Raw genomic sequence first — 63,873 nt, 5'->3', positions numbered from 1 at the left:
CCCCCCAAGAGAGAGATGTCCAACTGTCATAAGCTATTTGACCTTTCACGAGTGTACTAAACATTAGGAACACCTTCCTAATATTGAGTTGCCCCCATTTTGCCCTCATAACAGCCTCAATTCATCAGGCATGGACTACAAAGTGTCAAAAGCGTTCCACAGGGATGCTGGCCCTGTTGACTCCAATACTTCCCACAGTTGTCAAGTTGGCTGGATGTCCTTTGGTTGGTGGACCCTTCTTGATACACACGAGAAACTGTTGAGTGTGAAAAACCCAGCAGCGTTGCACTTCTTGAACACTCCAAACTGGTGTGCCTGGCACTACTACCATACCCCCCACCCGTACAAAGGCACTTAAGTCTTTTGTCTGGCGCATTCACCGTCTGAATGGCACACATACACAATCCATGTCTCAAGGCTTAAAAATCCTTATTTAACCTGTCTCCTCCCCTTCATCTACACTGATTGAAGTGGATTTAACAAGTGATGGAAAGAGCAGGTATTCCTAATGTTTCGTACACTGCGCATATGTTACAGTTAGTCAACATGTTGTGTTTAGACGCACCATGGCAGGTAGGCTAGCGGTTAAGAGCGTTGGGCCAGAAACCGAAAGTCTCTGGTTTGAATCCCCAAGCTGACTAGGTGAAAAATCTGTCTGTGCCCTTGAGCAAGGCACTTAACCCTAATTGCTCCTGTAAGTCTCTCTGGATAAGAGCGTCTTGCTAAATGACTCAAATATTTAATGTAGACAGCGCCGTACTTCCATCCATACTAGCTAGACCAGTTATTGACAGATTACCCTGTTTCATCGCTAGCTGACTCCCTGACATCATGGCTGTTGTAGAACCGGCCGACCGACAGCGTTTTTCAGATTCAGCTGTAGTGCTGCTGACATCAAGGCTGATGATCTGTTTCTAAAAGGGGTAAAAAGCTTCGACAGATCAATAGTTGGCTCTTTGGTTAGGAGCCACATCGATGGCGTCCCTCTATCATCCATCAAGTATTCATTACAACTTTCCTCCCTTCCTCCCTCCCTAATATTCCTACAAATTACAGTCGACCTGTTTCAGCTATACATCTTCTCAGCGTTCTATATAGCCTGCTGTCAATGCGCTGGCCTAGGAGCACTGTATCAGACGAGAACACTGGAGCCAAATCTAGCCATCAAGGGTGTTTCCTGAGGTCTTTTTGAAGTCATCATTTACGCTATAAGCCCTATTCAATCTAACACGGTTTCCGGAATAATTAGAACAGAATACAGAAATGGAACATTACTAGAGACAATCATGTTTTATTATTCTGTCTAAAGTAGAGAAGGTGAGTATCAACACCTCGTCCTCATAAGACGACTCCGTCAGCAGAGAGACACTGCAGACAGTTTGGGCTCCAGGCTTCTTGGCGAATGTCTTCAATCTGTGAAACAAGGGCCACGCTGACTACCATTTWAAAAAAGTGAAATTAATTCTGAACCAACTGGTGTGAAAGGGATGAACCTTGAATTGGAATGGTCCTCCAGCTGGCAAAGGGCTCTGTAATAATACGGCTGATGTGTTCCTATTCATGATTCTGGGCTGAAGAGCGGAGCTGCTGTTCCTTTGGTGTTGCTGTAGTCTTGGGGGGTTGTGGCGTACATGTGTGTAGTGACTGAATGGTAACCTGGCAGCAGGAGAGGCCCGTTTTCCGATTGTGAGTGTCTCGTGTCTGTGGGGAGCCATACAGGACAGATGGTACACACGGGGATAATTAACTACCAACCTGGCAACCCCTTCACAGATTAAATGGGTTACTTTGACAGATATTCACAGTATTCCCTGTATTTTGTGCCTGTGTGTGCCTGTGTGTGCCTGCGTGTGCATTCTCCTGTCGTAACTTCTCCAGTGTGTCCCTAGGTGGTGCTCTGTAAGTCTCTGAGGGACACCAGTAGCCGATTGGCTGAGCTGGGCTGGCTCCACAACAAGATCAGGAAGTACACTGACTCGCGCAGTCTGGACCGAGCCTTTGGCCTGGTGGGACAGAGCTTCTGTGCCTCCCTGCATCAGGAACTGAAGGAATACTACAGACTTCTGGCAGTGCTGCACTCACAGGTAAGACACACACCTTTCTCTACCTCTCAACACTGTACCGCCTTATTCATTATTCAAGTGAATGAACTTTGTTCTTAGCCCTTCAAGAGGAAAAACCCATGTAGGCTACAGGACATGTAAAGGCGTGTTTGACAGTTGCAGGTGGAGGATGACCAGGGAGTGAACCTGGGAGTGGAGTGCAGTCTGACCCTCAGACGTCTCCTAGTCTGGACCTACGACCCTAAAGTCCGCCTCAAAACCCTGGCTGCCCTCGTTGACTTCTGCCAGAGGTAGGAGGTGTGTGTGGTGTGTGTGTTGGTGTGTGTGTGGTTGTGTGTTGTGGTGTGTGTGTGGTGTGTGTGTGTGTGTGTGTGGTGGTGTTGTGTGGTGTGTGTGTGTGTGTGTGGTGTGTGTGTGTGTGTGTGTGTGTGTGTTGTGTGTGTGTGTGGCGCCTGCTGGATTGGTACCATCAAAGAATCCATTTAAATAGTGTGTGTGGTTGAAATGTTGTGTGTGTAGGGAGGAAGGGAGGTGAACTGGCGTCAGCGGTCATGCCTATGGGAAGACAGGGGACCCTCAGATGAGAGCTCTGGTGCAGCACATCCTCAGCCTGGTGTCACATCCATCCTCAACTTCCTCTATCGCTGGATCTACGATGGAGAGCTGGAGGACACTTACCATGAGGTGACGCGCAACACACACATATATTTTATAATACATCACCATATATATAACACACCATATAATATATATATATATTATACATACATACATTGAAGTCGAAAGTTTACATGCGCTTAGGTTGGAGTCATTAATACTCGTTTTTCAACCACTCCACAAATTTCTTGTTAACAAACTATATGTTTGGCACGTCGGTTAGGACATCTACTTTGTTCATGACACAAGTAATACTTCCAAAATTGTTTCAGACAGATTATTTAACTTATAATTCACTGCATCACAATTCCAGTGGGTCAGAAGTTTACATACACTAAGTTGACTGTGCCTTTAAACAGCTTGGAAACATCAGAAAATGTCATGGCTTTAAATGCTTCTGATAGGCTAATTGACATCATTTGAGTCAATTGGAGGTGTACTGTGGATGTATTTCAAGGCCTACCTTCAAACTCAGTGCCTCTTTGCTTGACATCACGGAAAATCAAAAGAAATCAGCCAAGACCTCCGAAAAAAATTGTAGACCTCCACAAGTCTGGTTCATCCTTGGGAGCAATTTCCAAACACCTGAAGGTACCACGTTTCTGTACAAACAATAGTACGCAACTATAAACACCATGGGACCACACAGCCGTCATACCGCTCAGGAAGGAGACGTGTTCTGTCTCCTAGAGATGAACGCACTTTGGTGCGAAAAGTGCAAATCGATCCCAGAACAACAGCAAACGACCTTGTGAAGATGCTGGAGAAACAGGTACAAAAGTATCTATTCCACAGTAAAACGAGTCCTTATAACATAACCTGAAAGCTGCTCAGACAGAAAGAAGCACTGCTCAAAACGCATAAAAAGCTCAGATTGGTTGCAACTGCACATGGGACAAAGATTGTACTTTTTGGAGAAATGTTCTCTGGTCTGGTAAACAAAAATAGAACTGTTATGCCAAATGACCATTGTTATGTTTGGAGGAAAAAGGGGAGCTTGCAACACCATCTCAACCGTGAAGCACGGGGGTGCAGCATCATGTTGTGGGGTTGCTTTGCTGCAGCAGGGACTGGTGCACTTCACAAAATAAATGGCATCATGAGGGAGGAAATGATGTGGATATATTGAAGCAACATCGCAAGGCATCAGTCAGCAAGTTAAAGCTTGGTCGCAAATGGGTCTTCCAAATGGACAATGACCCCAAGCAACTTCCAAAGTTGTGGCAAATGGCTAAGGAAGTCAAGGTATTGGAGGCATCACAAAGCCTGACCTCAATCCTATAGAAAATTTGTGGGCAGAACTGAAAAGGCGCGTGCCAGCAAGGAGGCCTACAAACCTGACTCAGTTACACCAGCTCTGTCGAGGAGTAATGTGCCAGAATTCACCAACTTATTGTGGGAAGCTTGTGGAAGGCTACCTGAAACGTTTGACCCAAGTTAAACAATTTAAAGGCAATGCTACCAAATACTGATATTGAGTATGCGATATGGTGTATGTAACTTTTGACTCATGGGAATGTGATGAAAGAAATAAAAGCTGAAATAAATAATTCTCTCTACTATTATTCTGACATTTCACATTCTTAAATAAAGTGCTGATCCTAACTGACCTAAGACAGGGAATTTTTACTAGGATTAAATGTCAGGAATTGTGAAAAACTCAGTTTAAATGTATTTCGCTAAGGTGTGTGTAAACTTCCGACTTCAACTGTTGTGTGTGTATGTGTATATATATATATATATATATATATATATATATAATATATATATAACACACACATGCACATTTTTGTCCATGATAATACATGAAATTTATCATAAATACAGTGTAGACATTGTTAATTATTGTAAATTGATTATGTGTAGCTGAAACCGGCTGATTTTTAATGGAATATCTACATAGGCGTACAGAGGCCCATTATCAGCAACCATCACTCCTGTGTTCCAATGGCACGTTGTGTTAGAAAATCCAAGTTTATCATTTTAAAGGCTAATTGATCATTAGAAAACCCTTTTGCAATTATGTTAGCACAGCTGAAAACTGTTGTTCTGATTTAAAGAAGCAATAAAACCTTCTTTAGACTAGTTGAGTATCTGGAGCATCAGCATTTGTGGGTTCGATTACAGGCTACAAAACACCAGTCTCAACGTCAACAGTGAAGAGGTGACTCCGGGATGCTGGCCTTCTAGGCAGAGTTGCAAAGAAAAAGCCACATCTCAGACTGGCCAATACATTTTTTTTATTAAGATTGGCAAAAGAACACAGACACTGGACAGAGGAACTCTGCCTAGAAGGCCAGCATCCCGGAGTCGCCTCTTCATTGTTGACGTTGAGACTGGTGTTTTTCGGGTACTATTTAATGAAGCTGCCAGTTGAGGACTTGTAAGGCATCTGTTTCTTAAACTAGGGTGGCCTTGATGACAGCTTTTACATTTCTTTTTACTGCTCTAATTACGTTGGTAACCAGTTTAAAATAGCAATAAGGCACAGCTAGGGCTGGGGCTGTGTCCAGGCATGCCGCAATGCGTTGTGCGTAAGAACAGCCCGTAGCCACGRTATTTTGGTCATATACCACACCCCATTTTGCCTTATTGCTTAAATATAATACACACACACTTCCATTAGTTTGTCAAGGTCAGAGTCCGGATGGTAGTAGCTGAGCTYAGGCTGAAGTGGACTCAGACAGACGTCAGACAGGTTAATCTCTGAGCTGAGATGGAGGGAAAGGGGAGGGGTACGGCGGCCTTCCAAATGAGGATGGATGAGAGGACGGTAATGGGGAACTGAGTGATGGCCCTCTCTTCTCTCTTTCTCCTCCCATCTCTGTCCTTGCTCTCCATCCATCTCCCTGTCTCCACAACTACAGGACAGTAGAAGGCCGTGAATCTAGTCCTAATGCACCTGCTGCTGAATCGCCCTCTCAGACTCCGTCTACCTGAGACTAAGTGCTGATTGGGCGAGCACAGAGCACAGGAGAGTTGTAGCGGCTTTCAAGACCAACTGCCGAGCTATTCTCAGAAGGGAACGCTTCAAAGGGCACACTGTATTTAAGCCCCCTGTATTGACCCTCTCTGTAGCAAGCATAAGTGATAGTTATGGAGCTGTTCCTTCCCAGCAGAGGGGAATGAGGGGATGGCTCTGAAGCTTACAGGCACCTCTGTCAGCCCAGGGGGCGGCTGGGAGGTGGCGTTAGASTGTAAACACTCATTATGACAAGAAGAGACGAAATTTAAATAAAACTTTATATATACTTTTTGTTTACTAAAAGGCTTTTCAATCCCCCTTGTTGTACCCCCTAGGAGAGAAGTCTTCACCTTGTAACRCTGATGTCTATTTATCGGCATCCATTTTGGTTTTCAAGTTGAACCACTGGCTCAGTGACGATCAAGATCATGATTGAGAGATGGAACCACCATTCACTTTCTTTCCATTACTGTAATAAGTAACCATTGTTGTAGTAATCTCCTGTGTTGTTCGGATATAGTTGAGTCCTGTCTTTTAAGGTTTTGATTGTGATGGGGATTCCTCTCCCTGCAGTTCTTTGTGGCGTCTGACCCCACGGTGAAGACAGACAGACTGTGGCACGACAAGTACTCACTGAGGAAGTCCATGATACCCACCTTCATCACCATGGACCAGGCCCGCAAGGTAGACACACACACGAACACCAATTATCCTCAACGTAAAAAAATACAAACTTTGCATTCACATGTCACTTTTGCTCGCTCTCTCTTTCTCTTCTGTCTCTGTAGGTTCTGCTCATTGGAAAGTCCATTAACTTCCTGCATCAGGTGTGCCATGACAGAACCTCACCAGGGAAAATAACCCCGGCCTCCAAGTCTACAGACTCCCCCAAAGATGGTACGCTCTCTGACCTCTCTCCCCCACCCCAACACACTGTGAAAGGGGCTAGTTTAATACCACACTGGCATTTGGTGTTTGGTACACATTTCTACATAATATACCTCCAGAGAGTGTGTATTGAGCAGGCAGAGTCTTTCGACAGAGTAGAGAAGCCTTGGTCTTGCCATAGTAGTGTTTGTAGCTAGTGAGAGCAGAGCTGCATTGATCTGTTTGGCATCAGAACTGGTTGTACTGTTATGGTACTTACGGTCGTATCGACTGGATTTAGTCTCACTCCTCTCTCCGTCGCTGATCAATGGTTTTATAGTTCCTTCCTTAGCCTCGTCCTTGAGGGGAATGACTGCACACTGACTGGCGTTGGAAGGGGAGGGGTTGTATTTTTACCCTGTCTGTCCCAAATGCCACCCTATTCCCTTTAAAGTGCACTACTTTTGACCATAACCTTAAGGGTTAAAGGTAGTGCATTATGAAGCCCCCGGTCAAAGGTAGTGCATTATGAAGCGAATAGGGTGCTATTTTGGATGCAGACTCTATCTTGAATTATAGATACAGAGTTCAGCAAACGGTCTGAGAGATGAGTTTAATATGCATCATGTAGTGCCAACTCCAGTACCCACATAATGACCACAGATAATAACTCTCTCTCTGTAGCTGCAGAGCTGTTATCAGACCTGGAGGGTGCGTTCCAGGGGAAGATAGATGCAGCCTACTTTGAAACCAGCAAGTACCTGCTGAATGTCCTCAACCAGAACTATCTGCTGCTGGAGCACCTGCAGGCCATGAGACGATACCTGCTGCTGGGCCAGGGAGACTTCATACGCCACCTCATGGACCTGCTAAAGTTAGTACACACACACACACACACACACACACACACACAGGTGTACAGACAGAGGGGTACGCACAAATACACACACCCACCCACCCCATCCTGTACGTCATATATATTGACCTTAGTGTTTGTCCCTTCAGACCAGAGCTGGCCCGCCCAGCCACCACTCTGTACCAGCACAACCTGACAGGCATCCTGGAGACAGCCGTGAGGGCCACTAACGCCCAGTATGACAACGCTGAGATCCTCAAGAGACTGGACGTACGCCTGCTGGAGGTAGGCTACAGCTCATACCATTACTACTATCACAGGTTACAGCTCATACAATTTATACATTCATTACTACTATCACAGGTTACAGCGCATACCATTACTACTATCATGGGCTACAGCTCATACCATTACTACTATCACGGGCTACAGCTCATACCATTACTACTATCATAGCTCGCTCATACCATTACTACTATCACAGGTACAGCTCATACCATTACTACTATCACAGGTTACAGCTCATACCATTACTACTATCACAGGTTACAGCGCATACCATACTACTATCACATTACAGCGCATACCATTACTACTACAGGCTACAGCTCATACCATTACTACATCACAGCTACAGCTCATACCATTACTACTATCACGGGCTACAGCTCATACCATTACTACTATCACGGGTTACAGCGCATACCATTACTACTATCACAGGCTACAGCGCATACCATACTACTATCATAGGCTACAGCTCATACCATTACTCTATCACAGGCTACAGCTCATACCATTACTACTATCACAGGCTACAGCTCATACCATTACTACTATCACAGGCTACAGCTCATACCATTACTACTATCACAGATACAGCTCATACCATTACTACATCACAGGCTACAGCTCATACCATTACTACTATCACAGGCTACAGCGCATACCATTACTACTATCACAGGCTACAGCTCATACCATTACTACTGTCATAGGCTACAGCTCATACCATTACTACTATCACAGGCTACAGCTCATACCATTACTACTATCCAAGCTACAGCTCATACCATTACTACTATCACAGGCTACAGCTCATACCATTACTACTATCACAGGCTACAGCTCATACCATTACTACTATCACAGGTACAGCTCATACCATTACTACTATCACAGGCTACAGCTCATACCATTACTACTGTCATAGGCTACAGCTCATACCATTACTACTATCACAGGCTACAGCTCATACCATTACTACTATCACAGGCTACAGCTCATACCATTACTACTGTCATAGGCTACAGCTCATACCATTACTACTATCACAGGCTACAGCTCATACCATACTACTATCACAGGCTACAGCTCATACCATTACTACTATCACAGGTTACAGCTCATACCATTACTACTATCACAGCTACAGCTCATACCATTACTACTATCACAGGCTACAGCTCATACCATTACTACTATCACAGGCTACAGCTCATACCATTACTACATCACAGGTTACAGCTCATACCATACTACTATCAACGATTACAGCTCATACCATTACTACTATCACAGGTACAGCTCATACCATTACTACTATCACAGGCTACAGCTCATACCATTACTACTATCAAGGCTACAGTCATACCATTACTACAGCTCACCACCATTACTACTGTCATAGGCTACAGCTCATACCATTACTACAGCTCATACCATTACTACACTACACCATACTACTATCATAGCTACATCATACCATTACTCCTGTCATAGACTACAGCTCATACCATTACTACAGTCATACCATTACTACTATCATAGACTACAGCTCATACCATTACTACTGTCATAGACTACAGCTCATACCATTACTACTGTCATAGGCTTTATCTCAGTGGCTAACACGGTATTGAGTCACGGTTTTGAAACACACCTGGTAACACTGGCTCAAGACTGTTAGCCCTCTGAGCTGAAGCCTAGATGGTTGATGTCTGGATGCTGGATGTACACGTGTCAGTGTTACCTATTGGATTTCAAACTGTCAACTTGGCACCATGTTATCCCTCTGACCTACAGCCTGGTCATCAACCCATCTGTGCTCCTTCTGTAGGTGTCTCCCGGGGATACGGGCTGGGATGTCTTCAGTTTAGACTACCACGGTAGAGGGTCCTATCGCCACGGTAACCACAGCACTTTACATACACATACCATCCTATCTGGTGTTGCCTTGTCTCGCTCCACACACACACACACCACACACACAACACACACACACACACACACACACACACACACACACACACACACACCCTCGCAAACAATCCAATAAGCTTCTCCTCTTCTCTTCATTCATCCATAAAAGCCACCTGGAGCATCAGAACGTTGTTTCTTTCTGCTCTGTTATACATGTTCATTCACAGGCACCAGTCAACCATGTTAGATGAAGTCAAGTGCTGGCTGGTTTGTGTGTTGTTACATTTACATTAAGTCATTTAGCAGACGCTCTTATCCAGAGCGACTTACAAATTGGTGCATTCACCTTATGATATCCAGTGGAACAACCACTTTACAATAGTGCATCTAACTCTTTTAAGGGGGGGGGGGGTTAGAAGGATTACTTTATCCTATCCTAGGTATTCCTTAAAGAGGTGGGTTTCAGGTGTCTCCGGAAGGTGGTGATTGACTCCGCTGACCTGGCGTCGTGAGGGAGTTTGTTCCACCATTGGGGTGCCAGAGCAGCGAACAGTTTTGACTGGGCTGAGCGGGAACTGTACTTCCTCAGAGGTAGGGAGGCGAGCAGCCAGAGGTGGATGAACGCAGTGCCCTTGTTTGGGTGTAGGGCCTGATCAGAGCCTGAAGGTACGGAGGTGCCGTTCCCCTCACAGCTCCGTAGGCAAGCACCATGGTCTTGTAGCGGATGCGAGCTTCAACTGGAAGCCAGTGGAGAGAGCGGAGGAGCGGGTGACGTGAGAGAACTTGGGAAAGTTCTAATATATATATATATATATATATATATATATATATATATATATATATGATAGTAGTAATATGTTCTGTGAGGTGGCGAGAGAACATGTGTTAAATGCTGTGCTACCCTTGACAGGTGTTCACGGAGTCTCTCTCTCTCTTCACTCGGTCTCCTTTGTCTTTCTCTGTCTAATTGTGTGTGTGTGTCTCTTCTCTCTCTCTCTCATTTCTCTCTCTCTGTCTCCTTTGTCTCTCTCTTCTTGCTTTCTGTTTCTCTCGCTGGTTCTGGCTGTGGCAGGTGTTCACACGGGAGTGCATGAGCCACTAACTGCGGGTGTTCAACTTCCTGTGGCGAGCCAAGCGTATGGAGTACACCTCACTGACATCTGGAAGGGACAGATGTGCAACGCCAAGCTGCTTAAGAGCATGCCAGGTGAGAACGGACACACAACACACACACAACCATGTAGATCCCTCTCACCTCCAGCAGAGGGAGTCGTGTACCCGAAGAGCTGTAGATAAGGCAGCCAGGGTAACATGTTAGATGTTGTGTTACAGAGCTGTCTGGCGTGCTGCACCAGTCCACATCCTGGCCAATGAGATGGTCCACTTCATCCACCAGATGCAGTACTACATCACCTTCGAGGTCAGGACCGTACTTTTCTTCATTTATCTAGAGACCACTGGGCTCACCTAGCCTCTCACTCCTCTCACACTCGCCCTCCCCCTTGTCTGTCTGGTCTCTGGCTGTCTGGGTCTCTGGCTGTCTGGGTCTTCGGCTGTGTGTGTGTGGTGTGTGTTGGTGTGTGTGTGTGTGTGTGGTTGTGTGTGGTGTTGTGTGTGTGTGTGTGTGTGTGTGTGTGTGTGTGTGTGGTGTGTGTGTGTTGTGTGTGTGTGTGTGTGTGTACACAGTGGCTAGAGTTGTTGGGATGAGCTGTGGAACAAGGTAAGAAGGCCCAGGATCTAGACCACATCATGCTGCCCACGAAGGATTCTTAGACTCTGTCATCTCCCGCTGCCTACTGGACACCAACAGCAGGGTGAGACATGAGCATACGTGTGCTCATTTATCTATTTTCCCCAGAGTCAGATGAACTTGTGGATAAACTTTCATGTCTTTGTGTCCAATATGAAGGAAGTTGAAGGTAGTTTCGTGACCCAATGCTAACTAGTCTTACCGCAATGACTGGAAGTCTATGGGTATCTACTAGCATGCTARCAGATACCCATTGACTTAGTCATTGTGCTAACGCTAGTTAGCAATTGCGCTAGCGGTAGTTAGCAACTTCCTTCAAAGTGCACGCAGAGACTTAACAAATGGTATCAGCGAGTTCATCTGACTCTGGGGAAGTAGATAAAGTGCCTCATTGCCAAAATCTCTAAGTATCCCTTTAAGAATTTTCCTGTACCCAGCTATTTCATCTGCGACCCTGTACATGTGACTAATAAACTCTAATCTAATCTAAAATGTTTTTCTCTCCTTCTCCCCCCTCTCTCCCGCGATCCTCTCTCCAGTCCTTGTTGAACCAGCTAAGGGCTATCTTTGACCAGATCATAGAGTTCCAGAGTGCCCAGGACTCTCTGTACCGCTCTGCCCTGGAGGAACTCACCCTGCGGCTGCAGTACGAGGAGCGGAAGAAGCAGAGGGATTCTGAGGTAGAAGGATCAGGGCTTGAAGTGGACTGAAATGGGTGCCAGCGCTTAAGGCTGTTACGGTGACCGTATTACCGCCACACTGGCGGTCACGAGTCATGAAGGCAGTCAAATTCCACATGACTGTTTAGTCAGGGTAATTAGGCTTCTCCAAGCTCTGATGCTGCTGCTGTTCATTAGTAGCCTACCAGACTTGCTAACTGCCTGGTACTTAGCACTCTATTGTCCCTCTAATCACTCTGAAATTAATGCAAATGTATTCGAAAATCTAATCAAACACTTCATGAGAGCTCATGTTGCGTAACATTTCTATAGGCTATGCAATTGCGTGAGAAACAGAGTGATGGCTTCTATTAAAAAGAGGAGGATCCCATCAGCTTTCTATTGGCTAGGCCTACTATATATATWTTTTTTTAAACTTTCCTAATATTAAGCACATAGCTTATATTTACAACAGGAGTATAGCCTACCTGGCTGGCATGAAAATAAACGCGTCCTCCATTTTTGCTATTTAATTGCATCATTCGGTTGCATCAGCCTCATTGCGTAAAAAAGTATTTTTTGATGCGAGTGGTTGTATTCATTTGGGATCTATCGCATCCCACAACTGTCCCAGACTGTTTGGAATATTTATTTCTCACACAAAATATAGAATATGTCAACTTTTGTACTATGGGGGATAGTAGATTGACATAGGCTAGTGCTTTTGCTGTTCCTTAGGCCTACTCATCTTGTTGGCTGATGAAAAGTAAATGTGGACAGWTCTTCCAATATCTTCAATATGCACCTCGTAATTAGATAMGGATGGGCGCAGTTGCGTCCCCRATGTGTCGGTCTTCACTTGTAGCCTGTGAGAAAGACTAGATCACGTGACAGAGAGCCATGTGAGTTAGAGGAGCTTTTTTTAGGGGCATTACGGCCACACAAAGGGGATGCCGCCGGGAAATTCGAGTCATTATCAAGTGCTTGTCAAATTGTGAATGAGAGACTGATGAAGTGTGTACAGCCTGCACAAAAAAACAAAGCAGAGCTCATGCCTTTCAAGCAACTTTTCTCAAATCATCATTAGTCAGATCATGCAGCCTTAGAATATATAAAAAAATCAAAACATACAGCCCAACATTTGTATCACAACTAAAGGTACATAAATAACTCTAAATTAAGGAGTACCTGTTTCTTTGTTCACTGCTCAACACAGAATAGCCGCATGTGGGCACTCCCTCAAATCGTTTGGAGAAAGTATCATTAACATTTTATTCAGCTTTGTTCAATTGTATTCTTCATACTATAAAATAATGCCACGGAATTCTAAGCAARTCTTGTCTGCTAAACTAGTGTAGCCCACAGCCATTTGGCATAGCCAGATCAGAACCTATCATAAGGACAACTCAGAGTATGCTATTCTGTTCTTCTGAAATAGACTACATTTTCTTCATATCATGTTTCTTTAGACCTGTCTAAAATAAATAATGGATTTATTGTGAAAGTGTGGGCTATATTACATTACATTAGACTTTTTGAAATGTAGACGTTCAAAGGTCTGCATCAGTGTGGAAGCCAGGAGATACTAAATGTGTTAATGTTCATTAACGGTCAATTACTGTGATACTGGCAGTTATTTGCTTGACAATCACCGGCTTATGAAGTTTCGTGACCGCCACAGCCCTAGCTGCACTGTTTATATTTAGGTTCCGGTACTCTGCAATATTTTAAAGCCAATATTCTATAAGAGGTGCCGGTACTCAAGCAGTAGAACATTTGAGGTGTTGGTATTCAGTACCGGTGTGTACTGGCCTAATTCAACTACTTATAATAATTTTAGTTATAGAGCGCAATTGGAGGGCCATGTAGAGTCTTCACAGAGTCCCATGTCCTGTTTGTTCTAAGTCGTCTGGAACCCAGCCAGGGGCCAACTCAAGTTCCCTCCTTAATGGCCATTGGCCATGCTGGTGTTGTTGTCATTTTATTGATTTAACAGGCCCTGAGCATCAGACTATTAAACTCTAAGTGTTAGAAAAACAAACACAGCCTCTGCGTTTGCCAAGTTTCTCTTTTAATAGCTTGTAAATAAGRCTGAGGTCCAAGGTAAGAGGGTTTGGGGTGACAGAAGCTGTTGGTCAGTGATGGGGGATATTGGATTTTATATTAACTTTAAATATTGGCCGTTGACGTGTGTTTACATGAATGAGAAGTTATTGTGAGTAGAGAAGACATTGAAGTCATGTCTCTATGGGAAAATCCTCTGGGGTCATGAGCGGAGAATCTGTAACAGTTAAGTAATGGGTGTTAGTTTACTCATTTACTGAAGTGAAGAGATGGCACTCTGGTACTCTTTCAGATCAAATTTTATTAGTCACATGCGCGACTAGAAAAGGTGTAGACTACAGTGAAATGCTTACTTACCGAGCCCTTTAACCAACAAGGCTGCAGTTAAAAAAAATACAGATAAGAAATAAGAAATAAAAGTAACAAGTAATTAAAGAGCAGCCGAAAAAATAACAGAGACATATATAACACGAGGGGTTCTGGTACAAAGCAGTCAATGTGCGGGGTGCACACCGGTTAGTTGAGGTAATATGTACATGTAGGCTAGGTTATTAAGTGCAATGTCATAGATGATAGCAAAGGGAAGTGCGCGGTTAAAAGAGAGGGGGCAAGCTGCAAAATCAGTCGGGAAGCCATTTGATTAATGTTCATGGAGTCTTATGCTTGGAGGTAAGAGCGCTGTTTAGAAGCCTCTTGGACCTAGACTTTGCGCTCCGCGTACCGCTTTGCTCGTCTGGTAGCAGAGAGAACAGGATACTGGGTGGCTGGAAGAATTTTTAGGCCGTTCCTCTGACACTGCCTGGTATAAGAGGTCCTGGATGGCAGGAAGCTTGGCCAGTGATGTACTGGGCGTACGCCCTTCTACCGACCTGTAGGTCCTTGCGGTCCGAGGCCAAGCAGTTGCCAACAGGCGAGTGATGCAACCGAGTCAGGATGCTCTCGATGGTGCAAGCTGTAAACCTTTTGAGGATCTGATAGGACCCATCGCAACTCTTGTTCACGTCTCTGAGGGGAATAGGTTATTGTGCCCTCTTCACGACTGTCTTGGTGTGCTTGGACCATGTAGTTTGTTGTGATGTGGACACCAAGGAACTTGAGCTCTCAACCTGCTCCACTACAGCCCCGTCGAGAATGGGGCGGCTCGGCTCCTTTTTTCCTGTGGTCCACAATCATCTCCCTTTGTCTTGATCACGTAGAGTAGAGGTTTTTGTCTGGCACCACACGGCCAGGTCTCTGACCTCTTCCCTATAGGCTGTCTGTCCGTTTGCAGGTGATCAGCCTACCACTGTTGTGCATCGCAAACTTAATGATGGTGTTGGAGTCGTGCCTGTGTCTCTGCAGTCATGAGTGAACAGGGAGTACAGAAGGGACTGAGCACGCACCCTGAGGGCCCCTGTATGAGGATCAGCGTGGCGATGTGTTGTTACCTACCTTAACCACCTGGGCACCCGTTCAGAAAGTCCAGGATCCGTTGCAGAAGGTGGTTGTTAGCTCACGGTCCTTAGCTATTGATGAGCTTGATGGCACTATGGTGTGATAACGCTGAGCTTGTAGTCAATGAATAAGCAATTCTCACGTAGGTTCTCTTTGTCAGGTGGAAAGGCAGTGTGGAGTGCAATAGAGATTCATCGTTGGGATCTGTTTGGGCGGTATGCAAATTGGAAGGGTCTAGTTCGGTACCCCACACTTTGATACCACACTGATGCTGCACAAGCAACAAAGTTCCTCTGAAACTTGACACCTAATTTGCCTGTCTGTGTGTGTTTTTTCAGGGTGAGTGGGGCGCTGAGAGCTGAACAGGAGGCAGAGGAGAACAGGAGGATCCAAGATGTTCCAGAGAGACCATACCAAAATGCGCTCTCAGCTGCGATACTAACACACTTCTACCAGTAGGGGTCTTACCTCTTCTCAACTGCTACAGTGGCTTAAAACTAGGACAGTCTGATTGTCTGTGGTAGTGTACAGACGGATAGGACGTCTGGTTGTCTGTGGTACGTGTTCATGTGGATAGGACCGTCTGTTGTTTTGTGGTAAGTGTTCAGTGGATAGGACGTCTGGTTGTCTGTGGTAGTGTTCAGATGGATAGGACCGATCTGGTTGTCTGTGGTAGGTGTTTCAGTGGATAGGACCGTCTGTTGTCTGTGTAGTGTAAGTGGATAGGAACCGTCTGGGAGTTTGTCGCCTGTGGTAGTGTTCAGTGGATAGGACCGTCTGGTTGTCTGTGGTAGTGTTCATGGATAGGACCGTCTGGTTGCTGTGGTTAGTTCAGCTGGATAGGACCGATCTGGTTGTCTGTGATAGTAGGTCAGTGGATAGGCACCGTCTGGTTGTCTCGGTAGTGTCAGTTATGATAGGACCGTCTGGTTGTCTGTGGTAGTGTTACAGTAATAGGACGTCTGGTTGTTGTGGTAGTGTTCAGTGGATAGGACCGTCTGGTGTTCTGTGGTAGTGTACAGTGGTAGGACCGTCTGGTTGTCTTGTGGTAGTGTACAGTTGGATAGGACCGTCTGGTTGTCTGTGGTAGTGTTCAGTGGATATAGCGAGACCGTCTGGTTGTCTGTGGTAGTGTTCAGTGGATAGGACCGTCTGGTTGTCTGTGGTAGTGTTCAGTGGATAGGACCGTCTGGTGTCTGTGGTAGTGTCCAGTTGGGTTAATAAGGACCGTCGGTTGTCTGTGGTAGTGTTCAGTGGATGGACCGTCTGGTTGTCTGTGGTAGTGTTCAGTGGATAGGACCGTCTGGTTGTCTGTGGTATGTTCAGTGGATAGGGACCGCTGTTGTCTGTGGTAGTGTCAGTGGATAGGACCGGTCTGGTTGTCTGTGGTAGTGTTCAGTGGACAGGACCGTCTGGTGGTTGCTGTGGTAGTGTTCAGTGGATAGGACCGTCTGGTTGTCTGTGGTGAGTGTGACAGTGGATAGGACGCGTCTGGTTGTCTGTGTAGTGTTCAGTGATAGGACCGCTGGTTGTCTGTGTAGTGTTCAGTGGATAGGACCGTCTGGTTGTCTGTGGTAGTGTTCAGTGGATAGGACCGTCTGGTTTGTCTGTGGTAGTTTCAGTTGGATACGGGTCTGGTTGTCTGTGGTAGTGTTCAGTGGTATAATATCTGTGGTTGGTTGTGCTCCTTCTCAGGGCATAGTGAGCAGTTCCTGGTGCTGATAATGACTAGTCCAGACGAGAGCCTGCGCTTCCTCAGCTTCAGACTGGACTTCAACGAGCACTACCTGACTGGCCAGAGACTGCCCTCGGCTGGAATGATTAAGCGCTGAGGGCCTCACTGGGGGCCACCAGGGGCCGACGGCCCTCCAACATCTGACCTTACGCACACCACTATGTCACAACATAGGGACAGAGAGCCACACGGAATCTGCCTTGATAGTATTTATATATGACATGAAGATGACATCAAAGTAGGGCTAGATGGAATCTGTTGTGAGGACATCACAAAAGAGCCAGACAGAATCTGTTGCGATGACATCATAATAGAGCCAGGTGGAGATAATGCCGCATTCAAAACAACTAGGAACTCTGAAATCTCCGACTTCAGTGCGTTCAAAACAACTGGGAACTCGGTAAAACACAAGCTCCAACTGGGAAAAATTGTTTTGAACGGTCATCCAACTCGGAATTCCAAGTCGGGAACTCGGTCGGGCCTCTTTCCAGAGCTCCGACTTTCCGACCTGAAGATCACTGAYGTCATGATTTGACCTAGTTTTTTTCTGAATTTCCAGTTGTCTTGAATGATGTAGTGGTGACTTCACAGATTCCATTTGGCCCTGCATTTTAACACCTCAAGACAAATAGGGCTAACTCGGATTAATTTCACTATGACATAAACAAACAGAACATTTTGAAACCCTGCCTCCTCCCCCAATGTCATTGGCAAATGACTCACACAAACAAACACACACGCTCAATTCACCATACACACACACATCCACGTTTCCCACTCTTTCACAGTCCCCTCTTGGGAGATGTGGTTTTAGAAGCCTGTCATTTTAGTACTCTGCCTCCAGCATCCAGCTGTGTTCACCCTCACCTCTTTGAGGTGTCTGATAGGCTACCATCACCGTGTGAATTTCATATTGTACATTTGATAATGAACAGAATGTCTTGATTTGATTGGTTTGTTTACATGTTCTGTGAATATTTTGTTTAGTTTTTCTTACTGACGTTTTTCATACCAGTGTCTTAAAGTCTGCGGTGTGTTTTATAACTGTTAATAAACACTGGTATAGCTGTTTAACAACTGTATTATGGAACCAACACAGCAGGCTCCCACCCACCTCTCTAAAGAGATTCAAAAACAATGCCCACAGCCCCTAAGGCTAAAAGACKGACAGACGTTAGGATTTTATTCATGTTTTGTATTATTTAACTGGGTTTCTTTTGATTTTCCTTGCAGACTGTGGCCTCTGTTCTGCATGTCAAACTGTCATGTTGAACCAGCTCAATTCCTTAATTGTACAAGACAGATTTGTCAAACGTGTTGCACCCAACTTATGCCACTTTTCTCTCYTGACCACTCAGACAAACCTGGGRAAATACTTTTGTCATACTGCGACATTAAACCTTGAAGAAGCTACACGTGGAATGGTGACTGTATGGTGACATAACTAGCCTTTCAAAACCCTCCTATGATGGGAGTATACTGTAGTATTCGGGTGCATCTCAATAGTCAGAGGTGGCTTCCTCGCCTCCCTTCCCTTTTCACTGATCTGAAGGCGACATGGAAGACGCTTACCAGGACTTGCTTTCATTCACCTGTCTGCAGAGCAGATGAAGGGAAGGAGGCAATGAAGCTATTGGCTGCGTCCTAAATGGCACCATACATAATAGGGTGCCATTTGAGATGCACACAGAGTTAGAGATGCACCCTTTAGTATTTTAACCCCTCCAAGCAGGCTCCCCTGTCTTTCTTTCCAATCACAAGTTCTCATCAGGGCGTGCCAAGAGAAGATGCTACCGGAAGACCTCTTGTCTGTAAATCCTGTCCATTGTATAGCACAGATGTATAGAAATGACATGCCATGGACACAAACATCCTGTCATCTCTTTAATAATAAAGTCAAGTTTTTTAACAGTTTGTACTTCGTTTTTTTTGTCAGCATCAGGGGTGCATTGTAAGTAGACTATAAGAGGGCCTTTGTCTAAAAAACGTATTTTCTAATAAATTTTATTTAATACATCACGCTCCCGGTGAGTTTTTTTCCTTGCTGGACGCATTGAGTTGAGGCCTAATTAGTTTGAAGGATGCATGTGACCTGGCCATTGTGCTGGAGTTCGAGAACGCAGCAGAACGCATGTGAAGTTATACAGTGGAAATCCACGATATAGCAGGTAAGTTTACTTAAATCGTTAACATCGAAGGGATTTTAGTAAACTTGGAGAGTAGTCGACATAAACGGGGCAGAATTCAGATAATGTTTTCTATGTAGGTAGAACTTGACTCAGACTTGTCAATGTCAATTCCCGCTTGTTTGAATCTAGTAAGTAAATCATGTTTAGACAACTGTCATGGTTAGAAAACAAACACTATTACAGATAACTGGAGTATACAGTAGTAGTTGTAGCTACACTTGTACTAGCTAGACACTTCCAACAAAGGCTGTCTTGAGATATTTGAGGTAGAATGAGTTTGAGTATTTAACCACGTGGTGGCAGTGTAGCTCAATACATGCGAGATAATGACGTTTAGTACTGATTCATTGATCGATCATGTTGATCTTTGAAACAGTGGATTCACTTTTCTATCCACAATATGATACGTAGTCAGCTCTCATGCATTTTGCTGTGTGTTGGAGTAGAATAGACAGTCATAGAGCAGCTTTATTAAGTAGAATATATTTGGTAGGAGAGGTGTCACAATGTCAGTGGATGTCTCACTACAGCCTGGCTTTATTTGGACACGTCACAAGACCCATGACACTATCCCCCCCCCATTGAGATGAATGGTGTCCTTGTTCTTTACACTAACTCACTTTGTTTCATTAGTATCCCTGTTTGTTGTCTGTGTTCTGGTGCCTGTGTGTCTGTTGCTGGTGGTTAACTTAATTAGCTGATCTCGGGATCAGTATATTTAATCAAATGCTTTATAACTCTGATCCATAGATGCATCGTCTGATCCACTACAGTCACTGGCAGGCAGAGTGGAGCAGGGGGTGAAAGACCATTTAAGATGACATGAATCGAACTCTCCTGCTGGTGTAGCCGGCAGCCACATCACACAGCCAGAGAGAATGCAAGTGTGTGTGGTCCCTGAAGCAGCCTTGCATGTCACAAGGGCACTACTTCCCAGCTCAGTAGCCTGTAGGTGCAGGGTATAAATGAGGTGCACAATTACAGTGCATCATGTACTGAAGTACACCGCAGTGCTTCACATTTGATGTGTGAAGTGTAACTGCTAGCGATTAAGACTGTTGGGCCACAAACCGAAAGGTTGCTGGTTCGAATCCCCTAGCTGACTAGGTGAACATATCTGCCGATGTGCCATTGAGCAAGGCACTTAACCATAATTGCTCCTGTAAGTCACTCTGGATAAGAGCGCCTGCTAAATAAAACAGAAATAACTAGGTCATTGTTGCTGTTCTTCAAATGTGATGTTCTGGCCTGCAGCAGCCATCTTGAAGCAGAGAGGTTTGATAACACTCAGATCAACCTTAGCTTTTACCACACTTTGGTTTTTATCCTCTGTTGATGATATATACTAGCTATACAGGACACTTTTAGTGGTGTTCTTGTACAGTTTACACCCGACCTGTGAATTCTGGCTGAATATGAGATGTTAGGTGTGTCAAAGTCCCTGAGGGAATGGATCTGTGTCTCTGTATTACTTTCTGGAAGGTCCCTACTGACCCTGTGATGAACCTGCGGGCGTGATCATCTGGCAGATGATAAAGTGTAGGACAATGATGCATAGTGAACTAGGTGAGAGTGACCACATGAAACTCATGGTTAATACATGAGAGGGGTGCAGCCTCATGCCTTCAGCAACACACACAGCGGCCTAGCGAAACAATGAGGGATTGCATGAATGATTATCAATTAAGTAATAGTCCCTTTTTCATGTACAGTATTAGAGGTGAATCTCCATATTATCTTCTTAAGTTCCCATTTGCAGCTCATAATGACTTGATTCTTAACTGTAAGAGCTGTGTTCTGAAGAATTCTAATCTCCTTGATTTGTGACTGGTTGCAAATGAATGTTTTCCCACTTTGTCGCGGGGCTGCAGAGAGGGATTCTGTGCATCACAATCAATGACCCATGGCTTCTAATTAGCATAGAGAGTGAAAATGGCCTACAGTCATTGTATTATTTGTCCTTACTGCACGATGTTGACCTAGTTTACAGTAGCAGTGTAATCAGAGGGGCTCCATCGTCTAAAAGAGCCGTTTATGAATTCAGGCTGTAACGCTTTCTGGTATTGTCTGACTAAGTGTTTGGGCAGAGCAAGGATGAAAGTGTTTTCGTAATCCAGCCCGTGAGACATTTAAAAAAATATATCTTTTTCTACACTTTTTTTTATTCCCAATTTCATGGTATTCAGTTGGTAGTTAGTCTTGTCCCATCGCTGAAACTCCCGTACGGACTCGGGAGAGGCGAAGGTCAAGAGCCGCGCGTCCTCCGAAACACGACCCAGCCAAGCCGCACTGCTTCTTCACACAATGCCCGCTTAACCCGGAAGCCAACCGCACCAATGTGTCGGAGTTAACACCGTACACCGGGCGACCGTGTCAGCGTGCATGTGCCTGGCCCGCCACAGGAGTCGCTGTGCAGTGCCTTAAACCGCAATGGATTGGTACACAATGGATTGGATTGCTGTCTTACCTTGTCCATGGACTAGCTTTGGGAGAACTATCCCTTTCAAAGGAGTATTTCACACCAAAATCAAAGCTTGTCAGAAGTTTACATACCTCAAAATTGGTCGAAAAATTCAGCTGAATTTATATTCCAGGCAGATGGAGATACATTGTGCAGACAAGGCACTTTCTAACTTCCTATCACGGGGAAATAACCTCAGTCAGTCATAGACCATACATTTCTATTACAACTCTGAACATTTTCCATAATGAAATAAATGCCTGGTGTACAGTAGCTGCCATTCCCTCTGTCTGTCTCTAGAGTGTTGGCTCTGTTGTGTGATAATGAAGTGTTTCCCCAGACAGACCGAGAGAGTCGCACATAGAGCCTGCTTGTGAAAGATAGGCATCAGAGATCCATTGACTACCCAGTGACATTGTACTGGGTGATTGGCTCTGTAAATCGCAGTTGTGATAAGAGGGGGGTGGAGAATACACATCTTGTGTGGAGGGATACCCAGTTTATGCCTGCAGATCATGCTATCAGATGTGGTAGGCCAAGGCAATAGAGTTGACTGAGGAAAGAGAGAGTCCTGATGTTGAGTCTCTGAATCTGGAACTAATGTGTCCTTTATTGTCACAGCCTTGGTTTGGTGCTGCTGTGGAGGAAGTTGACAATGCATTGTTCAGTGTGCTCACATCGTAAACTGTCTGTGTGTGTGTGTGTGTGTGTGTGTGTGTGTGTGCGTGGTCCCTGAGCATGCACAGATTACACTTGGCTGGTTGTTGGTATAATTAGCGCAGCAGAAGGAGATTGGTGGTCTTAAACAGCAGCCAGCGCTGTGCCCCCTCCATCCCCCATCCCGGGTCCCACCCCTCTCTTCCTCTGCTGTCAACCGGACGTACCACCACTAAGATGTGTTCCCCAGTCACACACACAGTCCCAGACAGACTGGCTGAGGAGTGGAGGAATCAGAGGCACTGGTTGGCACAGTGCGGCTTGGTTTGACTCATTTAGAMTTGATTWGGAGAGACTGGAATACACACACACACTGAGCGTAGCTTAGTGCGACCTGGCTCGACTTGGGGACTCCGGAACACTCACCCACGAAGCTGCATACACACACACTCTCTCCGTCACACACTCTGTCATGTCTCTGGCGGAGTTTGTGCGTCAGGGACAGCTGCAGGAGGCTTCATCACATCTGTTGTCCAGACTGGGTCAGGTCCTACACAGCCTGTCTGTCATTGTCCTGTCCCACGGAGCTACAGACAACCTCCGCTATAGCTACAGACGCAAGAGCACCTACTGGGACCGCCGGGACACAGGTTAGGAGGCTGTGTGTGTGTGTGTGTGTGTGTGTGCTTCGGACCCTGGGTGTGCTTCTGTGGTGTGTTCTTTTGCGGACTGTGTGTGTGCGTGCATAAGTCTGTGTGTGTGAAACACTGTTGTCGGCCTGTGTTTACAGAAAGCTACCGTCAGTTTGAAATGGCTGCTACAGGAATCTCCCTGCAGCTACTTGGGTGGTTTAATGAAGTGCAGTACTTGCCCTTCGAGAGTTCCTTGCCTCACTTGACCCTGATATCTAGCTGATGAAGATGGCGCCGACGGAGATGGCAGCATCGCGACTTCCTCTTAAAAAACTTTGCAGTATTTTTTTTTTTTTTACATTATTAGCTCAGGAAATGTTTTGTATCATTACATACAGCCGGGAAGAACTATTTGGTATTAGAGCGACGGTAACTCACCAGAACTACCAGCATTACGACCAGGATTACGGCTTCCCTGGAGCAGATCCTTTGTTCACTCTCCCCAGAGCAATTTAACTTATTCCGGAGGCCGACCCAAAACATCACCGGCGGAGGAGAGGCATTTGAGGCGGCCTGCTGGTTCAACTTAGGAGGCGCGCACACCACCCACCGCTTCCGAGTATATTACTCACTAATGTTCAGTCTTTGGATAACAAAGTTGATGAGCTTAGAGCAAGGATTCTTTTTCAGAGAGACATCGGGGCCTGTAACATACTTTGTTTCACAGAAACATGGCTCTCTCGGGATACTCTGTCGGAGTCAGTAAAGCCAGCAGGATTCTCAGTACATCGCGCAGACAGGAATAAATATCTCTCTGGCAAGTAGAAGGGCGGGGAGGGGGGGGTGGTTTCATGATTCACAACTCATGGTGTAATTCTAGGAACATACAGGAACTCAAGTCATTTTGTTCACCCGATCTAGAATACCTCACAATTAAATGCTGACCATTTTATCTCCCAAGAGAATTCTCCTCCGTCATTGCCACGGCCGTTTACATCGCACCTCAAGCCGAAACCTCGACGGCCCTCAAAGATCTTCACTGGACTTTATGCAAACTGAAAACCACATATCCTGAGGCTGCATTTATTGTAGCTGAGGATTTTAACAACGCAAATCTGAGGACTAGGCTGTCAACTCGCGTTACTAAGACTCTCGACCATTGCTATTCAAATTTCCGGGATGCTTACAAGGCCCTACCCCGCCCTCCTTTTGGCAAATCTGACCACGATTCCATCTTGCTCTTCCCATCCTATAGGCAGAAACTCAAACAGGAAGTGCTCGTGCTTCGTACTATTCAATGCTGGTCTGACCAATCGGAATCCACGCTTCAGGATTGTTTTGATCACGTGGACTGGGAAATGTTCCGGAAAGCGTGTGGAAATAATCTAGGCGCATACACGGATACAGTGACTGAGTTCATAAGGAAGTGTATAGGAGATGTAGTACCCACTGTACTATGTACTGTGGCTATTAAAACCTACCCTAACCAGAAACCGTGGATAGATGGTAACATTTGCGCGAAACTGAAAGCGCGAACCACCACATTTAACAATAGCAAGGCGACTGGTAATATGGCAGAATATAAACAGTGTAGTTATTCACTCCGCAGGGAAATCAAAGAAGCTAAACGTCAGAATAGAGAAAGTGGAGTTGCAATTCAACGGCTCAGACACAAGACGTATGTGGCAGGACTACAGACAATCACGGACTACAAAAGGAAAACCAGCCCTGTTGCCGAGACCGACGTCTTGCTTCCAGACAGGCTAAACACATTCTTTGCACGCTTTGAGGATAACACAGTGCCACCGACGCGGCCCGCTACTAAGTACTGTGGGCTCTCCTTCTCCGTGGACGACGTGAGTAAAACATCTAAACGTGTTAACCCTCGCAAGGTTGACGGTCCAGATGGCATCCCTAGCCATGTCCTCAGAGCATGCTCAGACCAGCTAGCTGGTGTGTTTACAGGCATATTCAATCTCTCCCTATCCCAGTCTGCTGTCCCCACATGCTTCAAGATGGCCACCATTGTTCCTGTACCCAAGAAGGCAGAGGTAACTGAACGTAATGACTATCGCCCCGTAGCACTCACCTCTGTCATCATGAAGTGCTTTGAGAGACTAGTCAAGGATCATATCACCTCTACCTTATGTGCCACGCTAGACCCACTTCAATTTGCTTACCGCCACAATAGATCCACAGACGATGCAATTGCCATCACTCTGCACACTGCCCTATCCCATCTGGACAAGAGGAATACCGATGTAAGAATGCTGTTCATTAACTATAGCTCAGCATTCAACACCATAGTGCCCTCCAAGCTCATCATTAAGCTTGAGGCCCTGGGTCTGAACCCTGCCTTGTGCAACTGTGTCCTGGACTTCCTGACGGGCCGCCCCCAGGTGGTGAAGGTAGGAAACATCACCTCCACGCCGCTGATCCTCAACACTGGGGCCCCACAAGGGTGCTTGCTCAGCCACCTCCTGTACTCCCTGTTCACCCATGACTGCGTGGCCAAGCACACCTCTAACTCAATCATGAAGTTTGCAGAAGAAACACCAGTAGTAGGCTTGATTACCATTAACGACGAGACAGCCTATAGGGAGGAGGTGAGGGCACTCGGAGTGTGGTGTCAGGAAAACAACCTCTCACTCAACGTCAACAAAACAAAGGAGATGATCGTGGACTTCAGGAAACAGCAAAGGGAGCACCCCCCTATCCACATCAACGGGACCTCTTTCTATTCTGGTTAGAGCCAGTTTGCGATGTTCTGTGAAGGGAGTAGTACACAGCGCTGTACGAGATCTCCAGTTTCTTGGCAATTTCTCACATGGAATAGCCTTAGTTATTCAGAACAAGAATAGACTGATGAATTTCAGAAGAAAGTACTTTGTTTCTGGCTAGTTTGAGCCTGTAATCGAACCCACAAATGCTGATGCTCCAGATACTCAACTAGTCTAAAGAAGGCCAGTTTATTGCTTCTTTAATCAGAACAACAGTTTTCAGCTGTGCTAACATAATTGCAAAATGGTTTTCTAATGATCAATTAGCCTTTTAAAATTATGAACTTGGATTAGCTGACACAACGTGCCATTGGAACACAGGAGAGATGGTTGCTGATAATGGGCCTATTGTAGCCGTTTCCAGCTACAATTGTAATTTACAACATTAACAATGTCTACACTGTATTTCTGATCAATTTGATGTCTTCTCTTTAAAAAACAAAGACATTTCTAAGTGACCCTAAACGTTTGAACGGTAGTGTACATATGGTGCGGCAGGTAGCCTAGTGGTTAGAGCGTTGGACTAGTAACCGAAAGGTTGCAAGATTGAATCCCCGAGCTGACAAGGTAAAAATCTGTCATTCTGCCCCTGAACAAGGCAGTTAACCCACTGTTCCTAGGCTGTCATTAAAAATAAGAATTTGTTCTTAACTGACTTGCCTAGTTAAATAAAGGTAAAATAAATAAAAAATATAACATATGAGATGAGTAATGCAAGATATATAAGCATTATTAAGTGAATGAGATACTGTAGAATAGTATAGAAAACAGTATATACATATGAGATGAGTAATGCCAGATATGTAAACATTATTCAAGTGACTAGTGTTCCATTACTTAAAGTGGCCAGTGATTCCTAGTCTATGGCTGGTGATGGCTGTTTAACAGTCTGATGGCCTTGAGATAGAAGCTGTTTTTCAGTCTCTCGGTCCCAGCTTTTATGCACCTATAATGACCTCACCTTCTGGATGATAGCGGGGTGAACAGGCAGTGGCTCGGGTGGTTGTTGTCCTTGATGATCTTTTTGGCATTCCTGTGACATCAGGTGCTGTAGGTGTCCTGGAGGGTAGTTTAGCCCCCGGTAATGCATTGGGCAGACCTCACCACCCTCTGGAGAGCCTTGCGGTTGTGGGTGGTGCAGTTGCCGTACCAGGCGGTGACACAGCCCGACAGGATGCCTTCAATGCAACAGTTTTCAGCTGTGCTAACATAATTGCAAAAGGGTTTTCTAATAATCAATTAACGTTTTAAAATGATAAACTTGGATTAGCTAAAACACAACACAACGTGCCATTGGAACACAGGAGTGATGGTTGCTGAATGGGCCTATGTAGATATTCCATTAAAAATCAGCCGTTTCCAGCTACAATAGTCATTTACAACATTAACAATGTCTGAATGGTAGTTTATATTCAGTTATTTTTCTATACTATTCTACTGTATCCGTTCCACTCTGACRTCGCTCGTCCATATGTATATAGTCTTAATTCATTCCTACTTAGATTTGTGTGTATTGGGTATATGTTGTGTAATTTGTTAAATATTACTTGTTAGATATTACTGCACTGTCGGAGCTAGAAGCACAAGCATTTTGCTACACCCGCAATAACATCTGCTAATCACATGTATGTGACCAATAAAATTTGATTTAATGGATAACCTCTCTGGAACCACCGTGTGAAGAGCTGAAACGGTTGTAGAGGGCAACATGCTGAGAGTATTTCCTATAGTGTTGTAGTTACAACTACTGGCCTCCATTCACAAGTTTTGTACACTAGATAGTCTCTGTTGTGTGTGATTGGGCCAGGATGGCAGCTGGCCATTTCTGCTGCTGGAATAAGAAGAGAAGAGACAGAGCTGTAGGAGCGCTCAGGTCAATGGCCCGAGGTCAGTGGTTCTGCTGCTGGGCTGAGACAGAGCTGTAGGAGCGCTCAGGTCAGTGGATCTGCTGCTGGGCTGAGACAGAGCTGTAGGAGCGCTCAGGTCAAGTGGATCTGCTGCTGGGCTGAGACAGAGCTGTAGGAGCGCTCAGGTCAGTGGATCTGCTGCTGGCTGAGACAGAGCTGTAGGAGCGCTCAGGTCAGTGGTTCTGCTGCTGGGCTGAGACAGAGCTGTAGGAGCGCTCAGGTCGTGGTTCTGCTGCTGGGCTGAGACAGAGCTGTAGGAGCGCTCAGGTCAGTGGATCTGCTGCTGGCTGAGACAGAGCTGTAGGAGCGCTCAGGTCAGTGGTTCTCTGCTGGGCTGAGACAGAGCTGTAGGAGCGCTCAGGTCAGTGGTCTTGCTGCTGGGCTGAGACAGAGCTGTAGGAGCGCTCAGGTCAGTGGTTCTGCTGCTGGGCTGAGACAGAGCTGTAGGAGCGCTCAGGTCAGTGGTTCTGCTGCTGGCTGAGACAGAGCTGTAGGAGCGCTCAGGTCAGTGGATCTGCTGCTGGGTGAGACAGAGCTGTAGGAGCGCTCAGGTCAGTGGATCTGCTGCTGGGCTGAGACAGAGCTGTAGGAGCGCTCAGGTCAGTGGATCTGCTGCTGGGCTGAGACAGAGCTGTAGGAGCGCTCAGGTCAGTGGATCTGCTGCTGGTGAGACAGAGCTGTAGGAGCGCTCAGGTCAGTGGATCTGCTGCTGGGCTGAGAACGAGCTGTAGGAGCGCTCAGGTCAGTGGATCTGCTGCTGGCTGAGACAGAGCTGTAGGAGCGCTCAGGTCAGTGGATCTGCTGCTGGGCTGAGACAGAGCTGTAGGAGCGCTCAGGTCAGTGGTTCTGCTGCTGGGCTGAGACAAGAGCTGTAGGAGCATTCAGGTCAGTGGCCCGAGGTCAGTGGTTCTGTGAGTGGCAGTGGAATATTCCCTTTTGGTTTGTTTCAGGTTAGTAATGTTCAAGTGTTAACATCACGTTGGAAGACTCTGATTCGTTGTGTTTGTGTTCTATGATTCAGGTAGCTCTGTTGGTTGGGACAGGGGGTTTTGTAAAAGCGCCAGTGTGGGTTGGTTTCCTGTAGGTGCTGGTACTGTGTTTTGTTTCAGCCTCCCTGTCAGAATACTCTTTATTGTGAGTAGCTGAGTAAGAGATGTCTACAATGTGACTGAAACCTTACAGGAGTCTTGTTGTGTGGTTACGGTGGAGAGGTCTGTTTCTGTTGCACTGTAGCTGAGTAAGGCAGTCAGGTAAATCCAGCTCAATGGCAGAAGTGAAACTGTGTGTGTGTGTGTGTGTGTGTGGAGGCATAGCTCTTAAGGTAAAAAAAAAACTCAGGACACACAAGGCGAAGTGGAGAGAAAGACCGACAAAGCGTTGAGAGCTACTCATTTTTACTGCAGCTGTTTGGAGAGAGGGGATGAGGGAGGGAGGGAGGGAGGGAGGGAGAGAGGGGATGAGGGAGGGAGGGACATCATAATATAGAGGTGTGAAGAGAGGGATGACAGAGCTGCACTGGTTCATATCTCTGTGACAGGTGGTGATGAGGACGGGAGAGAGTGATGAGAATATGAAGGAAAAAGAGAAGATGGGAGAGAGGGATGAGATGGAGGTGCGTTTGCAGTCCAGCGGACACGGAGGAGGAGGAGGATGTGTCCACATCTCTCTGGAGGAAGTGAAGAGCTTCTACCGGTTCTCACAGAGCTGTCAGCGGCTGCATAGTGAGTATGTGTGTGTCATGCGTAGCTAGCTCTTACTCTCACTGCTTTGAGACAGTGTGAAAGTGTGTTTGTGTGTTCATCGTGCACCTCTGTGTACTGTACTGTGTGTGTATTACCCAGGGTTGTATGTTTACAGTGTTAAAGGGTCTGTTCAGCCACCCACCAGAGTGTAATAACATACAGTACATAACCTTGTAATGCTTGGTGGAGTTTCTCATCATGGCACTAATAAGCACTGACTTCAACATCATCCTATTGGTCAACTCTGAAGTAATGCATTACTGGATGAGGTTGATCTGAATGTTTTATGTGCCAGGATGCAGGACCTATATGGTGTGTCTCCTTTTCACTGTAGTCAGTTTTATTGCACAAGGCAAGCTGTGTCAGGAAATCCCTATTGTGTTCACTGGTAATTGTTACATGGTTATATCCTTATTTGCTCAGGGTGTTGCTGAATATGCGTAGGAAAGGATAATGGGAGTCAGTGCTAATGCAAATCCCAGCTGAGCTATACTATTAGAGTGCATATTTGCCTGAATATTTTGACATAAAACATTCACCCTGCCTTGGACTACAAAGTCTGTTAAACTGAAAAAAATACAAGAGTTACTTTTAGCCTCATTGATGTGCACCTCAGGGACTTGGATTGCTGTGTCATCCTGTCAGGGAATGGACGCTATTTAAAGGTTTAGTTCAGCCAGAAACCAAAAGTTTGTCAGATGTTCTTATATCTCTGAAGCCGTCTGAAGTTGATCTTCAGAGATAGTTTTCCACCCGCCGTCTACTGGGTAGAACTCGCTAAAGAGAGAATTCTGCAGGCGCCCGTCCTAAACAAACAGGAAAGATGGGCACCATGTTATTGGATGGCATTAGACGGTGCCAATATTTCCACATCATTTCAGTCTTTGTATGCCACTCACATTTCTGCATTAATTTCCCCTTGACATCAATCAGTGGTGGTCGGAGCCGTTTAAGATGAGGGAGGTCAATTCATTTTTTTATGAGTATGACCTTATTTCCATTACAGCATGTTGGATGACTGTCATTCATATTCCATTCACCCAGTTCAATGTAACATTGATAGGTTTAGGTTACTACATGATACTCTAATGTCCCTATACCCATCATGAGGTTGTTACAACCTAGCCTATGAATGAAAGTTTACAACAGGTGCACAGGTCAAGATGATAATTTTTTGTAATCAAGGTGACAGACAGTAACACATTCATAATCGCCTTGTACACTCTTGCCTGCATCTAGCTGATCTAGGGCATAATCCTTAGTCCAACAGTTGCAAACAAGAGTTTCTATTGGACAAATTCGGGTATGTTTATCCCCATTTCATTCCGTTTGCTTCCGTTTTGGGAAACGTTTTTCAACAGAATCGGCGGAATGAATACACTCCTAATCACACGCAAACACAGTTCACTTTCATAGCAGCCACATACAAACAGCATGATCACTTTGCTTGTTGTAATTCCTTCTCGCATCTACGTGCTGTCCTCCTCTCACCTTTTCCCTTCGCTTGTGGACTTTAGTGCACAACACATCAGCTGTCTGTGACCAGGCAAAAAAAAACTTTACAAGCCAAAGCTTCATATCATAACCACTACGCACAGCCTACATAGTTGTCACCATTTTATCTAACGTCATAGTCAACATAGCTAATAGAACTATCACATTAGTAAACCCGCTACAATCATGCAGTACAGTGTACAGTCAGCAAGTACTTTCAGTTACACCAGCAGGCCCTGGTGGCAATAAATTAATTAAACCAAAGGCTTACCTTGACTTGGAAGAGTTCCAGTGTTGGATAGCCATAGCCCACTAGCTAACATAGAAGCCTTCTCAATTTGAACCGGGTGTTTGAATAGGCTAATCTAGCTAGCTAAGTAAGTGAAAGTGAAAAAATATATAGCTAGCTCTCTTTCCCTCTCTCTATTGCTTCTCCTTCATTTTTGAAGAAATGTAATTGTTCAAACTGTTCAACTATTGTCTTTCTCTCTGTCAGCTACTCACCATATTTTATGCACTGCAGTGCTAGCTAGCTGTAGCTTATGCTTTCAGTACTATATTCGTTCTCTGATCCTTTGATTGGGTGGACAAAATGTCAGTTCATGCTGCAAGAGCTCTGAGAGGTTGGAGGACATTCTCTGGAAGTCGTCATAATTACTGTATAAGTCTATGGAAGGGGGTGAGAACCATGAGCCTCCTAGGTTATGTATTGAAGTCAATGTATCCAGAGGAGGATAGAAGCTAGCTGTCCTCCGGCTACACCATGGTGCTACCATACAGAGTGCTGTTGAGGCTACTGTAGACCTTCATTGCAAAGCAGTATGTTTTAATCAATTATTTGGTGACACATATTTGGATACATTTAGTATAGTTTTATTTTAAAAGTATAGGTTTTTTCATGTTTCACTTTTTATTTTTATGAAATTCACTGAGGAGGAGGGTCTTCCCCTTTTCTCCTCTGAGGAGCCTCCACTGACATCCATGCATGATTTAGTTAAAAGTCAGAGTTTCAAGTGTGGATCCAATGGTAGGATTCAGCCCTAACAACACACTATGGGCCGGTTTCCCAGACAGATTAAAGCTAGGCCTGGATTAGAAATCATTCTCAATGGAATCTTCAGGACCAGTATTTATCTGTGTCCAGAAAACTGTCCCGATACATTTTCCGCCACTTTTGTTCTGTTTCACCTCAATCCCATGACCATGATTCCTAGTCATTTATATTTCAGTTTCCTTTTCATCCCATAGAACACCCTCTCTATCTGTCAGTGTAGATTTCGGTATGCTCGTCCCAGCGGTGACCTTTCCCTGACCTCTGAACCTCACTGTGACCCCTCTGTAGCGCTCTGCAGCGTCAGCATCTCTAGATACTGAACAGGCTACCCCCTTCCTGTCCTATCCTTTATCCAACTCGTGTTACTCGAGTCCAGTGTATACTGTTGTGTGCGTCCTTTAGTATTGTGCTTGTGAAAGACTGTTTTTGACTCCGCTACAGTAATGTGATGATGCTTTCTCTGTCAGACTCGGGTAAGATTTCAGTGTTTGTCTTGCTAAGAAGTGGCATGGATAATGGTGTTTTTTTGTCCGTGCCTGATAGGATGCTATCGATGTTTCTTTATGATTGAGCAGGGCGTGTGCAATAGGTGTTACATTAGGTTGACTGAATTGCTTGTCTGATTGTTTTGGCTGTGCTCTCTCTACCTCTATCCTGTTCTCTTGTTTGTTGTTCCTTCCCTTGTTTTTCCCTTCCATCTTGTCCGCCATCTGTTCTTCCATCCCTCCTTTCCCAAGTTGTCTGTCTTTCAATGCAGTCGTATACTAATCCCCACAGCTGGTAATCCCAGGTGTGTCAGGCTATTGATAGTGTTTTATACATGATGAATGTTGGAAGTATGATTATTTAATCATTATCCCAAATATGTGTYACGACGCCCAGGTTCCGAGTAAGATATCTTGATAAGGACACAAGCCCGCCTGCCCTGGTAGCACCACCCAGGTTGCTGGTGAGGCGGACGTGACTGGGAGTGGGCAGGAACAAGCWAATTGGCCTTAATGACCGTCTGGCATTCTGAACTGATGCACATAGAGTGACGGAGWAGGATATGGRGATATAGAGAGGTTGAGAAACAGAGAGACGGAGACGGGGAGTGACCAGCCAGTCCCTTTGGTAAACAAATACACATACAGTGTCAGAGAAAGGAAATATGAAAGATTGGTTGTTCGCTTGTACTATAAATGATCTCAAAAGCAACATTTCGTTTTTAGGTGTTTTCCTGTCCGATGGTTTGACAACTAAACTAGAGACAAGTCTAATCCTTTATTGAATCAATAGATGGTCTATTGTCTTATGAGTCCTACATGTCCCGGTGTTCCTGCTCTTGAAATCCCCCTGAGATCATGTCAGCATCAGGTGGCTGTTCTCTTACTCCTACACAGATTCCACAGGCCTTAAGTCACACCTCAATGTTGCTTTTCCTGGTAAGTTTATGGGGGGGAGGGAACAAATGGTGTTTGAATAAAGAGACGGGGAAAGCCCGGCATAAACAGTCAATCAGAGCAGTTAGTCTGGGTCCAGTCTCCACCATGCCCCGCAGACCCACTGTTTCATCACAGGCCACTAAAAGGACCAGTACATGTTTATCAACCACAACAATTACTTCCTTCAACTGAACAGGCCTGCCAACGGTCAGCACTAATCTCATGTTATCAGTCACGTTGTAAATTACAAGTTTATCAACCGCCTAGATCACGTGTCAAACTCATTCCACGGAGGGCCGAGTGACTGCAGGTTTTCACTCCTCTCTTGTACTTGATTGATGGAATAAGTAGTAAGGAACTCCCCACACCTGGTTGTCTAGGTCTTAATTGAAAGGGGAAAACCAAAAACCTGCAGACACCTGGCCCTCGGTGGAAAGAGTTTGACACCTGTGGCCTAAGTACTAAGCTCAGTTGTCCACAAGTTCCACCCAGAATAAAGCTAGTATGTTTGGACCAGCTTCTGTCTCACACATAATGGACACACAAACACACACTTCACAGTTGCCTCAGAGACCGTGGGAACCCCACCCATAACACTAACATCAAGTCACGTTAATAGTACCTGGCTCCAGCTGCTATTAGTCATGGATTTAGTTCCATCAGTCAACAACAAGACAATCAATCCTCTATTATTCAAATGTACACAAACTATTCAGAAGGAAACTGCATCACACAGGTACAAGTGTTGCACGTAATGCAAACTAACCGAGAGCATCGTACCAATAGATTGGTCTACATTGTAAACATTGACAGAAGCATCTAGTCCAGGGGTGTCAATGTTTACAATTTACAACATAGTAGGCCAGGCATGGGTCACAACTAAGTTGCCTAACAATCTGTTTCTTGGAAATGAAATGCTGACCGGTCTGTTGTGCACCATGCCCTGTGAATAGACGCCTAATGTGTCCCAAAGCAATCCAGCAGCCACAGGAAACTGTCCGTTTATAAACTACCACTTCCTTTCCTAGAGTCAGCGTTCAGTGTCACACACTGTCCCTGTCTACTTCCCACCTTCTGCCCTGGATTTCATATCAGTTATCAGGTCAGTATAGATATATGAGATGAGACGCACCCCTACAGTAGGACCATGTGACAGGAAGGCTGTCAGCCATCCCATAATACAGTAGAACAGCTGACAGGCTGAATCTCCATATGCTTCCTGCTTCCTGGGACTGTCTTCTCATAATGGGGACAAATACAGTAACGGCAGTCTATTTTCATCACTACGCCGGCAGAGAGACGATGTAAAAGGATTTGGATCAGACACACTTGGTGTGCTTCCCAAGTGGCACCCTATTCCCTTTATAGTGCACTACTTTTGACCCCCTGTATAGGGACTAGAGAGCTATTTGGGATGCAAGCTTGTTTACTCCTGAGTCTGTCCCTGTTGACTGACATCAGATGTGTTTGACTAATTACTGTAGGGACTGGATGGATGTCTTTCGAAAGTAATTGAAGTGATGCATATTGTACACATATTTATGCGTAGCAATAACTCAGATAGCATTACCTATGTTATTGGCATGTTCATTATGACGTTATTATAATGTTGTGTAACAGGAGGTAGATAAGTATTGGGGAAGGGACGGGGAAACGATTGAAAGGGAGGGATGGAGTGGCCCTGGGGCAGAAAGACAGACGGTAACAGGTAAAATGATCCTTTTATATTATCCCATGAAACCACAGCATTTGTCTGCTGTAGTCTGGGAGCCAGAACCAGCCTGACGAGAGAGGCTAGGTTGCTGGTAATACTCTGTCTCTAGATRTATTGGACTGTGGGAGTCTATAGGRCACAGACTGGAGAGAGAGATGGGATGAAACCAATTCATTTTACCGTTCTAACCCCATCGTCCCTCGTCTCTAATCTCTCAGTCATTTCAGTTTTTACATGAAATGAAAAACCTAATGCCACCCTGTCTGAATTCTGCCTGGGATTATACAACATCCTGTATGTAGAGGGGCCTCCTAATCTGTTCTGTAGTCTATGTGGAAACATGTAGCACTGTCAGATACATGACTTCATCACTAGGTGGCCGTCTCATAAAGGACCACAATGACAATATAAATAGAACAGCAGAGGAAGTACATGACTGTGCTCTCCACCATGGCCAGACAGACGGTTGTCTCCTATGTCTGGATGGATGTCTGGGATGGCTGTAGCGTGGGGGGGGGGGGGGGGGGTTGATTACCATGTGCGATGGGTTCTGTGTAGTGAGTTCTGTGTAGTGAGTTAAGGGGATTTCCCACACAGTGCTCGTCTGTGTGTAACCGTCTCAGCTAGAGTCTCGTATTACTTCCTGAGGAGATTAGCCCACTGCTTCACTATCTCACTAGCTGTGATCCATGAGCATGTACCAAGTCCCTCTGGACTTTTATGTCAAGGAGGGCAGCAGATAGGACCACCGGCAATTAACACTGACTGTAAACATTCTGCATTTCACATTTCTAACAGGTTTGCCTCATTGGCAGTAAAAGTAATCAAATTCTGTAGATCTATGGCTAAGTACAGACAGACACACACACCACAGACACACACACCACACAGACACAACACACATCACAAGGGGGGTCAGGAGACAACAGGTCAATGTCAATGTCAGGGTCCAGATCACCTGGTGTCTTCGGAGTGTCTAGAACAGAGCTGGTAAAGGAGAAGACTGGGAGAGAATCTACAAGCTCCTCCCTTTCTCTCTCTCGCCCTCTTCACCCCCTCTCCCCTTCTCTCCTCCCTCCAATGTGCCCTCTGTTTCATCAAGGTTTTGCTGTCCTCCTATTCTAAACATGTTGTTTTCCTCTCTGTAGTGTCTGGCTAACAGAACGATGGTGTTGAGGGAGGGACGAGGGTGAAGTGTGGAACTGTAAAGTGTGTGTTTTTCCTCTGAATACAGACTCTATTGGTTTATTAGTCCTATGTCAGTAATGGCTCTCTTCTGTTTGCCTGCTCTCTGTGTGTGGCACACTGGATCCCTTGCCCTTCCCCTGCAGTGTGTGTGTGTGTGTGTGTGTGTGTGTGTGTGTGTGTGTGAATGCTAATATACACTAAGTGTACAAAACATTAAGAACACCTTCCTAATATTGAGTTGTTCATCAGGGCATGGACTCTACAAGGTGTCAAAAGCGTTCCACAGGGATGCTGGCCCATGTTGACTCCAATGCTTCCCACAGTTGTCAAGTTGGCTGGATGTCCTTTGGGTGGTGGACCATTCTTGATACACACGGGAAACAGTTGAGCGTGAAAAACCCAGCAGCATTTCAGTTCTTAACCCACTCAAACCAGTGTGCCTGACACCTACTACCATACCCCGTTCAAAGGCACTTCAGTGTTTTGTCTCGCCCATCCACCCTCTGAATGGCACACATACACAACTCATGTCTCGATTGTCTCCAGGCTTAAAAATCCTTCTTTAACCTGTCTCCTCTCCTTCATCTACACTGATTTGAAGTGGATTTAACATGTGGCGTCAATAAGGGATCATAGCTTTCACCTGGTCAGTCTATGTCATGGAAAGAGCAGGTGTTTCGAATGTATTGTACTCTGTGTCGGTACCATTGACTTGCGTTGGATTTGTGACACACATGCAAAAAAGTTAGCATTTGAAACAGTGACCTTGAAAACAAAAGCAAAGCATGGATTGCTCTCATACCTGGTCCATAGACTGCTTATACATTAAGAAAACCAATATGTAATTTGGGTGAACCATCCCTTTAACAATGGCTGTGGGGATTCTTTAAATAGCAGGAACAGCACCATCTAGTGGTCAGAACCTGGTAATATCAGGATGTAGGATGGGAAATAAACCCAACAAATACAATTACTAATTTCTCTGAACAAGGGAAAAAAGAAGAAAAAAATCACTGAGAATACATTACATAGGATGAAGAAACAGAACTCCATACTACTTGTCAGACACAGAACTGATACTAAATACTCGTTGTTGATGTGGGATTGGTGTGGGGGGTCCGTGGATGGCTTTTGACCCCTTTGGATTTCTAAACGACCCGTTTTAGGGTTTGGGATTAAGGTTAAATTAAGGGTTAGGGGTTAGGGAATTGTTTGGTCCCCACAAGGATAGTAAAACAAAYGTGTGGTGTGTGTGTGACAGATCTAGGATCAGCTTAACACAAAACTGACCCTAGATCAGTGGGGGCAACATCCCTCTCCATATCTCTGGCTGCATGAAAGGCCAGTAAATGTCRTAGGTGGCATTGAGCTGGAGGCGGTCCCATACAGGCAGCTGCTCTGTGACATCACTCAGGTCCTGGCTCCTGATTGGCTGAGGGGTATCAGACAGAGAGGGGTCCTCCAGAGGGCTGTGTGAGGGACGATGGCTTTGGTACCAACCACATTCTGTCTGTCACTCGTCTTTATCTCCCCTTGATCTGATCCCAGACCAGCTTACACACCGATTATAGATGTGTGAGGTGCACATGTATAGGCTTATCTGAGGGAATTACATCTGGCTACTCTCTCTTTCCGTCTCTCTCTCTCTCTGTCTCTCTGTCTCTCTGTCTCTCTGTCTCTCTGTCTCTCTGTCTCTCTGTCTCTCTCTCTCTCTCTGTCTCTCTCTCTGTCTCTCTCTCTGTCTCTCTCTCTGTCTCTCTCTCTGTCTCTGTCTGTCTGTCTATTTCTCTCTGAGTCGTTTGTTTACGCTCTTTCAGTACCTGGGAGAGAGGGATCAGTGGGAGGTGTAATCTGAAACTGAGCCCAGTCTGGCTGAGTGTGTATATGGAGACAGGGGGAGGGATGGGGGTGTGGTGAGTGTGTGTGTGTGCCGCCCAGCGACGGAGCGTTCAGTGTACGGCTGAAGTCTCAGCACTCAGGCTGTGGAGAAATGGACGGCTGTCGCTCACACGACTGCTTATTCTGAGAGTGTGTGTGTGTGTTTGGGAGTGTGTGTGTTCTCCCGGGGGGAGAGGGGGGACAGGATGGCCCTCAACCGAGTGTCCCTGCTCTGCCATGACATCACCAGGATGTGGCTGCAACTCAACTTGATAACAGGTAAGATGTTTGTGTGGCAGGGGGGCGGTGTTTGTGACTGACAGTGCACGTGACAGAATACGGTGCGTGTGCAGCTGTGTGTGTGACTGAACGGTATTGTCAGAGAGGTGAGGAAGTTGTACTTCAGTTTAATGCACTTTGTTTTTACACTTTATTTTTGCTTTGTTGTCATTCCGTGTGGAACATCTAAATCTGTCCCTCCCTCTTGCAAAACTACTCTATTTGCATATATGGAAATACTGTCCCAGCAGTTGATTGGTATCTGGTTACTAACAATCTTCAACTCCCAATGACTGTGTTTGTTGCCCTGCGCCAAGCAATCAGGACTAGATTCTAGTAAATGTTCAACAAGAGAATTCGAATGAAAACATCCCCCCCCCATATATTTTACAAAGTGGCTGTTTTAATTTGCATGCTGTGCACACCCAGGCCGTTGCACAGTGAGAGTGTCTTGTCTCTGTTTTTCCACTGCCAGAAGGACAGGCTTTGGGATAATGTGGGTTTAAACTCACCCGAGCCCCTCAACACCGAACCTTCGCAGTTGGCACCGCCGGTGTCATACTCACTGCCACGTCACATGGAAGAGGCAGTGAGGGTGACGGAAGAGTCACCCTCACTACGGAGAGTCTTCGCTCTCTACCAATCTGCCAATCTGGATGGTTTGGTCATAACATGGGCAGCACCAGCAGGAATCTGTGCCACGTTGTCATGCCAACACTTCCTCTTCATTGACTGTCCATTCATCTGATAAAACTGTAGCAGTTTGTTTTGTTGTTGTATTTTGCTTTGGTTTGAATTGATTCCAAAAGTATTTCAAATCCTTTCCGGGAGCTTAAGGAAGCGCTTTTTCTCAGTATATTCTCCCTGGCTCATGTCATGAGTTAACATGTTGTCTTAAACACGTGAGGTATAAAACAAAGAGAGTCGCACACACTCCATATATATATATAAGGCACAGTTAAGCCGAAACAAAGAGAGCCGAAACAGTTTTTTTACCCAATAAATTACTGGGAGGTTTTATATATATATATATATATATATATATATATATATATATATATATATATATATATATATATATATATAATATATTACAGTGGGGAGAACAAGTATTTGATACACTGCCGATTTTGCAGGTTTTCCTACTTCAAAAGCATGTAGAGGTCTGTAATTTTTATCATAGGTACACTTCAACTGTGAGAGAAGGAATCTAAAACAAAAATCCAGAAAATCACATTGTATGATTTTTTAAGTAATTAATTTGCATTTTATTGCATGACATAAGTATTTGATCACCTACCAACCAGTAAGAATTCCGGCTCTCACAAGACCTGTTAGTTTTTCTTTAAGAAGCCCTCCTGTTTTCCACTCATTACCTGTATTAACTGCACCTGTTTGAACTCGTTTACCTGTATAAAAGCCACTGTCCACACACTCAATCAAACAGACTCCAACCTCTCCACAATGGCCAAGACCAGAGAGCTGTGTAAGGCATCAGGGATAAATTGTAGACCTGTACAAGGCTGGGATGGGCTCAGGACAATAGCCAAGCAGCTTGTGAGAAGGCACAACTGTTGGCACAATTATTAGAAATGGAAGAAGTTCAAGATGACGGTCAATATCACCCTCGGTCTGGGGCTCCATGCAAGATCTCACCTCGTGGGGCATCAATGATCATGAGGAATGTGAGGGATCAGCCCAGAACTACACGGAAGGACCTGGTCAATGACCTGAAGAGAGCTGGACCACAGTCTCAAAGAAAACCATTAGTACACACATACGCCGTCATGGATTAATCCTGCAGCGCACGCAAGGTCCCCCTGCTCAAGCCAGCGCATGTCCAGGCCCGTCTGAAGTTTGCCAATGACCATCTGGATGATCCAGAGGAGGAATGGGAGAAGGTCATGTGGTCTGATGAGACAAAAATAGAGCTTTTTGCTCTAAACTCCACTCGCCGTGTTTGGAGGAATAGAAAGGATGAGTAAACCCCAAGAACACCATCCACAACCGTGAAGCATGGAGGTGGAAACATCATCTCTTGGGATGCTTTTCTGCAAAGGGGACAGGACGACTGCACCGTATTGAGGGGAGGATGGATGGGGCCATGTATCGCGAGATCTTGACCAACAACCTCCTTCCTCAGTAAGAGCATTGAAGATGGGTCGTGCTGGGTCTTCCAGCATGACAACGACGCCGAAACACAGCCAGGGCAACTAAGGGTGGCTCCGTAAGAAGCATCTCAAGGTCCTGGAGTGGCCTAGCCAGTCTCCAGACCTGAACCCAATAGAAAATCTTTGGAGGGAGCCGAAAGTCCGTATTGGCCCAGCGACAGCCCGAAACCTGAAGATCTGGAGAAGGTCTGTATGGAGGAGTGGGCCAAAATCCCTGCTGCAGTGTGTGCAAACCTGGTCAAGAACTACAGGAAACGTATGATCTCTGTAATTGCAAACTAAGGTTCTGTACCAAATTTCAGTTCTGCTTTTCTGATGTATCAAATACTTATTGTCATGCAATAAAATGCAAATTAATTACTTAAAAATCATACAATGTGATTTTCTGGATTTTTGTTTTAGATTCCTTCTCTCACAGTTGAAGTGTACCTATGATAAAAATTACAGACCTCTACATGCTTTGTAAGAAGGAAAACCTGCAAAATTGTCAGTGTATCAAATACTTGTTCTCCCCACTGTATATAAAACCTCCCAGTAATTTATTGGGTAAAAAAACTGGTTTCGGCTTAACTGTGCCTTCTTCAGGGCTTCTCCCACCATCAAGAAGGCACAGTGATGCCGAAACGTTGGTGCTTTTTTTACCCAATAAATGACTGGGAGGTTAATACATAYGGAGTGTGCGACTCTCTTTGTTTCTATAGCTTACAGTTTATTCACCGTTAGTCAGCACCTCTACATCATTTTCTCTGGGTGTGCACCAGCTCATGCTTTTTATTTAACACCTGAGTTGACATTGATCAATACGGTGAACCCACTTCCATCTCCTGAACTATTAAGCTCCAAGAGAGGTTTTACAGTACAAGTAAAAACACATCCCTGGAATCTCTCCTTTGTCAAACCAAGGGAAAGTTTGACTCGAGGTGTCCTAAAGAGATGTTCTGTTTCCTTGGAATATCTGGTGTGTGTGGTAGCGTGAGACAGTGGAGAGGGTGATGAACAGTGGTGTGTTGTCTGTCTCTTACTTCCATTCAGTAACAGAGATATGCTTGTCAACACACAGAGACTGGTCCGCTGGCCAAGCGGAAGGACATTGTGCCCATTTCCTCCAATCTCTCAGGGCTAGCCCACAGACACAGATTTACACTAATGACCAAAAGTGTGTGGACACCTGCTCGTCAAACATCTCATTCCAAAATCATGTGCATAAATATGGAGTTGGTCCCCCCTTTGCTGCTATAACAGCCTCCACTCTTCTGGGAAGGCTTTTCACTAGATGTTGGAACATTGATGTGGGGACATGCATTAGTGAGGTCGGGCAGTGATGTTGGGCGATTAGGCCTGGCTGACTGTAGGTGTTCCAGTTCATTCCAAAGGTATTCAATGGGGTTGAGGTCAGGGCTCTGTGCCGTCCAGTCAAGTTCTTCCATACCGATTTCATTTTGTGCACGAGGGCATTGTCATGCTGAAACAGGAAAGGGCCTTCCCCAAACTGTTGCCACAAAGTTGGAACCACAGAATGGTCTAGAATGTCATTGTAGGCTGTCGCGCTAAGAGCTTCACTAGAGCTAAGGGGCCTAGCCCGAGCCATAAAAACAGCCCCAGACCATTATTCCTCCAACAAACTTTACAGTTGGCACTATGCATTGGGTCAGGTAGCGTTCTCCTGGCATCCGCCAAACCCAGATTAGTCCGTCGGACTGCCAGATGGTGAAGCGTGATTCATCACTTCAGAGAACGCGTTTCCACTGCTCCAGAGTCCAATGGCGGCGAGCTTTACACCACTCCAGCCAACGCTTGGTATTGCGCATTGGGATCTTAGGCATGTGTGCGGCTGCTCGGCCATGGAAATCCATTTCATGAAGCTCCAGACGAACCGTTCTTGTGCTGACGTTGCTTCCAGAGACCGTTTGGAACTCTGTAGTGAGTGTTGCAACCGTGGACAGACGATTATTACACACTTCAGCACTCGGCGGTCCCGTTCTGTGAACTTGTGTGGCCTACCACTTCACAATAACAGCACTTASAGTTGACCGGGGCAGCTCTAGCAGGGCAGAAATTTGACGAACTGACTTGTTGGAAAAATGGCATCCTATGAAGGTGCCAAGGTTGAAAGTCACTGAGTTCTTCAGTAAGGCCATATTACTGCCAATGTTTGTCTATGAAAATTGCATGGCTGTGTGCCAAATTTTATACACCAGTCAGCAATGGGTGTGGCTGAAATAGCCGAATCCAGTCATTTGAGGGGGTGTCCACATACTGCTGTGTATATATAGTGTAGTTTACAGTGCAGCAGACTAGCCACCATGTTGGCACTTGACGCTCCATGACAAAAAGGATTTGACAAAGACTGAACAGTAGCCACATATTGCAGCTCATCGTGTAGAAATATTACAGATTTAATCGTATCCAGAGATTTATGGGCTGGGCAGAGGGCATCCACACACACAGTGAGCACGCATGGCAACAGGGCAACGGTGGCCGTTTGACCCAGTTGTTATTGTCGTGTGTGTTGTTATCCCCATGGCAGATGGGGACCTGGTAAACCCAGACTGTAATACCATAATAGAACTGGGTTCCCCCCACATACACAATGATACACACACACACACATACACAATAGTACACACACACATACACAATGATACACACACACACACACACAATAGTACACACACACAGCTGTGGAATGGCTGTTCATCCCTTACTTGTCCTCTCACTCACACACACAGCTGCCCTTCTTCTTGCCACACCACCACCAACAGTTGGCTCCATCACCAGCTCATACCCACACAGCATGGCACCCCACACAGCATGGCACCCCACACAGCATGGCACTCCACACAGCATGGCACTCCACACAGCATGGCACTCCACACAGCATGGCACCCCACACAGCATGGCACTCCACACACACTTCCACATCCCCAATACAATCTGTTGCATTTCAGTCCACATACCAAGACTGCCCTGCCCACCCTGCCCATACACCACATACCACAACAACACATGAAGTTACTGCATGGACCAGCGAACAGAGGGGTTAGCCATAGGGGTTAAATAATGTGGAGGGGAAGGGAGGGGTTAGGGTCTAGGGGATAATGTCAGACTGGGTGATTATACTGTATTTCTCAAGGGGCGACAATCAAGGACTGTACCACCTGTGATCGTGACTTTGTCCTTCAGACCAGACGTGTAAAGGCAAGGAGGTCTTTCCAGGCTGCTAACATGTGTTTTACCGCCTGCTGCTTGTGGGAACATGATAAGCGAACAAAGAGATTCATGGGACAGGAGAGGGAGTAGCACTCTGTCTACTGCACAGAGGCATGGTAACTACCATGTTGGTGCATGTGTGAAAATGGTGGTGAACTTTTGTGTCAGTGGGGTCACACGATCATGTGAAAGGAATGTCATGACTGGAGTGAAGATGCATTGTAAACTACTCAACAAGAACTGTTGGTCGGATCTTTTTTTGTTGTAGCTTTGATGGCATTCGATAAAACGCATAGAAGGAACGTGGAGAGAGAGGCCTGTGTAGAATCTCCTTTACTGGAAAGAGCTGTGTGGTTGTCTTCCCAGTCCCCACAGCTCAACCAGAGCCAGGTCTCCACATTAACAATGTAGGCATTAGTAATAGAACCCTGGCCTCCTTTCAATGGAGTATCTCCCTCCTCCTTTTTCCCCTTTTCTCCCCCTCCTCCTTTTTCCCCTTTTCTCCCCCTCCTCCTTTTTACCCTTACCTCCTTCTTTACCCTTTTCTCCCCCTCCTCATCTTCCCCTTTTCTCCCCCTCTTCTCTGTGAGCTGTCATCCATCCAGATCTGAGCTGTAATCTGTGAGGTTATACAATAGTTACCAGACAGGAAGGAATATGACAAGATATAAAACCTTACATGATAGAAATGTGTTGCATAGAGTATAAATGATTCTGTCTGTTTTCATGTCAGCTCTATCCTCAACATTGTAAACCTTGACCTTCACTGATTAAGCCCCTGACCTGATTGTGAATGAGCCATCTCTCCACTCATTCACAATCTCAAAACGTGGGGCCTGTGCTGGCCTGGTTGGGAGGAAGTTGGGGGTGTTGTGTGGTTTTGTGCTGCTTAAGAGTTTCCTGGCTGGCACAGGCCTGTTTTGGTGGCTTTTCTCCGGGTCTCAGTTGGAGCGCTCACAGACCACAGTGACGAGACTGAACACGTCTCTACACATCATATGCAATGCACTCAGTGAGGAGGGTAGGGCCCTTAGTTCTCAATGGAACTGAATGGGTTAGAGATGCTCTTGAAAGAGCCGTTCCTTACYTCTAATACCAGGAAGAAAGAGGGGTAAACACAGAGAGAGAAGTACTGTAAGGTCTATTTTTAGAAGACATGTTTGTATAAACTTAATTTAGATTTATTAGAGAATTAGAAATATATACTCACACACACCCTTCGCTCTGTGGCAGCTTCTCTCTAGGTTGTGTGTGTGTGTGTGTGTGAGTTTCTGGGTCTGGGTTTGGGCCTTAGTGTTATCCTAACCGTGCTATTAAACTAACTAACTCTGGGTTTATAGGGTAAGAGTCTGAGGGAAGACTGTAGTGGCAGCTTGCTGTAAGTCTGAGCTGTTACCTACCGCCCAGGGCTGTAAGACTGAGCTGTTACCTACCGCCCAGGGCTGTAAGACTGAGCTGTTACCTACCGCCCAGGGCTGTTAAGACTGAGCTGTTACCTACCGCCCAGGGCTGTAAGACTGAGCTGTTACCTACCTACCGCCCAGGGCTGTAAGACTGAGCTGTCCTGATGCATTACACCAACATCAGACTGAATACTGACAGTGACTGCCAACATGCATGTCTATGGTTCTAGAATAGACTGCATTAGTGTTTCTCAACCTTGATCCCTATGGACCCACTCACTGTGTGGATGCTAGTCTTACCGGCTCCAGCTGGTTGGAGCTAGCTAAGCCTGACAGGTTGACGTCACCTTCCCTGAGACCTGAAGTCGGTYCCTCCTGAAACGTGACCACAGGGTTTTCTGGTTTATACTGATGGTGGTTGATTTGGGAGAGCATGGTATAAAACCCAAACAGGTACATAAGCATTAGTTAGAAACAATTGAGCATCACTGCAAATTGTTTTTATTCAAATGAGTTAAGAATAAAGAGTAAAAGTATTTTTTTAAGCTCACCTTGGCAGTGGCGATTTTAGCATGTAAATCTTGGTAGGGCAAACTCAAAAAAAATATATATGCATGCCAGCAAAGCCACACTACACAATACATTAATTGCACTATAACGGTGACAAACGGTGCCCACAAACTGTTAGGGCCTACATACAGTAGAGCTGTCCCAACAGAAGAGCTTTCTTTTCAGCACCATGTAGTGAATCCTTACCACTGCTACACCTGGCTATCAGCAGAGCCTTGTCTTGCAGCAAAACAGTTCATTCAGCCTCATTTACTGCCCTTTGAAAACACATAGCTGATATGGCTGACTTGCTTAAACAAATGTGGTTTCTGTTGACAATTGAGATGTACAAATGGGACGACGAGCGGATAAGAGGCAATTTCTATGAAGACATTAATGAGCGAGCTAGGACAGACAGTCAATATAACTATTTGTTCAGCACTTTTGAAAGGTACAGCGACATAATTCAGAACATTTATTTTTAACATTGTTTGCAAACTGATATGCGAAAGGTATAAATAACATGCAAAACATCATTTTTTTTAGCTAAACAGGTGGTGCTCAAAACTGCAACCACCCCTTGAATGACGGGTCGCCACTGCACCTTGGCTATATCTAGACAGATGAAAAGCCTGGTTTAATGACCCACTGACAGAGTAAACACACAGCRCTTTGCTGGCAAGAGAGTTAGTTACTACRCAGCGGAGGGTTTCAACACCTGATGGGTGTTTTTATAAGCTCTTTATCCTGGAGATGCTACTGTTGTTGAAACAATGGTCTCTCTCTACCGTTTGTGTGAGAGTTGGTGTTCATGCAACCATCAATGTCTCAATATACCTTGGTGATCCTTTGATGCTCTTTCAGCCTATGTGGGTAGATGGTTGGTTTTGTGGTTCACTCTGCCCTGGTGTGAGAAACATCGGTGGCTTTTACTGGGACCAATCAGTAGGATTCGTTTCCCAGGCAGGGCCTAGACACACTAAAAGTTGGAGGAGGGAGGAGGGTAGTGGGAAAGTGTGCCTGTTTAATCCCTGGCATAAAGACCCGGAAAATACCAGTGATGTCAGAAGATGTTGGCCAATGTCTTCAGTGACTGTTACAGTCATACGAAAGCTGGAGAAACACATTGACCTGTGTGATTGTTTAGTACTCTGATCCCATCCCTCAGCACACATGATGCCAGAAGCACCATACACTACCCCCTGCAACCACCTCACCTCTCACCATACACTACCCCCTGCAACCACCCTCATCTCTCACCATACACTACCACCTCACCTCTCACCATACACTACCCCTGCAACCACCCTCATCTCCACCATACACTACCCTGCAACACCCTCATCTCTCACCATACACTACCCCTGCAACCACCCTCATCTCTCACACATACACTACCCCTGCAACCACCCCCTCATCTCTCACCATACACTACTCCTGCAACCACCTCTCTCACCATACACTACCCCCTGCAACCACCCTCACCTCTCACCATACACTACCCCCTGCAACCACCCTCATCTCTCACCATACACTACCCCCTGCAACCACCCTCATCTTCACCATACACACCTCCTGCAACCACCCTCTCACATACACTACCCCTGCAAACAACCCCACCTCTCACCATACACTACCCCCTGCCACACCCTCATCTCTCACATAACTCATACCCCTGCAACCACCCTCATCTCCAACCATACACTCCCTGCAACCACCCTCCCTCTCACCATACACTACCCTGCAACCACCCTCATCTCTCACCATACACTACCTCCTGCAACCACCTCTCACCATACACTACCCCCTGCAACCACCCTCATCTCTCACCATACACTACCCTGCAACCACCCTCTCTCTCACCATAACACTACCCCTGCAACCCCCTCATCTCTCACCATACACTACCCCTGCAACCACCCTCACCTCTCACCATACACTACCCCCTGCAACCACCCTCATCTCTCACCAGTACACTCCCCTACTGCCAGCCAACACACAGCATCACACACAGCATAACACGCACAGACGCACCACACCACACAACACACACACACACACACACACACCACACACACACACACAGCATTGTCAATTCACAGGACCACTACCATACCCCCAAACAACCCCCTCTTTTCCACTAGCCTTTCACCCTCTCTCTCTCTCGTCACTCACTCACTCACACAGATAGGCACATACAGTATTTACAATAATAGATGACAGTTACAGTAATATACAGTATTACATTAATAGAGCATAGGATTAGTCACACAGACACCTGTGTGACATGACAGAGAGAGGAGCAGAGGACCCACCTACCCTTTTCCAAGGAGAAGTCCCCCTAAATCCCCCTTTCCTCCAACTTTCAGTCCCAGTCCCAGTGAGGAGAAGAGGGGAGGAGCAGAGACCCACTGACCCACTTCTCAGGAGAAATCCAAAACAGATTATTATAATCCACTGTGCATGGAGAATAATACTGCCTACTCCCCTCAGCCTCTCTCCTTCCTCCCCTCAGCCTCTCCCTCTCTCCTCCTTCTCCTCCTCTCCTCCTCCCCTCCCTCTCCTCTCACCTCCCTCAGCTCTCCCTCTCTCCTCTCTCCTCCTCCCTCCCTCTCCTCTCCTCTCCCTCAGCTCTCCCCTCTCTCTCCTCTCCTCCTCCCTCAGCCTCTCTCCTCCTCCCCTCAGCCTCTCCCCTCTCTCCCTCCTCTCCTCCCTCCCTCAGCCTCTCCCCTCTCTCCTCCTCTCCTCCTCATCCTCCTCCCTCAGCTCTCTCCTCCTCCCTCAGCCTCTCTCCTCCTCTCTCTCCTCTCATCCTCTCCTCCTCTCCTCCTCTCCTCCTCTCCTCCTCTCCTCCTCCCCTCAGCTCTCCTCTCTCCTCCTCCCCTCAGCCTCTCTCCCCTCCCCTCAGCCTCTCTCCCCTCCCTCAGCCTCTCTCCTCCTCCCCTCAGCCTCTCCCCTCTCCTCCTCTCCTCCCTCCTCCCCTCAGCCTCTCTCCTCCTTCTCCCCCTCAGCCTCTCTCCTCCTCCCCTCAGCCTCTCCCCTCTCTCCTCCTCTCCTCCTCCCTCAGCCTCTCTCCTCCTCTCCTCCCCCTCAGCCTCTCCCCTCTCTCAGCCTCTCTCCTCCTCTCCTCCTCTCTCCTCCCTCAGCCTCTCTCCTCCTACCTCAGCTCAGCCTCTCTCCTCCTCTCTCTTTTCCTCCTCCCCTCAGTCTCTCCTCCTCCCTTCTCTCCTCTCCCCTCTCTCCTCCTGCCCTCAGCCTCTCCCCTCCTCCCTCTCTCCTCAGCCCTCTCTTCTCGCTCTCTCTCAGGCCTCTCCCTCAGCCCCTCTCTCCTCCTCCCATCTCTCCTCCTCCCCTCAGCCTCACCTCCCCCTCTCGCTTCCTCACTGAGACTGGCACTGAAAGTTGGAGAAAAGGGGGGATTTAGGGGGACTTCTCCTTGAGAAAAGGGTCAGTGGGTCCTCTGCTCCTCTCTCTGTCATGTCATTCCAGGTGTCTGTGTGACTAATCCTATGCTCTATTAATGTAAATACTGTATGTTACTGTAACTGTCATCTATTGTTGTAAATACTGTATGTTACTAACTGTAATATTTTGTTGTAAATACTGTATGTTACTGTATCTGTCATCTATTGTTGTAAATACTGTATGTTACTGTAACTGTCATCTATTGCTGTAAATACGGTATGTTACTGTAACTGTAGTTGATGTTTTTTTGTCTCTTTTATCTTCCAGATGACATCATGCAGCAGGAGAGTGATCGTCTGTTTGCTGCAGACATCGATCCTGACCTCAGGAAACGGTTTGCTTTCCTCTCAGGTCAGTCTTTTTCTTTTCCCTCCATCGCTCCCTCCTTCATAGTTACCTCTCATAGTGGTTCAATCCCAAACATCCGAGTGAGCCAATCCCAACGCTATGCCAAGGCCCTTGAAGATCTCCCTTCACAGATGGAAAAAGCTTAAGCAATATGGCAGAAGCTTATAACAGTGAACCATCCCCAAAGTTGACACAGTCACTGATGGAGCAACAATCATATCACACTGTATGAGTGAAGTAGCTGAGTGAAGTAGCTGAGTGAAGTAGCTGAGTGAAGTAGCTGAGTGAAGTAGCTGAGTGAAGTAGCTGGCCTAAACATCAAAACATAATCCGTCAGCATTTTCCTATTTATAAAAGTACAGGAATAGCACTCTGGCTGCCAGATAGAGTACAGCAGTGTTTTTCAACCTGATTTCTGTTGTATGACTTAACTAAACTAAGACTTTTGTAACGACCCGACCTTTGGGGGGAAAACTGAGGGAAACTGTTCTACACCAGACCCATATTTCCAAAGAGTTGGGCCAACTCAGTTTGTTCCGTTACTACGGCGATGCCAACCCAGATAGGGCCCCACGTCGGGTTACCACGGATAATAACGGCACGGAGACGGCCCGTGAATAATTAATCGACACGGCGATCCACTTGGCAACCTGGCCCGGCAACGGTTGGAAGAGCCAAGTGTGTGTGGCACTATTTGCTGCTGTGATTGGCTGCTGAGTGTGTGACTGAATTTAACACTCCACCCGTTGAGAGTGTGAGTGTGTGTGTGTGTGTGTGTGTGTGTGTCTAACTGAATTTCACGAGCTTCAGTTCCTAACTGTCTATGTTTTATGGATGCTGTTACATGTCTTGCCCGGAACCTGTTCTTAGGTTGTGTACAGTCTGTGTAGAGTCTATTTGTCTTCACATCTCTCTGTCAGTGTGTTTTAATAACTCTGTGGTTGCCAGGGGTGATGTATGTGTGTGTGTTCATGACAGCTGCCCACCCTCTGATGAGGAGTCATATGAGCACACAGCTAAGTCTGATGAAGATGACCCTTGGTCTATTTCTAATTCATACTTCTACGCTACAGCCTAGGTACGCCACTAGATTGACTCCAAGCCCAGMGGGTGAGAGTGTGACGCAGCAATACTGTTTTAGCTGTGCCATTAAAGACTCCTGCTGTGTTACTGTTCCTTCCCTGTTCTCTCTGTATGTCCTCTACCCTGGAGGTTGTATGTGTCTCCAGGCCTTGTTTTGTGTTGTAATCATTAACCTCTGGTCCTCCTCTAGTTGYCTACTCAGGCAGGTGTCTGCCTGACACACATACACACATGGTACCAGATGGATCAGGGCACAGTGCTATGGTTCTGCTCTAGTGGCACGGCTGGTGCAGAGATTCACACAGACCGTTTGTCTCTTTGTCTCTACTCACACCTGTTAATTTCTCATTCCCTGTACCCTCCTCTAGCACTAAATCAAATCAAATCAAATTTGATTTGTCACAGGTGCCGAATACAACGGGTGTAGACTTTACCGTGAAACGCTTACTCGCGAGTCCTTTCCCGACAACGCAGAGTTAAAAAGGAAGAATAAAACTAGAAGAGACTTATTGCAGCCTGCAGAGCCGCAGTAACACCAGGCTTTGTGAGAGAAGATGGATCCTATATCTCATCCTTTAATCTTCCCCTCCCCCACTCAGACCGTCACTCAGACCGTCACATGATTCCTCTGGGTCAGTGGTGCTCAAAACCTCTCCTCGGGGACCCCCAGACGTTTCACAATGGGCTTGATGATTAGCTGACAAGTTGAATCCGGTGTGCTAGCTGTGGAATAGTTAAAATACATGGAACAGCTGTGGGTCCCCAAGGAGAGGCCCGAACCGCTGCTCTGTGTGTTCATTCCACTGGGGTGGGTTAGCTATTTCTATCAGAAGAATAATGGACATTATGAATATGATGTAGATGAACACATCTACATTTTAAAACACATTAAATAAAAGGATTCCAAAGCTTGTCACGGTCTATTCTGTGGGGGTCTGAAAGGGGGATATGGGGGTTTGTACGTGCTTTATAATTGAGAGCAAAATGATTTCCTTGTTGAACAAATTTAATCAATTAATCAATCAAACGTCCCCAATTTCTTTCGCAGGGGGCCGAGCTGAGAACGGCAGTCCCATCATCGTGTTCCCAGAATTCCCTGCGTTTGGCGAGCTCCAGGAGGAAGAGTTCCACAACGTGCTGACCTACCTGACCAGTGTGCCCAGGTGACACACACACACACACACACACAATGCATTGCACACTCTGATGCTTGAACTTGTCATTACTTTGTATAGTTGAGGAAGTGGTGTGGTAACAGGCTACCAGCAGATGTCAGTGTAGAACTATTTTCACAGTTCCTTTGTTTGAACAGAACAATGAATCTCCCTACAACAAAGTGAACTTGTCTTATGCAGGACTGTATCTTAACCATTATAGTTGGCATCTATATTACACCTCAACGTTGCTGCAACTGGTACATGTGGTGTATGTCCTGGTAGATGAGGTGTATGTCCTGGTAGATGAGCGTGTATGTCCTGGTAGATGAGGTGTATGTCCTGGTAGATGATGGTGTATGTCCTGGTAGATGAGGTGTATGTCCTGGTAGATGAGGTGTATGTCCTGGTAGATGAGGTGTATGTCCTGTAGATGAGGTGTATGTCCTGGTAGATGAGGTGTATGTCCTGGTAGAGAGGTGTATGTCCTGCACATGAGGTGTATGTCCTGTACATGAGGTGTATGTCCTGGCACATGAGGTTGTATGTCCTGACATGAGGTGTATGTCCTGGCACATGAGGTGTATGTCCTGGCACATGAGGTGTATGTCCTGCAGATGAGGTGTATGTCCTGGTGACATGAGGTGTATGTCCTGGTAGATGAGGTGTATGTCCTGGTAGATAGGTGTATGTCTGGTAGATGAGGTGTAGTCCTGGCACATGAGGTGTAGCTGGCACATGAGGTGTATGTTCCTGGCAATGAGGTGTATGTCCTGGCACATGAGGTGTATGTCCTGGCACATGAGGTGTATGTCTGGCACATGAGGTGTATGTCCTGGCACATGAGGTGTATGTCCTGGAGATGAGGTGTGATATGTCCTGGCACATGAGGTGTATGTCCTGGCACATGAGTGTATGTCCTGGTACATGAGGTGTATGTCCTGGTACATGTGGTGTATGTCCTGGACGTTATGCTAGTCCTGTTTGTTTCTATACAGGAACTACCTTATTATCCCACGATATTCTCTATCTCAATAGGAATTCCTGATATTAACAAATGTTGAATAACAAAAAAAAAAGTAATAAAATGGACCGTATCCTCCCCTCCCCATTAGCTAATGGTGAAACCTTTAACCCCTGACCCCGGACTCCTGTGGGAGTTGGCTGGGGGGGGGAGGGGGGGGGCTTGGAGAGACAGAGCATGACTGGTGTGGAGGTGTTAATGAAAGAGACTCCCTGTGTATCTAATGGGGTCTGTTAGTTAAAAGACTCCAGGGCTCAGCTGCTATATGGAAGCAGTTTGTCATASAAAGGAGTTCTGTAAAGATGTAATTYCRGACAAATTWGAATTGACRAAACAAGAAAGAAMACATATATTTCTAAGTAATATRGTATCATATACTAYCCATKCRTTACAGCCRGAGGGAACCCATCTGTRTCAAATGCATGAATGAGGTTCTACCTGAGATGTATATATTCAGTTGTGGTGTGTGACTGGGTGATGATATGTGTGATCATGAGCTCACATGTTACTAAGACCAGGGGGTGTTCATAAAGCAGACAACTCTCCTATGGATACTGCCTCCCTCCAGCCCCATGTACCTCTGATGTGAGAGAGAGATGGATTCTCCAATTACCTTGAATGAACTGCAGGACCAAATTAAAACCCTCCAACCCAAATGGCATGTGGTGTTGATGGTATCCTCAATGAAATGATCAAATATACAGACAACAAATTCCAATTGGCTATACTAAAACTCTTTAACATCATCCTAAGCTCTGGCATCTTCCCCAATATTTGGAACCAAGGACTGATCACCCCAATCCACAGAAGTGGAGACAAATTTGACCCCAATAACTACTGTGGGATAAGCGTCAACAGCAACCATGGGAATATCCTCTGCATTATCATTAACAGCAGACTCGTACATTTCCTCAGTGAAAACGATGTACTGAGCAAATGTCAAATTGGCTTTTTACCAAATTATCGTACGACAGACCACGTATTCACCCTGCACACCCTAATTGACAAACAAACAAACCAAAACAAAGGCAAAGTCTTCTCATGCTTTGTTGATTTCAAAGCCTTCGACTCACTTTGGCATGAGGGTCTGCTATACAAATTGATGGAAAGTGGTGTTTGGGAAAAAACATACAACATTATAAAATCCATATACACAAACAACAAGTGTGCGGTTAAAATAGGCAAAAAACACACACATTTCTTCCCACAGGGCCGTGGGGTGAGACAGGGATGCAGCTTAAGCCCCACCCTCTTCAACATATATATCAACGAATTGGCGAGGGCAGTAGAAAAGTCTGCAGCACCGGGCCTCACCCTACTAGAATATGAAGTCAAATGTCTACTGTTTGCTGATTATCTGGTGCTTCTGTCACCAACCAAGGAGGGCCTACAGCAGCACCTAGATCTTCTGCACAGATTCTGCCAGACCTGGGCCCTGRCAGTAAATCTCAGTAAGACCAAAATAATGGTGTTCCAAAAAGGTCCAGTCGCCAGGACCACAAATACAAATTCCATCTAGACACCGGTGCCCTAGAGCACACAAAAAACTATACATACCTTGGCCTAAACATCAGCGCCACAGGTAACTTTCACAAAGCTGTGAATGATCTGAGAGACAAGGCAAGAAGGGCATTCTATGCCATCAAAAGGAACATAAAATTCGACATACCAATTAGTATCTGTCTAAAAATACTTGAATCAGTTAGAACACATTGCCCTTTATAGTTGTGAGGTCTGGGGTCCACTCACCAACCAAGAATTCACTAAATGGGACAAACACCAAATTGAGACTCTGCATGCAGAATTCTGCAAAAATATCCTCAGTGTACAACGTAGAACACCAAATAATGCATGCAGAGCAGAATTAGGCCGATACCCACTAATGATCAAAATCCAGAAAAGAGATGTTAAATTCAACAACCACCTAAAAGGAAGCGATTCCCAAATCTTCCATAACAAATCCATCACCTACAGAGAGAGGAACCTGGAGAAGAGTCCCCTAAGCAAGCTGGTCCTGGGGCTCTGTTAACAAACACACCCCACAGAGCCCCAGGACAGCAACACAATTAGACCCAACTAAATCACGAGAAAACAGAAAGATAATTACTTGGCACATTGGAAAGAATTAACAAAAAAACTGAGCAAACTAGAATGCTATTTGGCCCCAAACAGAGAGTACACAGTGGCAGAATACCTGACCACTGTGACTGACCCAAACGTAAGGAAAGCTTTGACTATGTACAGACTCAGTGAGCATAGCCTTGCTATTGAGAAAGGCCGCCGTAGGCAGACCTGGCTCTCAAGAGAAGACAGACTATGTGCACACTGCCCACAAAATGAGGTGGAAACTGAGCTGCACTTCCTAACCTCCTGCCCAATGTATGATCATATTAGAGACACATATTTCCCTCAGATTACACAGATCCACAAAGAATTCGAAAACAAACCCGGTTTTGATAAACTCCCATATCTATTAGGTGATATACCACAGACCACAGTGTGCCATCACAGCAGCAAGATTTGTGACCTGTTGCCATAAGAAAAGGTCAACCAGTGAAGAACAAACACTACTGTAAATACAACCCATATTTATGCTTATTTATTTTCCATTTTGTGCTTTTAACAATTTGTACATTGTTACAACACTGTATATATACATAATATGACATTTGTAATGTCTATTCTTTTGGAACTTCTGTGAGTGTAATGTTTACTGTTAATTTTTATTGTTTATTTCACTTTTGTATATTATCTACCTCACTTGCTTTAGCAATGTTAACATATGTTTCCCATGCCAATAAAGCCCTTGAATTGAATTGAGAGAGAGAGAGAGAGAGAGGAGAGAGGAGGGGTGCTTTCTTTCTCTGTTGTGCTCTCTAGCTTGCTTTCATTTATTCCCTCGCTTTCCTTCTCTTTCTCTGTGCCTCTCCCTTTCTCTCTGGCTTACTTACTCACTCTTTCTTTCCTTCTCTTTCTCTGTGCCTCTCCCTTTCTCTCTGGCTTACTTACTCACTCTTGCTTTCTCTCTCTCTCTAGCGCGCTCGCCAGACCGAAAGCGTGAGTGACTGTAAGGGGGTAGAAAGAGGGAGCTGGAAGAGGAGATATGAAAGAGGGGGTATTGTGGGGGTATAGACGGGGTGTCCTGGGTGTTTAATTACTATGAGTTTATCTCTGAATCAGAGTGTTGTATTTAACACTGTGTCCTATAGAGAAACATCCATCATGCTGCCAGTTCAGCCCTATGGACGGTCCTGATTAGTACCACTGGATAAAATCATATCACCGTCTGTTTTATCTCACAAGATGCATGCTCTCTCCTCTTTCTCTCACTTTCTCCTCTCCTTTTTCTCTGTCCTCTCCCTCCCTCTCTTTGTTCATCTCTCTACCTTTATTTCTATAAATCTCTCTCCCTATCTCTATGGCTTCCTCCTTGTCCTTTACCTCTGTGCTCTCCTCACTGCCAACACACATGCTGCTGAGCGGAGAGGGGGGGGGGGGAGAGGGAGAGCTCTATAGCTAAAGCGAAAAGAAAGGTGTGTGCGCACACCACTGTCATGGTGGCAATTGAATTAATGACATTTTGCAGTTCCCCCACCTACCAGATAAAGGGGGGTGGATCCCATCTCATTCTCCATCAGATGTCCCGCCCCCCTCTGCTCATGAGCCATTCAAACACACTCCCGCCACCGCTGTCCATCACCCGTATGCTGCTCTGTGATAGGCTATGGGGGAGCAGCAGGAGATGCAGGGCTGAGTTGATTGGCTGGTGTAGAGAAGCGGGTAGGCAGAGGAGAGTTGTTCTGGGGGGGTTCTTGGCGGTTGGCTCCCGTTCTATCAGAGCTGTAAACAGAACGCTGGTGCTTAACAAACGGGATCTGCAGAGAGGGAAAACCGGAAGAACAGAGAAAAGGAATGGGAGAAGGAGATGACATTCTATTGAGGAGGTTTTGGGAATAACATTTGGGAATAACAGACGTATCCTGTCGTGTGACATCAATGGCAGGAGGAAGAGGCTAAATTGAGGAATTGAGGAAGAGGCTACATTTTGGTAGTGTGTTTTTTACCGTGTGTGTGTGCATGCACAGCAGGGTGATGGATGGATGATGGTTTTTCTCCTGGCTGGGTTGATGTACATGGACCCCCTCAGCAGCATTGACTCTTTCACATTTCTGTGTGTGTGGTTGTCTCTCTTGTTAAGAGCATCTGCTAATTGACTGAGATGTAAACGTGTGCTGCCAGCGACACTCTCCTGGTATTTTTGTACACACACACACACACACACACACATACATACAGGGATTGAGCGGGCTCTTCTAATGCCACTGCCTGTGGGTAGCCTGTGATCTTGGAGCAGGTCATTAGGAGGATACACACATACACACACATCCATGTAACCTTGGTAACATACACACACATCCATGTTGTTGTGGTGACCGTGTCTCGCTCTCCTGCAGTGAGACGGCGTCTGGAGTGGGCTTCATCCTGGTCATCGACCGCCGTCAGGACAGATGGACCGCCGTCAAGGGGACCCTGCTACGCATTGCAGTGAGTAACCCACCGTGTGTGTGTGTGTGTGTGTGTGTGTGTGAGATCTATTAGGACATACACTGTAACAGGTGTTAGAGATGTGCTGGGCGACTGGAAACCTTTTGTGAATGTAAAAAGCTTGTTGAACATCCTTCCTCCCAATGAAGTTTCTATGTTAGAATTGCCACAATCTGATAAAATATTTAGTAATAATCACCCTTTACACTTCTGTCTTCTCTTTCTTCTACTGTACGCTCTTCCTCTGTCACATGCTCCTCTAATTCTCTTTTGTTCTCTCTCATTTCAATTTAAGGGCTTTATTGGCATGGGAAACATGTTTACATTGCCAAAGCAAATAAATAGATAATAAACAAAAGTGAAACAAACAATAAAAAATGTACAGTAAACATTACTCACAAAAGTTCCAAAAGAATAAAGACATTTCAAATGTCATTATGTCTATATACATTCTTGTAATGAAATGTAAAATGTAAATGTAATGATGTGCAAATAGTTAGTCTGTCTCTCTCCTGTGTCTGTCTGTCCTCTCTCTCTGTCTGTCCTCTCTCTGTCTGTCTCTGTCTGTCTCTGTCTGTTCTCTCTCTCTCACTGCATGTGGTACAGGCTGTGACAGCTCAACAGCTGTGGCTGTAGCTGGAGGGGATAGAGTGATTGAGTAGGGAGAGGATAGGGTGATTGAGTAGGGAGGGGATAGGGTGATTGACTAGGGAGGGGATAGGCTGATTGGACTAGGGAGGAGATAGGCTGATTGGACTAGGGAGGGGATAGGCTGATTGGACTAGGGAGGGGATAGGCGTGATTTGAGACTAGGGAGGGGATAGGCTGATTGGAAGGGAGAAAGGCTGATGGACTGGAGGGGATAGGCTGAGCTGGGAGATAGGCGATTCGGACTAGGGAGGGATAGGCTGATTGCGACTCGGGGAGGGGATGAGGCTGATTGGACCATAGGAGGGCGATAGGCTGATTGGACTAGGGAGGGAATAGGCTGAATTGGACTAGGGAGGGGATCGGCTGATTGGACTAGTTAGGGATAGGCGAATGTGACTAGGGGGATCTGATTGGACTAGGGAGGGGATAGGCTGATTGGACTAGGAGAGGGATAGGGCGATTTGGACAGGGGAGGGGATAGCGCTGATTGGGACCTAGGGAGGGGATAGGCTGATTGGACTAGGGAGGGATAGGCTGATTGGACTAGGGAGGGGATGGCTGATTGGACTACGGGAAAGCGGGAATGCAGGCTGATTGGACTAGGAGGGATGGGGCTGATTGGACTAGGGGATAGGCGTGATGGCTCGGCTGATGGGATGCTGTGACTAGGGAGGGGATCGGCTGATTGGCTAGCGGGAGGGGATGGAGACGGCTGATGGAAGAGGGGATCGGCTATGAAGGGAGGGGAATCGGCTGATTGAACTAGGGAGGGGATCGGTATGGACTGGGGGAGGCGATTAAGGCATCACATCATAATAACCTTGATACTAAAGGCTTCACATCCTGTGGCTTCGCTTCCATAATGTGGTAATTAAATGCCGCAGTTATGAAACAGACATAACTAACATCGAAACTATTATTTTGGCTCTATAATATACACATTGACAAGGATGTGTCAACCTTTCTTCCCCATCCAGCCAACCCCATAATTGGTCCTTTTCCATTCATTCTCCTTATATGGGCCTGTCAGCCCCCCAATAATAATCAATCTGTTCAAGCCATAACGGCCCGTTCAGCCCATTGGCTCTTTGTCCATCGTGACAAGGGAGGGGAGGAGGGCTGGTGTTGAGCTTGTTAAACATTGTTGTCCTCAATGTAAGTGTGTGTGTCATTCATGATTTCCCTTACACGTGCTAGTAGTGTGTCAAAACAGGCTGGCGGAACGCCTGCTGATCCTCAACGTGTAGAGCTAACAGTACTTCAGCTGTGGTGATTGGCCTCCAAACCCAATCCACAGGACAGAGGGCAAAACGCACACACACACTGATGCTTTTGATTGGGGTGTGAGTGTGTGAGAATTGTATGTATGTATGTATGACATATCAGGTAACCGTACGTAGGTGTGGTGTGGTGGTTGTGTGTACGCGTACGTGATCAGCACATCCCACCTAGCTATCACGTATGTTATCAGCCACATCTACCATACGAGTAGAGGCACACTCTCTCACACTAGCACCTACTTGTACTCCTACGATCAATCTAAATAGCCGCGTCTAATCCCGCATGCGCCGTATTACTATACCATGTGTCTTATCTTAGTACATAACTTGGAGGTGAGATTCAAAATGCCAAAATAGCTACCACACACTTACAAAGGATCAACAAAGTTTAAACTGCTCAACACTCAGCTGCCTTCCTCCGCTTTAGTCACATTGGACGAGCCATGGGCTGTGAACGGGCCGTTATCGCTCGTTCGTGGCGACGACATCTCCGGGCTGAGTCTGGTTATTATTTGCCTATTGTTTTTTTTGTTGTTCATACTGCCATTAATTACCCAACAATGAAACAGGAGTGGAAAGTTTTCACGTTATTATGAAGTGATGCTTTCACTTCCCTCCTAGTCATCAGCCGATCACTCCTGTCCAATAGCCGATCCTCCCTAGTCCATCAGCCCGTGACTCAGTGTGACGGCTCGCTTGGTCGTTCATTACTAGTCCACAATCAGCCCGGACTCCTCTCCACTTAGTCCGAATCAGCCGACTACCCTCTCCCTAGGCTTACCAATCCATGCCCGGTTCCCTCCCATAGTTACTAGTCCAATTCACGAGTACCAGCCGGTCGCCTGATGGCAATCGCCGTTAAGATCGCCGCATGCCTAGCTTGCCGGACATTACAGCTATCCCGGACTGCACTGAGGTCACAATTGACAGCCGTAATGGCCTCAGCGCTAAGTCCGAAAATCGGCCTAGAGAGTCCCTCCATGGGAGGTCCAGATCAAGGCTTAAAGATCCCTGGGTGCTGGGCCTTCAAGGGTTGGCTATTTGACGACAGTGCAGGAGCGCACTGGGGGAAGAATCGGGAAAGTAGAGGAGCTGGGGTCCTTATGGACGACCGTAGGTAGGACCAACGAGGAGGCGAGAACAGGGGGGGACCAGTAGAGGAGCCTGGGCTCTGGAGAGGAGGACGAGGAAGGGGACGTGCAAGGGGGAAAGGTAGGTCGAAGCTGGGGCTGGCCTTCACCTTAGTCTCCAAGAGGAGGTCCGGAGCAGGCGGCTAGTAAGTCAGCGCGAAGCTATCGCAGGACGCTACTAGGGTCTATCAATTCCAGACACTAGATGTCCCCGCGTCCCCTAGTACAATGGCAGTGATGGACCCATCCCTGAGTCCAATTCAACCCTAGCCCTCCTAGTCCAATAGCCCTAATGCCAACGCCTTAGTCCAAATCAGGACCCCTGCGGCTGGGGTCTACCTCCCAGCCTAATCCAGGCCCTAGAAGTGCACCCGTGCGCCCTGACTACGCGAATGTCAGCCTGGACCCTACCGTTAAGTCCAAGTCGAGCCGAAAGTAGATCCGGCCCAGTCCCTAGCTGGCCAATCAGCCCTATATTCCCTCTAGCCATAGTGGCAGGATCTCGAGGCCACCTAGTGCGGCGCCGCTCCATAAGTGTCACAATCAGGCACATATCTCCTCCGCAACTATGCCATAATCAGGCCTAATCCCCGTCGCCTGAGTCAAATGCGGGACCCTCCTATACTGGAGAGGCAGCTGCGAGCGCTAACCCTCGAATCACCGCGTATCGCATCTCACGTAAACTCAAGTCACTCCGCTATCCGCTCACCAGCAACGCCAGACAGGCTGGTAGGAAGGCCTTGGGTCGACAAGCCTTACCACATCTGCAGTGAGAGAGAGATGAGCACCAGACAGAGAGCAGACAGAGACAAGACAGAGAAGGGGACAGACAGAGAGAAGAGGGGACGGCCGACAGCACAAGGAGAGGAGAGAAGGCTAACTGGACTTAGTGCAACCTGCAATTACATTTACCTTTTACTTTTCATTGAACGAATGTATATGGGAAGCATAATGAATTCTGATAATGGTCTTTGGTCCCTTTTGGGAGAATCTGGCTTATGTGGAGTAAATGTTTACTGTACATTGTTTTGTATTGTATGGGTTTCAACGTTTTGTTTTATTATCTAGTTTATGTTTGCTTTGGCAATGTACAACATGTTCTGGGCGCGGATGCAAGATTAAAGCACCGGTGTAGCATATTAAATTGAGCGGAGAGAGAGAGAGAACAAAGAGGAATTAAGAGGGGCAGATGGGACAGGGGACAGAGGGGGGGTGACAGTAGAGATAGAAGAAGAGAAGACAGGAAAGTGTAGAAGGGTGGATCTATACTAATTAGCTGTGTACCAGAATTGTGTGCCAATCTTATGCTAACATAGAAACTATCGATTGGGGAAGGGAGAGCAGGATGGTCAAGGCAGAGGGGGACGCTAAGGGGCTTCATGTTACAATTTACACATAAGACGGTATTCCAGTGCGGGCGCTGCAGCGAGCATCTCCAACACTGTCAGGGTGGTATAGTTCGCGAATAGAATCGCACAAGGCACGCACGAAACGCCACAGAGGCTGGAGCGCGAGCACAACAAGCAAGTGAGTCGTGGTACCTTCAATGTCAAGTGCAGTAGGAGCAGGGTCCCATGGACGGGGCGAGTCGATCGTAGTCGCTGAGCAGGCGCGGTCGAAGTGCGGCGAGTGACCCAGCTTAAAGTGCTTCCAGACGCCGTGCTCACTGCCAGTAGAGCGAGTAGAGCAGGAGTCAACCAACGAGCAACAAATGGGAGTGGGGCTGGTGTTTAGGCTGAGTTGGACAGAGAGAGGTTAGATGGAGTGCTGTGTGATGTGGGTCGTTAGTCCTCGCTAGAAATGAGCTAGCATGGCAAGAGATAAGAGCGCTGAACGCGACAGAGTGGGGCGATTAGAAGAGCTCCGAGCTCAATCCTGTGATGTAGGTGTGTGTGATGTGGCTAGGCGTGATGTGGCGAGAAAAAATCCACCAGGGCACTGAGATGTCGCTGGGCAGCGACAGATCGTTTACATACGACTACAGTCCAAATTGGGGAAGCAGAATGCCTGTAAACGAAGTAGATAGAAGCAACTCACAGGCTCACGCAGTCAAATAGTGGGAAGACGTCAATGCTTGCTGCACGTGAGGGTCCATGTACATCAGACCCAGCCAGGAGAAAACCATATCCATCCCCTCAGCACCCCTTCTGGTGTGTATGATGGGCGAAACGCAGACAAACACTGGTAAAAAGTCAGACACTCTACGAAATGTTGCCTCTTCCTCAGAGTTCCCAACTTTATAGCCTCTTCCTCTTGCCGCACAGTTGATGTCAACGCAGGATACGTCTGCTGTTGAAGTTCCTCGAAAATGTTGTATTATTGCGCGGGAAAAGAAGCCTCCTATCAAATAGGATGTCATTCTTTGCCGCTTGCCTCCAATGTTCCGTTTCTCTGCTTATCCTCTCCGGTTTTATGCCCCTCTGCTGCGCTGCCTGCTGGACTACCGGTTGTTGAAGGCAAGAGAGGTAATCATGTTTAACAGAGCTCTTAGATAAGAGAACGGGAGATGCCAAGCCTGCCCAAGAAACGGCCCACTCACCGACCAGAATGGCAGACTTTGCCTTGCATGGGTGGCCCGCTAATGAGCCCACGGCTTACGTCTTAATCAAGCAGCCAAGCCCATATCAAACTCATGAGCCCTGCCGAGTCTCGTGTGCTGCTATGGGGGGCATGAGATACGCCGCGTATAGCCGCTTACTCACAAGAGCGATGCGCATACGGGTGATGGAACAGCGTGGCGGCGATGCTGTTTGAAATGGCTCATTGCAGTACCCGAGGGGGGCGGGACATCTGATGGAGAAATGAGAATGGGATCCACCCCCTTTATCTGGATAGGTGGGAACTGCAAACATGTCAATATACATTGTGTCGAGATTGCCACCATTGACAGGTGGTGTGCGCACACCAACCTTTCGTATGATTCTAGCTTGTAGGGCATAGTTGAGCTCTGTCTCAGTGGCCCCCTCCAGCTGCGGTGTGATGGGGGAGAGTAGTGGTGTCAGGCTACCCAGCTGGTTTGTGATGGGAGAGATAGTAGTGTCATTGCTACTCACTGGTGTGATGGGGAAGAGATAGTGTGTCAGGCTACTCAGCTTGGGGTGTGATGGGGAGGATAGTAGTGTCATGCTACTCAGCTGGGTGTGTGGGGAAGAGATAGTTGTGCAGGCTACTCCGCTGGTGTGATGGGAAGAGATAGTAGTGTCAGGCTA

At 46.3% G+C, this 63,873-nt stretch overlaps 2 protein-coding genes across 2 annotated transcripts in view; both read left to right on the top strand.

Annotated features, from left to right (window-relative positions):
• The window catches only part of LOC112072271 (gamma-tubulin complex component 3 homolog), a 35,281-nt gene extending 19,387 nt beyond the window's left edge, over positions 1–15,894 (top strand). Inside the window, 20 exon segments of the mRNA XM_070439723.1 lie at positions 1,890–2,084; positions 2,220–2,353; positions 2,587–2,609; positions 2,612–2,686; positions 2,689–2,747; positions 6,259–6,369; positions 6,474–6,582; positions 7,237–7,426; positions 7,558–7,693; positions 9,528–9,575; positions 9,577–9,597; positions 10,683–10,755; positions 10,758–10,817; positions 10,943–10,963; positions 10,966–11,039; positions 11,304–11,331; positions 11,334–11,357; positions 11,360–11,424; positions 11,900–12,040; positions 15,856–15,894. Of these exon segments, the coding sequence (XP_070295824.1) occupies positions 1,890–2,084; positions 2,220–2,353; positions 2,587–2,609; positions 2,612–2,686; positions 2,689–2,747; positions 6,259–6,369; positions 6,474–6,582; positions 7,237–7,426; positions 7,558–7,693; positions 9,528–9,575; positions 9,577–9,597; positions 10,683–10,755; positions 10,758–10,817; positions 10,943–10,963; positions 10,966–11,039; positions 11,304–11,331; positions 11,334–11,357; positions 11,360–11,424; positions 11,900–12,040; positions 15,856–15,879 (1,611 nt within the window). The 3' untranslated portion in view covers positions 15,880–15,894.
• A 7,240-nt stretch (positions 15,895–23,134) lies between these two features.
• LOC112072273 (guanine nucleotide exchange factor DBS-like) lies at positions 23,135–57,657 on the top strand. The gene is made up of 5 exons (XM_024139680.2): positions 23,135–23,209; positions 29,416–29,599; positions 49,717–49,800; positions 51,929–52,043; positions 57,513–57,657. The coding sequence occupies exons 2-5, from the start codon at positions 29,422–29,424 to the stop codon at positions 57,655–57,657; spliced, it is 522 nt and encodes a 173-aa protein (XP_023995448.1). The 5' UTR covers positions 23,135–23,209; positions 29,416–29,421.
• The last annotated feature ends 6,216 nt before the right edge of the window (positions 57,658–63,873 follow it).

Source organism: Salvelinus sp. IW2-2015, unplaced genomic scaffold (genome assembly GCF_002910315.2).
Source record: "Salvelinus sp. IW2-2015 unplaced genomic scaffold, ASM291031v2 Un_scaffold1873, whole genome shotgun sequence".
In the NCBI taxonomy this organism is placed as follows: domain Eukaryota; kingdom Metazoa; phylum Chordata; class Actinopteri; order Salmoniformes; family Salmonidae; genus Salvelinus; species Salvelinus sp. IW2-2015.
This window is presented reverse-complemented; position numbering and strand designations above follow the sequence as displayed.

What these genes read in the sequence shown, in the direction of transcription:
- LOC112072273 (XM_024139680.2), top strand. Translation starts at nt 29,422, where the DNA reads ATGAGGACGGGAGAGAGTGATGAGAATATGAAGGAAAAAGAGAAGATG. An exon ending in GAGCTGTCAGCGGCTGCATA is followed by an intron (nt 29,600 to 49,716) that starts GTGAGTATGTGT and finishes TTTATCTTCCAG; the next exon opens with ATGACATCATGCAGCAGGAG. An exon ending in ACGGTTTGCTTTCCTCTCAG is followed by an intron (nt 49,801 to 51,928) that starts GTCAGTCTTTTT and finishes TTTCTTTCGCAG; the next exon opens with GGGGCCGAGCTGAGAACGGC.